Below are 60948 nucleotides of genomic sequence, written 5' to 3'. Positions count from 1 at the left end.
TTGTAATGTTTTGAATTTTATAATTTTTCCCCCAACCTCCCTTCCCTCCCCCACCCCCCCCACCAGAAGGCAGTATGATATTCTTTACATTTTTCCAGGCTATAAAAAGATCAAAATTGAATGTGTTGAGAGAAAAATCATACCCTTGAGGAAGAAATAAATGCTAAATGGGGTTTACAACAGCCAACACAGAATTGAGAACACTCTTACAGTACAGAAAAAAATTTCATGTTTTCAATATGAAAAGATTACAATATTATTCTGTGGCCAGAGTTCTATTTTACTTCTTTCAGTTCCCTCCCCCCACCCCAAGACAAACATACATACACATACACACACACACTCACATACACATATCACACACAATACACACATACCACTCAGAAACACATAGTACACATACATTCACACAAAGAGACACATACCACACAATACACACACTGCATATACTACACATAGACACACCATACATATGCATGCATATAGACACATACATGCATACTGCATATAAACATACCACACATACAAACTGCACACAACACACATTCCCACATCCAACTGTAAATTCTATGCAACTAAGAATATAGGAATAGATCAAATATAAAACCCAAGGACAAGTTGAGGCTTCCACTCCAGAAAAGTAGTGGTGCTTAAGTCATATTGAACCAGGAAAAGGGTTAAAAAGAATTTAAAACCAAACAAGATTTAGAGAGCATTAAGAGATGAATTACTTTTGATTATATTAAATTTAAAAGAGTTTGTACAAATAAAACCAAAGACAAAGAAATCACAAAGAAAGCATAAAACTGGGGGCAATGGGGGGATTATATATATATATATATATATATATATATATATATATATATATATATATGCACATACATATATATATAGAGAGAGAATTGAATTAAATATATAAGAATATAAGTCATTCACCAATTGATAGATGATCAAAGTGTAGTAGAATATTAAGCAGAGGAAAATGTTCTATAATTTACCTTTTTTCTGTGTTATTCTCCCATTTTATTGTTATTCTCATCCCATTGTCCAAGCTATCAAACCACTTAAGACCTACCAAAGCTCATGCTTTCATCTCACTGTTACCTAGAATAATTCCCAAATTATAATAAACAAAAGTTATCTTACTAGAGGGAGAGATTGATGCTCCCATCCAATATATTTTGATATTCAGAAAAAGATACTTGAAGCTGGTGTCCCAAAAGTTATCCCTTTATTGAGATGTGAATCCAATGAGATAATAGGAATTACCTCCACTTCTTCCCCTACCTCCTCCTTTGCCTCTTTCCCAACATGGACATCCCTCAACTGTATATCTTTAATTACTTCATCTCTGCTCTCTGAGCTATGGCCCCCATTGATGTATCCCTAATTGCTTCATCTTTCTGTCCCTTTAAAAGTTAACCCTCTCTTTGGAGGTCAGCTTGCTCTTAGGGAATGTGATTCCCCCCAAATAATCTCATATGTCTTTTGACCTCTGGGCTGTAGATCCTCTAGGATCAGCCCAGGTACAGGTAACTGCCCTTTTCTTTCCTTCTTTATTGCTTCTCAACTGCTGACTGATGATAATTCAGGGGATCCATTGCCTTTATTTTCTCTCTTCCTTAGCTTCTGCTAATCACAGTAATATGTAAGAAACCTTTTCTGTCCCTAAATACTTCTGAGTTGAGTCAGTCTTTCATGAATTCATTCACACATTCTCAAAACTAGACCACATCCCAATATTTTCTCCTTCATCAGAAAGATATCTTGTTTTCAGACAAAGTGGATAAAGCACTAGCCCTGGATCAGGAGGACCTGAGTTCAAAAACGACCTCAGACATTTAATAATTACCTAGCTGTATGACATTGGGGCAATTCACCTAAGCCCATTGCCTTGCAAAAATCAAAAAAGAAAGAAGAAATGAAAGCTATCTATAATCATAAAAATGCTCTAAGTTCCTAATGATTAGAGAAATATAAAGAAAAACAACTCTAATCTGATACTCTTTCACACTATCAGATTGACTAATATGACAGAAAAGGGAGATAATAAATATTGGAGGGGATGTGGGAAAATTGGTACATTAATGCTGTGTTGGTGGAGTTGTGAACTAATCCAACCATTCTGAAAAGCAGTTTGGAACTATGGCCAAAGAGCTATAAAACTGTGCTACCCTCTAATCCAGCAATATCATTATGAGGTCTGTATCCCAAAGAGAAAAAAGAATTGGGGGGAGGTGGAAGGAAGGACCTATTTATACAAAAATATTTATGATAGCTCTTTTTGTAATGGCTAGGAATTGAACATTTAGAGGGTGCCCATCAATTGAGGAATGGCAGAACAAGTTGTGGCTTATATATTAATATAAGAGAATATAAGGGAATGCTATTGTGCTATAAGAAATGATGACCAAAATGCTTTCAGAAAAACCTGGAACTGATGCTAAGTGAAATGAGCAGAACCAGGGGAACATTCTCCTCAGTAAACAGAAATATTTTATGATAAACAATGGTGAATAACTTGGATATTCTCAGCAATACAATTATCCAAGACAGTCTCAAGGGACTCGTGATGAAAAATGCTATCCACCCTCCAGAGAAATAACTGTTATCTGAATACAGACCAAAGCATACTATTTTTGCCTCCCTTCCTTCTTCCCTCCCTTCCTTCTTTCCTTCATTCCTTCCTCCCTTCCTTTTAAATTTTCTTTGACAAAATGATCAATATGGAAATATGTTTAACATGATTGCATATGAACAAACCATATCAGATTGCTTAATATGGGGGGGAGGGGAAGAACAGAGGGATAGAATTTGAACCCAAACTTTACAAAAAATTAATGTTAAAATTTGTTTTTACATGTAATTATTAAATCAAGAAAGGGAAAGAAGGAAACAAAGAAACAAAAAAAAGTTAAGGTTAAATTCTGGCCTCTACCTTACCTGGGAGCATGGTAGTCTCTCAGGGAAGAGGTGCTGGTTTCCACTCTAGCCTAATTTACTGTAGTTGCCTTATCAGCCCCCAAGTCCACATACTGTGTGGTGAATGCTAGTATGAAGCTTTAGGATCTATTCAATTCCCCAGACTAACCCATGAATTAATTATTATAATCGCAGGAATCTCCCCTACCCCTAGGCTTACCCCCCACCCCCCACCCCCGCCATCAAACACTTCAGAGATAAGAGTTTTCTGAGCCACTGTACCCCTCAATGAGATTGAGGAAAGAAAGGTCATGGAGAAGTGATGTGTTTTATTTCAGTCATTTCAGGCATGTCTGGCTCTTTGGGATTCCATTTACAATTTTCTTGGCAAAGACACTGGAGTACTTTGCCATTTCCTTCTCTAGATCATTTTGTAGATGATGAAACTGAGGCAAATAAGATTAAAGGACTTGCACGGAGTCACACAGCCAGTAAGCATCTGAGGCCGAAGTCTAGTCCATCACTCTATCCACTGTGCCTCTTTGTTGCCACATTATGTATGGGTAGATGAGTTGATCCATCAAGAGTGTAAATGAAATAAATAATTTGATTGGTTAACTGGTAATTGCTGGCAAAGAGATGGCACAATTTGGGTAACAGTAATTGAAGACATTTCCCTCTGTTGGGAAATGATTGCCCTTAAGGGTAGAAAATGAATGGTGCCACCTCTACATATATGTCTACATGTTCAGAGCAACTAGTGTATGGAGTTGGAAGTGAACAGAGAAGTGAGGACCACGTTCTTGAAATACAAGTTTATGCAATTGGGATGTGAGATCAGGGATGAATAGTAAATACAATTTGGGGTTCAACTGTGAACATGGGTGTGAGGTACCTAAGCACATCTGTGAGTTGGGACTTAGGAGGAAATGTTGAGGTTCAAGAAATAAAAGGCTTTCATCGATATTAACTCCTTCCTCAAACTCCAACTAAGTCCAGGTAAGGGTAGGGTTTCCTGGTGTTTTCAGTAATGGTGAATGCAAAGATGAGGGGACACATTGTTAGAAATCTCCGGATCTGCAATACTCAAGGACAGCCCCCGATGCCAGGCCAAGAAAAAAGCAACATGCTAACATTGGGACACAAATCAAGCCAAGTTCTTTCCACTCCATTGATTTCATTGTTCCCAGCATCAGCCCAGGAGAGGACAGTGTCAGTTTTCCCCTTAATTAATCATTAAGGATGTAATTGGGGCCACCTCAGATACTTCAGCCTGGACAGCTGGTGTGGCAGCAGGAATGATGAGTTCTGGCTTGGAAGCCAGGATGCCTAGATTCTAATATGCATGAATAATGTAGTACTCCAAGGGTTGAGGATTTTTTTACATGTTTACTTTGGAAAAGTAACAACACTTTTTTTTTTTGTAAGGCAAATGGGGTTAAGCCTTGTGCCCAAGGCCACACAGCTAGGTAATTATTAAGTGTCTGAGGTCAGATCGGAACTCAAGTACTCCTGACTCCAGGGCCAGTGCTCTATCCACTGCGCAACCTAGCCATCAACATCACTTTTTGATAGGACCTACAAATATTATCACTGTTGTGACCATTTTCTAGATGAGGAACTGATGCTCAGAAAGAGTCAATGTTATTGCCCATTACTTGGCTGGAATAGGAAATGGGATTCTGACTCTGATCCCAGCCTCTGCTAACCACAGCCAGTACACATTCCATTATACTACACTAGCTTGTGTCTATCATTCCAAATTAATACACATTAAAGCAAATCACCAGCTCCCTTTGAGCCCACATTCTCTTTTTTTTTTTTAGGTTTTTTTGCGAAGCAAATGGGGTTAAGTGGCTTGCCCAAGGCCACACAGCTAGGTAATTATTAAGTGTCTGTGAGCCCACATTCTCCAAGTGTCATTGGTGGCTATGAGGCACCAATACCTTGTACTATCCCAACTCCCCTTCCCAACACTTTGCCATCCTCCCAGCTTCTCTAATTTCCTTTATGTTGCCAGTTTAGGATGCCTGATCCTCCCACACAGCTCTAGAGTTTCTAGGTCGGGAAGTTCAGGATGGCAATGATCTATGGTTGTAGGGGAGGGGAAGAAATAATCCTGCTGCCTCCACCACTGCCACTGCCACCGCCACCTCCTCCTTCTTCTCCTTCTCCTCCTCCTCCTCCTCCTCTTTTCTTCATGCCTAATGTGTTCCCAGAAGTGAAATAAAACCTAGCCAAGAGCCAGAAGAACTGAATCCTGGTACTTCCCCTGATTCAATATATGACCTTGGGTGAGCCTGTTTGCTATTTGGTTCTGTTTTTTTTCCATCCATAAATCACTGGTGAGAATGGGGAATTAGACTCTGAAATCCCTTCTATCTTTTTTTTCAGTCTATATTGCAAGATAGTGCAGCATAACCAGCAGGACCTGAAGTCTCTGCTAGTTGAAGGTCTGCCCAGTTCTGACATCCTAGGGTCTCTTTCCCAAGGTTGCCCCAAAGTCAGTCCCCTGACTGAGATTTACATTGTCACTCTGACATACATGCCCAATTTTACTGGGAAGGCTGCATGAACACAGGGTGCCCCTATTCCCCCCTCCTATTGAGCAAGAAGAGATAGAGAAGACCCAATGCTTCCATTGTGCCCACTCGCTCATCCCCTCATGAACTACAGATGGTCTGATGGAGGTGATTTATCAGTTCTCACCAATTGCTAAAATTTCAGAGTGTGTACTTAGTTCATTGATAGACAAACTCTACAAATGAGCACTTGATTTATTGTTTTGTTGATTGTCTAGCCTTAGTAATGCTAATAATTCAATTTAAATTTAAAAGGAGTAAAAGGTACAAACTTTTTTTTTTTCCTTTAGAGAGCTGGTTATTAAACATCTATCAGTACCCATTGGAATGAATTTTGCTTCTTAGATTCTGGCCCTATTTCTCTCTAACTGTGTCACCTTTACCAAGATACTGAGCTTTTTGGTTCTCTGTTGATCCATCTTTAACATGGCCAAAGTCTTTGTCAGAAGTTGTTCATACAGCCTGGCCCCGCCAGGCATTCCTGAAGGACTCCAAAATGGGTTGGAGCAGGAGGGGAGAGCACAGCAGAGAGGATCCTGAAAGAGCCCAACTGTCCTTGGTGAAGTCTAAGGTAAGGAAGGGCAACAGGGACAGGGTCAGAGAGGCTGCCAGGTTCTATCAAATGTCTGGACATGCTCCTTGGCCCGAAAACAAAGAGAGACAATGCTGGAGCTTCTAGTGTGGGCATCCCCAGCTTCTACCAAGGGACCAAAGGCCTCTCCAAAAGGTGGGGATCCTGAAGACGTGTGGAGAAAGGCATGAGGTCCATAGGTGGGCTGTAGACCAGGTCTTGGTCCTAGAAAACCTGGGAGGGCATGCATAGCTGGGGGGCCTGAGGTCAGCCAAGGGTCCAGGGGGAGTGAAGCAGTTGGGGGAGGCCGAGCAAAGGCCAGCATGGGGGCCTCTGGAAGCTTGGTAGCTGCAGCTGCTGAGGAGTTGGCCTCTAGTTTCTCCTGACGTCGCCATTTGGCCCGACGATTCTGAAACCAGACCTAGAAGCATGGACAGAACATAGAAATAGAAGTCTTGACCTTGAGATCTTTATGTCTTTGTTCTAGCATCTCAGTGGGACTTTCTATGGTCCTTTCATTCCATCTTGTCTAACCTCAGATCAGAGAACGAAGCTCCTTCTCCCTCAGTTACCTTTTCTAAGGTTCTCCCTATCAGGAAAGTTCTGCTTAATGCCTAACTTAACTCTTGTTTGCTAGAGTCCATAAATTCCCAAAGGGTCCAGGAAAGATTTCATAGTCCATGAACTTGACTGGGAAAAAAATTACCTTCATTTTCACTAATATCTAAATGAAATTTAAGTTTCCTTCAAATATTTAAAAAACATGATTCTGAGAAAGGCATTCATGACATAAACAAGGTTAAGAATTCCTATCTGAGATATAGTTTAAGAATCCTTCTAGTTCTGACATTTGATGTTTTATGTTTTATGATTTCCACTTATGATATGCTATGATTCTCCTTCTACAATGCTCCAACTTCTACTCTCTCCTTTCTACTCTACCATTGTCTAGTACCCATCTGATCTTCCCTCTCTACTAACTTCCTTCTCAATAGCTTGCATTTTCTATTCCTCCTGTCATTCCACGGTCACAGGTAGCCAGTCATCTTCTAAAATTCAACTCTGGTTCCAACCTCCCCAAGATTACTCACCTTTAATTATTCCCATTGTCTAAAAGACCAGTTCCAATGCTGTCCATGCCCTGGCTCCAAACTACAGTCTCCTCCCTCCCTGCTCCACTATGAATCCCACAATATCTTCTACCAAGATGAGTTCCTCATTCTCCTTCCAGGCCCTGTAGGTTCATTTTAGAATCTTCCCACTGCCCCTTCCACCTGCCCGCTTCCTTTTCGGTTTCCTTTTGTATGTCATCTATCATATGCCAGTCACTGTGTTAAGTACCAGAGATACAAAAGGCTGTTTTTGCCTCACAGTTGAATTTGGGGAGCAACATGAAAACAACTATGTGCAGAAAAGATATATGTGTATGTATTTTATAAATTAGAGGGAATCAGCAGTAGGAAGACACTAGCCTTAAGGGAGATCAGAAAAGTGTTCAGTTAGGAGGTGGGATTTGACTGGGACTTGAAAGATGCCAGAGAAGCCAGGAGGCAAAAATGAGGAGGGAGAGCCTTCTAAGCATGGGGACATTGGTGAAAATGCCTAAAGTGGAGTGTCTTCTTTGAGGAACAAAAAGCATGGAAGCTGATATCACTATGTTAAAAGGTGGGGGAGGGAGAATAAAGTGTAAAAAGACTGAAAAAAGTAGATGAGAACCAGGTTGTGAAGGGCTTTTAAAAGATGAGAGAATTTTATCTTTGATCCTATAGGTTAGGGGGGGGGGACCTTTTTTCTGCTAAGTGTCATTTGGATATATTTAATTAATTCACTCTTAAAAAGCTCCTAGATTTATTGAATTTTGAGTCCTGCCTGTGGTTGCCTTGGCAACAACAGGCCACTAGGACTAGAGTTCCCCACCCCAGCTATAGTGATGGGGAATCATTACAGTTCATGGAATAGGAAAATGATCAATGCTTTAGGAAGATTATTTTGACAGTTCAGTAGGAGATGGAAGGGAGTGGGGAAAAATTTGAGACAATAAGATCAAAGAAAAAACTACTGCAACAGTTTAATTGAAAAATAATTAGATTTTTGCCCCAAGGGGGTGGCAGTATCAGAAGACAGAAGGGAGTATATGAAAGCTATCATGAAGGTAAAATCAGCAGGACTTGGCAACAGATTAAATATGGAAGGAGAGAAACAAGAGAAAGCAGGGAGTCCAGAATGAGTTGTCTTCCCCCATTAGATTGAAAGCTTTATTTTTGCTAGTCTTTGTATACCTAGAGCTTGGAACAAAAGGAGCACTTAGTACAAGCTTGTTGCCTTGCCTACCTACCTACCCAGGAACCCTCCCCTGACCTATGCACAATTATCCCAGTCCCAGCAATATTTTTCTTTTCTGAATTTCATGTTCTAGTTTGTCTTTGCTCTTATTCTTTCCTGTCTTGAGCTCTGATTCTTCCACAAGTCCAAGTCTTATCTCTCACCTAGATAGGGAACTCCCTGAAGATAGGGTCCCTTTCTTCTATTTTCCCCTTCCCCACCCTAACCTGAAGTTCAGGGGGAGACAGTTAAGACTTTAGCTACTTGAGTGAATGTGGCAGATAGAAGGGCATTCCCTTCAGTCTCACCTGCACCCGCACTTCAGGAAGGTTGACCTGCGTGGCCAGCTCCTCTCGGCTGTAGACATCAGGATAGTGGGAGCGTTCAAAGGCCCTCTCCAGTTGATGCAACTGGAAGGTTGTAAAGGTTGTGCGGTTCCTCCTGTGTTTCTTCTTGGGAGCCTCTTCTGCTTCCCTGGACCCCGGAGATTTGTTCTCAGCTGGCTCTCCCCCACACTTGCTCAGAAACATTGTCCCACCTGAGGAGAAGAGATGATTTGGTGGGGGAGGGAGAAGAGGCAGATGGGCAGCCTATCCTCCTGCCCTGTATACCCCTGGCCTTTTGGAGAAAACAGATGGAGAATCTCGAAGTAAGCAATGATGAATTCGAAGTCTGTGAGGGTTTCAGATGTTGAAGCAGAGAAATACTACCTAGAGAGAGAGAGCTAGAAGACAGGCCATCTGTCCCCCACATCTAGAATATAGTCCTAACTCATCTCTGAACCATCAAGTGGTTCTACCACCAAATCACTTCCAGTCTCAACAAGGTGCCACCCCCCCCCCCCATGAATACTGGTAGCCTCTCTGTTCTCAAATTAGTTTGTATTTCCTTATGTAAATAGATCTTTCTCCTAGAAGAATGTAAGCAAGTTAGATGGTGCAATAGAGAGGAGGGAGATCAGTGGCAGGAAGACTAATTAGGAACAGGGGCTCCTCCAGTCAGATCTAGTAAATAGGAGGCACTTAATAAGTATGTATTAGATCCTGTCACTTTTGTCAAGTCTCTTGATTCTATGGTCCTCAGTTTGCCTTAAAATTCTAGCAAGTTACTTATTCACAGTGTAACCCTGAATAGATCATGTTTAACCTGAGCCTTTGTTTCCCCATTTGTAAAATAAGAGAGTTGGACAAGATGGTCTCTAAAGGACCTTTTTGGCTCTGGATGTCTAAGGCTCAATGAGATGTTTCTAAGGGGCTAGTCTATCCCCTCCCCCACGTCTTGCTAATCATGGAAGCCCCTTAATAGCCCTTTTCTCTCTGAAGCCAGCTCTGGGCTAAGCTGTTGATCCCACAGACCTGAGATCTTCTAGGGATATTGAGGCTGGATTAGGGGCAAAGGCACCGCCTGGAAACCTTGCTCAGTTGTTTAAATAAAGCACACATGCACACACAGTCTTAGAAAGTCCAGTCAATTGCTGGCCTGATATAAATTGTTTTTCTTTTTTCCCTCTGCAGAAATTTCCCAATAGGCTAGGGTCTGCATTCTGAACCTGAGTCAGTACCTTGGATGACAGAATTAGGATTCAAAATAATATCAATAGACTGGAATGATGAGTAATCTGATAGGATTAAATTTAGAAATAATTATAAAAATATGATACTGAATTCAAAAAAATCAAGGGCTCAATTACAATGTAGAAAAAAGCTCTGGAGCTTACAATGTACTCATGGACACAACATGGCCATGAATCTGTGAATTTGATCCTCAGTTGCATTAGCAGAGGTGCAGTGTTTATAAAGAAAGAGCAAACACTGTCTTCTGTATTACACTGTATTCTACTCTGATCAGACCTCATCTGCATTACTGCTTACTTCTGAGGCCATATAGGAAGGACAATAACAAACCAGAACATTTCCAAAAGAGGGCGGCTAGGAGAGGCAAATGAACCTGAGAATGTTTAGTCTGGAGAAGAGAAGACTCAGGGGACATTTGGTAATTGTTTTCAGTTATCTGAAGGGCTATGTGGAAAAAGAATTAAACACATTTATGGTCACAGAAGGTAGAAATAAGAGCAACAGAAGAAAGTCATTAGATTTGGGTGGAGGAGAAGTAGATGGTCGTTCATTAAAAAATACCTCCTAGAAGTCGGGGCTGTTGAAGAGCAAAATGGGAAGCCCCTATCACCAGGGCTTTTCAATTATAGACTGGATAACAACTTTTTCAAGAATGGAAAGGGGATTAGATGCCTTCTGAAACTCTCTTTGCCCTGGAGATTTTTTGATTTTAAAAGCACATGTCTGCTCCTTTTCCCCCAGAGCTAGAACTCAGGTGTACTGGCTCCTAGTCTTTCTTTGCAACAAACATCTCTATCTCCATTTTGGTTTCCTGATTCTTTTGTTAGTCTGACTCCTTCCGGGTTTCTCTGGAGGAGTATAGGGTAGGGGATCCTGACTCTACTGGGTCCCTTCAAACCATCCCCTGGTACCACTTCCTCAACCAGCCTCATTCTCCCTTCAGCCTCACCCCCTTAGCCATATGGCACTTACCAGGAACAGGGGGCTCCTCTGGTCAAGTCTTCATCCCTGGGACACCCACCTGTCTCTGCAGATCTTTACAGAACCTTGTCATAAGCCCTTACAGACTAGAAAGCAATGGGAGGAGAATTGGAAGAGAGATTAGCGCCAGTGATTAATTGGGAGGCCTTCCCTTTTAAGGATGACAGACAGCTGCTGCCCCTTGCTGTCCCCTGGGTCTAGAAGGTGGTAGAGGGTTGGGGAGTGGCTAACCGAATAGAATGGATAAAGGCAAAGTCCTGGTGGACAGGCAGCTTATAGAGGGATACGGTAGGTGGGAGACAAGAGGAGAGGAGCAGGCTTCTTCTGCTGTGCCTCAGTCCCTCTCAGAAGACTAATGGATGGAGAACCATTAGGAAACATAATAGAATTACAGTATATCAAAGTTGGAAGGGACTTAAGCTAGTCTAACTAGTATGTGACTAGGAATCCATTCTAAAAGAGCAAAGTCAAGAGTTCCTGTACCTCAGTCCTCCAAGGATCTAGAGCAGATGACAGCAGAGAGACAGTCTTGGAGACTTCATCCCCCTGTAGCCTTCATGCTGAGCCAAGACAGTCTGGCATGGTCCATCATTTCCTTTCCTCTTGAAATGACTCGCCAGTTTGTGCTCTGCATATTTAGCCTCAGAGAAGTTAGGGTCACTTCCATGGCCAAAAAGATGAGGCTTTAACCCAAGCGAAGTTAGGGAAGGCAAGGAAGACTTCATTTGAAGCAGTCACATTTTATAGAGTAGGAAACTGAGGTCAGAGCAATTTGCTTAAGGTTACCTGGTGAGTTAGTAGCAAGGCCAAGAGGTAGATTCAGAGACACACTGACTTTCCACACCCCAACCTTCCCTTGAGAATCTAAATTCACATCCTTCCACTGAGACCACTGATAGCTCCAACAGCTTCCCCAAGATTTGAGGAGGGGAAAGGGGGTAAGGGAAATACCATGGAGAGGTCATCTTGGGGGCCTGGGACCCCAAGTTATCCCACTGTAGTGCAAGCCTAGGTAATTGTCTGCTTCCCTCCATTATTTGTCTCCTCCCCAGATACAAGCTTCCAACAACCCCAAAGAGCACCCCAGATGTCTGCAAGTCACTTTTTTTTTTACAAGTTACTTTTATCTTTATTTCTCCACAGCCCAGGACAGTGCCTGGAGCCAACTTAAGCTTGCTAAAACACTTGAAGAATAAAAGTTGTTTAACAAGAGTTGAAATTTGAAAAAAAAAAATTCCCTAACAATCCTGTGGTGCGGACAGTGACAGGAGGTGCTGTTATCCCCATTTGAACTATGAGGAAGCTGACATCCAGAAAGAACCCCAGGTCACCCAGCTAGTAGATCAGCATTCACACCCAGGACTGGCAGCCAGGCCATGTTCCTGAAGGAGGAACCTTGGAGTTGGGTAGCAAGCACTGGACTGTGAGTCGGGAGACCTGAGTGGAGGCTGGTCCTAGTCTTACCACAGAGTCACTACGCAAGCCTGGCAAGTCCCATCTTCCTCCCTTGGTCTCAGCTTACTTATTTAAAAAAGCAGATTTCCAGTATCCCCTTTCTTACTCAGACCTTCTGTATCTACAAAAGCCCTTGTCAATTTGTCCAGGCTGACAGTGGTGATGGTGGTGGTAGTGGTGATTGGAGCAGGCTGGGAGAGGGAGGGGGTGCCCTCTCCATAATTACCTTCCTTGCAAGGCCCTTAATTGTTTCATCACTTTAAAACATTAACAAGCTTCATCTTGACAAGTCTCCCAATTACACTAATTGGCCACAAATTGGTTAAGAGGGCAGGCAGGTAGTATCAGGGAGGGTTAGGGTATTTTGTGGTTTTAGTCTGGGCCTGAGCTGCTTATGCCCTGGAGATTGATGCTCCTAGACATCTGTGTCAGCTTAGAGGCCCTGGGAAGGGGGAGCAGGACAGAGACTAGCCCACAGATTATTGGGCCACTGAAGGACAGGGGACAGGTGAACCTTAGGCTGTGCTTGAGAGATGATGGTGCCATCTAAGCTGGGGTGTAGTGCTGTGGTGGCCCCTCTTTACCTCAGTCCTGACCCCAATCTTCTAGGCTTTCTTCTGAAGGGGCTTCAAGGTTTTCAAAGGGAAAGTAAGGGCATAGTTAATGTCTTTCCAGGTGAAGAGTATAGAGAAGGGGCTTCTTTGAAAGATTTGACAATAATTGGGACTTAAGGAAGACACGAGACCTATTTTTAAGTATTAGAAAGACTATCCTATGTTAGAGGGATCAGGCTTGTTCTGGGGAGGGGGGGAGCAGAGGGGAAGGGGAATATTTTCAGGAGACAGATTGAGACTTTTAAGTAAAGACTTCTTTAGAGTTGCTGCTATTCCCAGAGGAATGGGCAGTCCCCAGAGGAAGTAGGCTTTCCCTTCAGTAGATGCTCCTTGCTCAGATGCAGGGTGGATAAGGAGCCCTCTGAGATCCTTCTCAACTCTGAGATACTGTTTTCCTGGGGCCCAGGGAATTTCTTTCTGCTTCACTTGCATCCAGCTCATCCCAAGGCTTGTTTAGAGCTGGCTTCCAGGAGCTCTAGGGGAAGTCACGGCATTCCCTTCCCTGGGACGAGTTCCAAAAGGAAAGAGGGCCCTCCTTGGTTAGATCACCATAGGCATGGGATCCCAGATAATCAGAGAGTAATGGGATCCCATGAACAGATCCTTCACTAAATTGGGCATGTGATCCCAGATCAGATTACCAGGAGGGGAATGGAACTCCATGATAGGATCCTGGGAGAAGATTTTTCACTAGGAAGATCACCATGGCTGCAGGATCATGGAAGGCTGTGATTCAGGGTGGATTGGAGGAAGGTCTTAGGGAAGGAACGCACCTTCTCGATGCATTACCAAATTTGAAAGCTGGACCCCAGGTCAGGGGAGCCTGCCCCAAGCTGACTGTCATAGCAGTAAGGATAGCTGCTGAGGAAGTTAAGAAAGGCAGGGGACAAAAAGACAGAAGCCCAGTCTCAGAATAATAAAACCTCCAACGTCCTTTATCACCTCCCAGTTTGCCAGGACCCTCCCTTGGGTTTCTTGATGTCAATCGGCCATCTCAGGGCATCCCCTGGCTGTTCCCCAAGTAGGCACCAGCAGAGGAGGGACTGCAGCCCAAGGAACCTTGGGCCAGATTGCCCCAGAAGCTTGATGAGGGGGGAAGGAGTATATGAACTGCAAGGCAGCTCATCACAACCCACCCATCCCAGCCCCACTCTCCCACCCAGTTCCAGTCCCCTTTTGGAGGGCTCTCCCAGTCCAGGAATTATCCAGGGAGGAGAAGAGATCGGAGGAGGTGTTTTGACATTCTCCAATCTCCTTCCTGTCCTCAGTGGGGTTGGACAAGGCCCCTGGGAGCCCTCCACTTTAGTATAGAGTCTGGTTTGCATTGTTGGGAGTACAAGGGCTAGAGGGTCAAGGTTCTTGGAGGCTTTGAGGTCCTGCTGAGCTTCCCTCAGGGACAGGCTCTGTTGCTGTGCTCCTCAGTTCTTTGGCCAGCTTCTCCAAGAGCTTCCTGAAGGCTGGACGGCGAGTAGGCTCTGCCTCCCAGCAGCTGCCCATGAGTGCATAGACCCCAGCAGGACAGCCCTCAGGGGGCTGCATTCGATAACCCTGCTCCACAGCTTCAGACACCTCCTTCAGGGACTACATTGGGGACAACCAGGAGAAGACATCAAAGGCTGCTGGGACTCATTCTCAGCTCTGTGGCTCCTCCCCCCCACCCCCACCCAAGGCCTTCAGACTCTGTCACTGGGACCCTGGAGTGTTTTCTCCCCCTATGCCTCAACTTGCTCTGTCTCTGATTTACACACGCACATACATACACACATACAAACACATTCTCTCTCTACTGGAATTCCAGGGTCCCCCATCTAATCCTATCCTTGCACCTCATTGTGAACTTGAAGCTTTACTCTTCCCCATTATTCTGGCCCAAATGATCTTAAGGCATACTCGACACCATTGCTTACCATCTTGGGATATGGAGCCCGGCCATAGGAGAATACTTCCCATAGGAGGATCCCAAAACTCCAGACATCTGACTTACTGGAGAATTTCTGCAGGTCCAGATTGGAAGTGGAGGTGTAATGAGATGAGGGGAAGACTATGGCATCCCTTGACCCTAAACTATATATATCATCAGGGAAGGTCAGGGCAGAGGAGAAAAGCCTTGGAGTGCAGTGGGTAAAAACAGGAGGAGGGATGTGGAGGGGAAGAAACCTCCCTTGCATGCTACCCTTCCTCACATCACACCTGTCTACTGGAATTCTCCATGAGGTCTCAGTTGCAGTCCCACATCCTCCAGGAAACATTCCCTGATCCGATTCCATCCTAAGGATTTCCCTCTTCTGGTCTTCTGCCACCCTGACCCTACCTCCTATCTGTCCAGAGTTTAAAACACTTGAACCACTGGGTGTTTCTCAATGTCTCATGTCCCTAATGAGATTGCAAGTTTCCCAAGTCAAGAAATTATGGATCTCCTCCATAGCAAAGAACATATTAGGCTGGTACAGAGTACTGCTTAACAAATGTTTAAAATAAACTATAGAACGCAGAATGTCAGAGTTAAGAGATGTCTTAGAATATAGAACACAGGGTGTCAGAGTTGGGAGGGGACTTAGGACATAGAACACAGAATGTCAGAATTGACAGAGGTCTTACAATATAGAACACAGGGTGTCAGAGTTAGAAAGGGTCTTTAGAACATAGAACACAACTCTGGTTGGAAGGGTGTTAGAACATGGAACACAGGGTATCAGAGTTGGGAGGGGTCTTAAAACACAGAATGTTAGGGCTGGAAGGAGCCTTAGAACAATGAACCCAGAATGTCAGAATTGGGAGGGCCCTTAGAACCCAGAATATCAGAGCTAGAAGGCATCTCCAGAACACAGGATATATGAACTAGGAAGGTACTCACTCTGATAAAATTTTCTTTTTAAGAAAATAAGACTCTAAGAGGCTAAGTGACTTGCCCAAGATCACACTACACATCAGAGGACACTGTGTTGGAGCAGTCAAAAAGATTAATGAGATGTTGGATTGCAACAAGGGCCAAGGCTTTCTAAGGGACTGATGGTCCTACTGTCCTCTGCCTCAGACTAAATCTGGATTGCTGTGATCAGTTCTGGGCACCATGGCTTAGGAAGACTACTGATAGGCCAGGAGAGTTCAGAGGAGGACATCCAAGATGGGGAAGGCCCTCATGTCCATGACTGATGTCTAGTGGAGGGAACCAGGAGAAACTTGGAGAAAACTGGGGGTGGCGGGGTGGAGTATCTAAAGGGCTTTTCACAAAAAAAGTGGGATTAATAGGTGTTTTGTATGGTCCCAAAGACTAGAATTAGAAGCAGAGAGAGCAAGGCAATTTAGACGATGTCATGAAAAACAAAAACACCCTTATCAAGAAGCTATCCAAAAGTGGAATGGGTTGCCTCCGAGGTAGAGGACTGGGTAGGAAATGGGGTTGGGGTCTTCCAGCAAGAGCCAGGTTACCAATTATCAGGTATGAGAAGTGAGGGATTCAGGGGTGAACTGGATAGCTGCTGAGGTCCCTTCCAACTCTGAAATTCTAGAATTTTCAGTCTAGGATTCACTTTACAATCATTCCCAAACACACAACCCCCTTGACAGCTGATTGATCACCCCAATCCCCACCTCTTCTCACCCCATGTTTCAAGGCCTCAGGTGCAGTCCACTTGACAGGGAGTCGACTGGTATCCAGGCCCCTTCGTTCAGCCTTGGCCAGACCAAAGTCACTGACCTTGGCCACGTGATCCTCGGAGATAAGGATGTTGCGGGCAGCCAGGTCTCGGTGTACAAGTTTCTTACCCTCCAAGTAGTCCATGCCCTCAGCTACATGCCTGGCCCAGGAAGTGGGAGAAGAGGGGGTTGGGGCATTAAGAACAAGTTTTCTATCAAGGTCTCCTATGCTCTGGCCCCTAACTTCTTGCCCAGCACAAGATACAAACTCACAGAGGCTCAAACCATTGGAATTGGAAGGGCCTGAGATTTCATTTAGTCCAACACCCATCTTTAATAGATAGGTAAACTGAGGCCAGGGAAGGAAAGAGATTTATCTAAGGTGATGAGTAACAGAGCAGCAAGTGGACTAGAACCCAAGCTCTCTGACTTCAGTTTCAGCACTATATACAATACCCCTCTCCTGGGGTCTGGCCTGCCCTGCCCCACAGTTCTCTGCGTCTCTCAGAAGCAATGCCAGTGAGGGTTCAAGTTCCCTTCTCTTCACTTACAAGGAGAATTGCAGCAATTGAGCCTTGTGTACTAGGGCCCGGCCCCGGGTTCGAAGAAAATTCACCAGGTTCCCCTACGGAGGGAAGATTGGGCAGAGGGGTTTCTGTGGGCTCCGGAGCTTCTTTTCTTCCCCATTCCTTTCCACCTCCTTCCCAAACCCCCGAGATTCTCCACTCTCTTTCATCTTCTCTCAGTCCTCCCTCCTCCTCCATTTTCTTCCCTTTCCCCCGAAAGTCCTCTATCTCCTCCTCCCTCAATTCTCACCCTCTTCCACAAGCCCTTTGGACCCTTCTCCCCTCCCTTCATTCTCTTCACCTTCCGTTCCTAACCTCTTCTCCCTTTCCTTAAATTCTTTTCACCTACCCCCCTCCCTCAAGTCCCTCTATCTTTTCTTCTTCCCCCATTCCTGTTTCCTTCTCCAGATCTCTTCAGCTTCCTCCGCCCTCCCCCCAGAGTCCACTACCCCCTTTTAGCCTGGCAATGGGGAAGACTGGGTTTAGAGGGAGCATGGTCAGAGGAGCCCAAGAAGGAAGGGGGAGTCCCCATGGAGAAAGGGTAAATCAGCTGGAAAAAGAACAGACAAAGAGGGAAAGAGTGACGGCCAGAGAAGGAACGGACAGGACCAGGTTCTTGCTGACCTTGCTCATGTATTCCATGACAATGTAGAGCCCTTGGTGAAGGATGACCCCCAGCAGCCGCACCAGGTTCTTATGCTGTATCTTCCTGCGGGGGGGCGGGGGGATTAGGAGAGGAATGGGGGTTGAATGGCTATGGGGGGAGTGCTCAGAACAAACCCATCCTGGTTCCAACCTTCTCATTTTACAAATGGGGAAACTAAGTCAAACTCACTTGCCCAAGGTCACCCCATAATCAGGGCTAGAAGGCCCAGGTCTGGATGTGAACTGGAGCCCAGGACTCCCGCTCTTCCCCATTGGGTCCCTTCCCAAAGGGGTCTGAAGAATCACAACTGGCAATCTCCAGGCCCAGATGATGGCTCCGCTTGTTTGCCCTAAACCTGGGAGCCGAAATCTCCTCCCCCCCAGCCCTGGGGAGTTGTGGGGGGGAGGGGGAGGAAAAGGAAGGGCTTCTTTCCGTGCCTTCCAGTGGGGTCCCGAGACTTACGTCATGACAGCAGTCTCATCTAGGAAGGCCTGGGCTGTGACGTCACATTTGATGTTCTTCACTGCCACCTTCTGGCCCAGGTACTCCCCCTGTAATACGGCTGGGACCAGCCGGCCACCGAAAAGATGTCTGAGCCTTGGCCTCTGACCTCGGGGGGGAGATGAAGCCCAGCCAAGTCCCCCTCCCTCCCAAAAGAATAACCTTTCCCCACCACAGTCTGTGTCTCTTTCAGACTGGGGGCCGAGTTTCTCTCCTGGGTTCGGTCTTTACTGAGTGTCCAGCTTTTGGTCTCTCCTTTCAGGAACACCCCTGGGGGTCAGTATGTGTGAGGGTGGGTGAGGGGCAGGAGTTAATCCCGAGAGTAATCACACATACACACAAACACCTCTCTCTCTCTCTCTCTCTCTCTCTCTCTCTCTCTCATTATTTCCCCTACATTCTTTCATTCTCACTCCTCCACATTATCTTTTATATTCTCTCTCTCTCTCTCTCTCTCATTCTTTCCCCTACATTCTTTCATTCTCACTCCTCCACATTCTGTCTTTTATATTCTCTCTCTCTTTCTCTCCTCTCTCATTCTTTCTCATACATTCTCTCATTCTTGCTCTTTCACATTCTCTTACTCTCTCTGTCTCTCTCTTTTAAAACTTTTATTATTTGCATTTCAATATGATTGTTTCTTTTCCCTACTTACCTCCAAACTCCCCCTCCCCAATCTGGCTGCCGAGGGTCAACTGCTGCAGGTTCAATAACCAACCAGCTGTGGGGAAAGAGGCCAGGTAGGAGTCAGATGGGATCCAGGCCCCTGTAGAGGCCCAGGCCACTCCCCACACCTGATCCATCCAGTAAGGAGGGTCTTTTCTCTCCTCCTGTTTGCACATTTTCAGCCAGGCTGAACAGAGGAGATAGGGATAGGAAAAGGGACTCCTCCTGTGAAGTCACTGTACTTGAACTCCACCAATAGGTGATTCCCTCTAAGAAAGCATATTTGAGGGGCAGCTAGGTGGTGGGGTAAATAGAGCGCCGGCCCTGGAGTCAGGAGGACCTGAGTTCAAATTTGACCTCAGACACTAATTACCTAGCTGTGTGACCTTGGTCAAGTTACTTAACCCCATTGCTTTGCAAAAAACCTAAAAACAAAATTTTTTTGCACTTGCTCTGCAGCTTAGAAATAAAACCAGAGCACTGAGGTTGTGACTTGCCCAAGGTCACATAGTCAGCTTACATCAGAGACAGGACATGAACCCAAGGTTTCCTGGCTTAGAAGGTCAGTCTTCTAGCCAGTTCTGAAAGAACATATGCAAATAGATGTAAAGGAGAGCACTTTGCACTTTTTAAAGAGCTAAAATAAATACAAGCTACAACTGCAACAGGCTGGCCACCCATATGGGCCCATTATTACTACAAAAATAGAGCCTCACAATTACAAAATTACAAAGCCCCTTTATAAACACCATCTTACTTGATTCTCACAACAGCCCATTAAGGTTGGGGTGGTTGCTTCTGTTTTGGATTTGGCTTTTTTTTTTAATCTAGTCTTGGGAATTCATCAGGGTAGGGAACTCTTTGGACAGAAACTCCCTCTTCCAGTTCAGAAAAATTCATCCATTACCACATAGTCTTAAAGAATTACTTGGGAGCATTGAAAGGTTAAGTCATGTGCCCACCTTCATACAGTTATTGTGTTGGAAGGACAACTTGACTTTAGAAGTGATCCTTTCTCTAACCACTGCATTGCCATTTTCCAGATAGGAAACTCCCAGAAAAGGGAAAGGATTTGCCTGGCACTTAATGTTTGTTGATTTGACCTGTCCAAGATCCTACAGTGAGGCAGTGGCAGAGCCAAGACTGAAATCCAGCCTTCTTACAGGTGTACAGAGACTGGAGTCAGGATGACCTGTGTGCAAATCCAATCTCAGATATTTACTAGTAATGTGACCCTGACAAGCCATTTAATTTATGTCTGCCTCAGTTTCTTCAACTGCAAAATGAAGATAATAACAACACCTATTTCCCAGGGTTGTTGTGAGAATCAAATGAGGTGTTTATAAATTGCTCAACATAATTCTTGTTAGCCAGTAGGTACTTAATAAAGGCTTGTTCCACCACCATGCCCTCTTATGATTTCCTGCCCAGTAAGACCTTTTGTTAAGATTTCAACCCTGTAAGGACTGGGAAAAAAGAGACTTCTAGATCCTCCTTTCCCTGGGTTACTCCACAGCCCCCACCTTTGGCCAGTTCCTCCTCAGCTGACTTGGTTCCATGTTTCCTCTTGGGTTTCACTAGTTTTGTACAGATGGCCCCCTTGTCCTTCATGTAATGCTGCAGATGGATGGACAGACAGACACATAGCATGAGGCATGTTCAAGGGGTAGAGGCTACTGATCCTTGTAAGGAAAGGGGATTGGACTCCCTCCTGGGGCTGTGGGGGGGGGTGGCTCTCTGGTTAACTGGGAAGATTCCCAATTCCAGATCCCTCCTTGGTGACCACTGGCCCTCAGGAAGCTGAGAAGAGGCTGGGGGAGCCAGGGGGCCTTGGTTCCCATGGACACTAGTTGCTGTCAGCCGGATTGGTTTCCCTGGTAACCAAAGCTGGGCTGAGATCCCAGTTAGAATCTTGAGAAATGGATAGGAGGGTAGAGAGAAAAAAAAGTGGTCAGGAGGTAGGGAAGTAGGGGATAGGCTGGAGGGAGGGGGGTTGGAGGAGTTCCCTGGAGCATTTTTTCAGGATTGGTACTGGGAGAACTTGAGTTTTCATCTAGGGTTGTTGGAAGCTAGTGGAGATTCCCAGGGAGACTGAGGATTTAGAGGTCTCAAGTCTAGGGTATTAGGAGACCCTCAAAGGATGTTCCTGGGAAAGATCAGTGATTCCTGGAGGCCAGAAGGAGGGATAGAAAGAACCCCTAGAAGTAATAAAGGGGATTGTGGGTAGATAGGGTCACTAGAGGTAATGTCTGAGACTGTCAGACCTCAATCATGTCAATAAGATTGTAGAAGGAGACACTCTCATCAATGGTCAGCCGTCCTCCATGGTGCAGCACTCGGTAGTGGACCACTTCCTGGCCATGGCTGACACACAGGACATAGTCACCTGGGTGCCGCACAGACTCCCGGACCAAGAAGAGCCCGTCCTCTGCTGGCTGGAGCAGAGCTACCGCCTCCTGTCCCGAGATCTTGCCATGGAACCACCTGTGGGTGAATTGGGGTAGGGCCTTGAACTAGAAGAGGAAGTCCCAGGGGAACTGGGGAGTGAATAGAATAAGGGGGAAGGGCAAAAAGGGACCTTGGCAGGGGGTGCCCTAGGCAAAGAATGCCATGGACTTGAGGAGGAAAGGAGGCTTCCCCACATGGTGACAAATTGGCATCAAGGGCAAATGGATAGGGCAACATGGGGGCAGTAGGAGCTATGAGCCCCCCCCCGCCAAAACACTCTACTCACGGCATGAGACTGAGCTTGGGGTCAGCTGGGATGGCCTCACGCTCTCGAACAGCTCCAGCTGCCAACAGCCCTTCCTGACCACTCTCATGGTGCTTAGCCCGATACCAGCTCTTGCTCTGCCGAGGGGATGAGGCCAGAGCTGGCGATGGAGGGAGGGAATAGGAAGCTGTGCCCAGTCTTTTCCCTGAGATCTACATCGGATCCTGGCTCATGGGCCTCAGACCTTCACCTCCCCAAAGTCTGGGATGCTTCCATTTCCCCACCACCACCCCCAGTGGCCTCATCCCCACCTCACAGGCCTCCAGGATGGTGACAACCTCGCCTTTTCTGAAGGCCAGCTCGCCTGGCTTGGGCTTCATGTGTTCACACTTGGTGATACATTGCGTCCCTGGTGTCCAGCGTCTCTATAGCCAGAGAGAGATTCTAGTGGGACTCTGAGACAGAGAGCCACAAGGACAGGAAGGCATTTGGAGAGCAGAAAAGAGAGACAGGGAAAGAGAAGGAGAGGTCCTGGGCATAGGAGTGGGCCAGACAGCCAGCTACTGGCAGATAGCCAATCCCCAGACTACATAGGAGAACCTAATCCCCAGATTCACCATCCTCCCTCTCCCCAACAGCACCAGGGGGAAGTCAAGTTAATCAGTGGAAGTCAATGAGGGAACATGAGTCAGCCTCAACCAAGGGATACCCACAGGAGACCCTGGGTGGCAGCGAGAAGTCCCAAAGTTGGGAAATTCCTGACCACAGGTTAAAGCTGGGCTTACCGTAGGCATCTTGATGGAGATATGGAGGATCCAGGGATCACTGGGGCTTCCCTGGGACAAGAAGAATGTATAAGCAACAGGTAAGCTACCCCAGAGCTGTTCCTCAGGGTATGAGAGAAGAGTCTGCAAAAAGGTCCTTGGAGTCCTGACATCCAGTTCCCTCCATGGTCAGTTACTGGTGAATCATGGATTTTATATGTATATACTTACACATATATGTATATCTCTACATCTATTGCAAGTATGTTCCATTTTACAGAAGAGGAAACTACAGCAGACTGAATACCAACAAGTTGCCCACCTCTGCTACCTAATTTGCTGTGTGACCTTGAGCAACTCACTTTGCTTCTCTGGGCTTCAGTATGTAAGACCAGAAGGTTGGATCCTAAAGACCATCCCGATCTGACATTCTATATTCTAAGAGCTCTTCTCAGCTCTTACAGTCCAGGATTCTATTTTTCCCTCCTCCTGGCCTAGTTTAGCCCCTAGGGCATTCCCCTAGGAAAACGGAACTGGAACCAAGATGAATGGGTGACTCCAGAACCATTTGACCAGGGTACAGGGAGAGGGATGGGGGTCAGAGACTTAGTTTCTGCTCAGTTCTTCCCCTTTCTCTTACAATGTATATGTGGGAGGCCAGAGGAAGGGGGGCAGTGGAAGAAAGGAAGGGATGACTCAAAGTCATTTCTAAGTATTTGAAGCCACATAGGAGATATTGGTCAGCAGTTTAGGGTTCTCCCCTTCATCTCTATGGTTGGAGAGCCTGAGGTTTTAGCCTTAACTCCAATGGTGAACCTGAAGGCCAGCCGCTTCTCTAAGCCTTCCTTCCTCTGTCCATATGCCCTTCTCATTTTATAGAGCTAAGATCTATAACCCTGCTGGCTAGCAGGCCAATTCCCCCTTGAAGGATGCTGGTTTACCTATTGGCGGAAGGTTACAGTCTCAGTTGGGTACACAGGCCCAAAGAATTCTGGCCCTGGAGCGGGAAGGGACCCCAGGAAAGGACACTGGCACAGGATCTGCCATTCTCTGTTCTAAGAGCTCTTCTCAGATTCTATAGTACATTCCAGGAAGGCTGTCATACCAGGAGTAAGCCTCAGAGGGACAGGATTACGTTGGGGCTCTCCACGGATCCCTAATCTTAGCCAGAGGTGCCCAGCCAACCCCATATCCTCCAACCCACTGTTCCCAGTGGGTGCTGAAAGAAGTAGTAGTGGATATAGTATTTTGATAGAGGGAAGCCTCTGCACCCCCAAATTCTAAGGTTTAGAAGGCTGGGGTGGCTTTCCACTTGTCTTTGGGAGAAGACTCCCTCACCTCCCCCCCAGGTATACACAAGCCATAGCCAACAGGGTGATCTCCAAGATCAAGTGCCTTTCTGCCAAACTACTCCCCCAAGGAGACCCACACAGCGCCCCGAGGCCCACACTCCCCGCCATTCGCTGGCAGAAGGCTGGTAAACACCCGACCCGCCTGCGTCCGTTGCCCACCCAGCCGGGATCATCAGGACTAAGGGTAGTTCATGCGGTTCTCGGGCACCCTGCTCACCCCGAGACCCCCCCCAGACCCCAGGACCCCCACACAACCGGAGCTGGAGTCCGCGGGGAGCTCACACGCCTTCTATCATGGAGACACTCACAGCAAATGTCACACTCCGAGCCGGTCTCGCCCGCCAGCTGCCACTCGCACCCCCCGGGCCGTCCCCTAAAAGACTGTCACCCACTTGGCCCCCCACCCAGCTCCTCGCCGTACCCGAACAGCACAGCCTGTGCCGTCTCGCCACCCCCGCTCTCGGGCGCAGGCTCAGCTGCCGCCAGACCCGGAGATGCCTCCCCGAGTTCACCTCCCCCCTTCGTCCAGATAGCGGCCCGCCGGGGATGGGGAGGGGGATGGGAGGAGCGGGAGGAAGCTGGGGAGCAGCCCCCCTCCCCTCCCGGGGGGTGTCAGTCCCCGCACCGCGCGCCCCCTCCCCAGGACAGACGGCGTTGCGCCCGGCTCACCTGCCCCGCCTGGGCCGCCGCGGCTCCGGAGCGCACGGGACAGCCCCGGGCGGGCTGGCAGGGGATGGGGGCGCCGCCGGGGCCCCGCGTCCGGCTCCTGTCCTGCCTCCCCGGGGCTAGCGGGGGGCCCCGGCCGTGGGCACTGCGCTCCGCGGGGGCCGCGGCTGCTCAACTTGTGGCAACTTGCTCCGTTTCCTCATCTTCTCCCCCCGTGCCCCCTCCCGGGGTGGAAAGGGGCGGCGGCGCCGCAGCCCAGGAGTGGTCCTTGCGGGTCCTAGCGCCGGACGCACACACTGCGGTCCCAGTCGCCAGCTCCGTCCGCTCCAGCCTGCTGGGGGTGGGGAAGTGGGAGGAGGAGGAGGAGGAGAGGAGATAAGAAGGGCCGCCTGGGTCCCAACCCCCTTCCTTTGGGGCGTCCAGAGAGACTTTCCTGAGTGGCTCTCTTCCCCGCAGCTGAGAAATGGAGAAATAACCTTTGAATGAGTTTGGCTCTCAAACCATGACCTTCACTCGGTTCTAACCCTCCTCATTTTTACAAACAAGGAAACTGAGACCGGGGGGGGGGGCGGCAAACGAGTTTGTTCTGGTCACGCAGACAAGACTGTCAGCTCTGGATAGCGAAGGTCCCTTCCAGCTCAGGAATTTGGCGTCTAAGCTGAGCTGGCTCAGTTTGGGTAGGTTTACATACCTTTGCCCCTGGCCTTAAAGCTCAGACAGCAAAAAAACATGCATCAGTCTTGACTTTAGACCCAAAGATGTCAGTACCCAGGAATCCCAATATCCTTTGTGAGGCCACAAGGCAGTCAGGCTCCAACTAGTCCTCCAAAACAGCAACTGAACTGTGGAACAGGAACACAGTTGCAACAAATTTTTACAAGAAATTTACAATTGACCTAAAGAGCTTGAGTAAACAACGGGAAAAAATGAAAGGTTTTAGGCAAAACAAGAGTTTCTATGAAAATGAACATTGGAATACAAAATAACAATGAAAGTTACATTAATCATATTTATTAAGCCCTGAGATGGAAGGAAGAAAGGGAGGGAGGGAAGGAAGGAGGGAAGAAACCTGATCTCAAGGAGTTTACATTCATATTTTTAAATAGGTATGTTAACTATGTATAAGGTAGAGCCACAGAGCAGAGGGAAAGTAACCTTAAAAGCAGTAGTAGCTGTGGTCAAAGTGCCAAGAAGCTGTAGATTCTAAGTGGCAGAGGTGAGGAAGAACATTCCACACCTCAGGGCAGAGAGAAGGGAGGTGAAACATCATATGGGTGAAGGTCAATTTGGCTGAATGAGAGAGTTGGAAGGATAGGAAGGAGTCAGGTTGTAAAGATCTCCTATCAAATGAAGGAGTTGATTTTCGATCCTAGAAGGAAGAAGGAGTACAACACAGTAGTTGAATAGTGTTATATGAGCAGACCTGCACTTTGGGAAAATCACTTTGATCACCATATGAAGGATGGGCAGTAGAGGGGAGAGACCTGAGGCAGAAAGACCATTAGGAGGCCTTGGTCCTGACTGCATTTTACTTCATACTCTTCTTCCCTTCTTTAAGCCAGACTGGCAGCCCTTTGATCAGAGCTACTATACCCAGCTAACAAAAGTCCCAAATTATGCCCCCCAAATTAAGATTAGGCTTTTCCTAAATCTGCAGAGAGCTAAATAGATCTGGAATTTAGAGTTAGGCATATAGGTAGGTGGCAAAGTCAATGTTTTTCAAACACCTAACCTCAGTTACCATTTTTTATACTCTACTTCTGTTAGCAGCAAAACCTGATTACTTTGTCCATCAAAAAATATTGTCTCCCCAGACAAATATTCTCCAGTTCCTTTGTACCACCTTGATGGATGAGGCCTCTGTGGTGATGAAATCACTGATTAATAATTTCTTCTGGTAGTTCCTAAGGTCCTCCAATTCAGAGAGAACAAATTTCTGAGCCTATTCTCAGCAGGGTCAAGAAATTCTGAAGTGGATTGTATTTGTCATTCTGTGACCACAACCCACATAGTGTGCACCAATTTTAGAACTGAATTTCTTCCTCAGGAAGGCTTCCCATTCTCGAGGCAGCAGAAAGTTGCCCTCCCAGTGTCTCTCTTCTGGAGTCCATACTTCAGCTAGGGTCACAGAGACACCCCTAAGGGTCCTGGAGACCTTCTTGCATTTGGGCCTCTCCACTCTCTTTCAAACACATTGTAAAGAAGTTATTCATCTGGTTTGTTCTGAGATTCATATCAGGTCTTACCTCTCTCTATCACACAAAAAAACCTGACATAGGTTATCTAATAATAATAAATAATAATAATAACTGCCATAGTAAGGTTTATAAAGTATATTACAAATATTATCTCATTTTATTAGCCTTGCAACAATTCTAAAAGGTAGAAGATATTATTCCCATTTTACAATTGAGACTCCTGAGATTAAGTGACTTACCCAAGATCACACAATGTCTGAGATCAACTTTGAACTCAGGTCTTCCTGACTCCAGGACTAGCATTCCTATCCACTGGACCACTTAGCCACAGTCAGAGAACTGAACATTCCACTGTATTCTGCTTTGATCCGTGGACCCTGTGATCTTATTGTCATTTCTATTTTCCTGATCAACCATAGCCAAAACAGATTATGGTTGGCATGTAGACATTGATAGCTGAATCCATAGCATTTCCTCTGATGACTTGGACCACTCTAGTATGATCCATAGCTCCAGAGACATTGTCCCTTGATGACTAGGCTCTGAACCTACAACTTTAAAAACTCCCTCCTGTTGGGGAATATCTTTCAACAACTTCCTGTAGTTGTCTTATGGATTCTCATTGCCCCCAAACACATGGACTTGCTTCCACAAACCTTCAAGTCTTGTAAAGATAGGCGTTGCATCTCTAGGAGCTTAGAGGAGTAAAGACAACATCCCCTGGGGCTCTCCTATAGTTTTTTCCATTTCTCTGAATTACTTCTCTGTCACTCCTGCATCAGATCTATGGCAAAGCCTAATGGTCATAACTTTCTAAATTGAGCCCCTGGTACTGTTTGTCTCATAGCTGGCATCTTTAGAGTAGCCCTTGTCGTTGTTGGCATGGGATCATTGGTTGCTGTGGAGGGTTGGTTCAATGGCATATGGAGGAGGTTATCCCCTATCTCAGCAGACCTCTTTAACATAACTTGCTCTTATTATTCTGTCTTGCTCTTGCCATGAAGACTTTAAGATTAGTCCCTAAATTTCATCCGTAGTGTGAGACTTACTAATGCATTCTAATTTACTCCTCATTCTCAGCTACATCCCTATGAAAATATCAGTTTTCCTTATTGAGTTCTTTGTCACTTTACTGGTTGATTTGGCAATTTGTTTAATCAACAGTATTGATTGGGCTTATTATCTTATTTCTGTTACTACTTTTGCAATTTACATCTCAGTAGTCACTTCCCTGGCAAGTCCCAAAGGTAGGGAATATCCCTACGAAAAATGTTATAGTTTTCAATTTTGAGTCCTTTGTCACTATACTGGTTGATTCAGTAATTTATTTAACTGACCAGCAGTGGTGGGGCTTATTAACTTATTTCCAAGTATCCTTTTTACTAGCTATCCCTGGCATTCTCAAATTCCCAAGGCAGGCATCTTTAATTTAATGTAAAACTCCATAAATATTATCCAAATGTTTCCCACCATATATGTAACCTGGTTTTTATTCTACTCTGGATTTCCTATAGATTATTTGGTCTAATGTACATTTTTAAAATTAATTTTTAGTTTTCAAATTAACAAGCTTTTTTTTCTGCCCTCCTTTCTTCCCTCTTTGGGGAAAAAAGAAAAAGAAAACCTTTGTAAGAACTATACATAACCAAACAAAACAAATTCCCACATGACTCAATATGTTTTTTTTGGAGGGGGTCTGCAAGGCAAATGGGGTTAAGTGGTTTGCCCAAGGCCACACAGCTAGGTAATTATTAAGTATCTGAGACTGGATTTGAACCCAGGTGCTCCTGACTCCAAGGCTGGTGCTTTATCCACTACGCCACCTAGCCACCCCTCAACATGTTTTGAAAATTAATGTAACAGTTTGCAAAAGTGGTCATCCCAAATCAGTTAGGAATCTCTGTTATAATTTGAACTCTATTCACATGAATTTAGTAGACCATATTGAGATATCCTTTTTGAAAAATTTTACCAGTTTAAAATTAATAAATTAATATTGAAATAAAATCAGCTAAAGGATTGGAACAAATACTACCCATACATTCAAGAGATCTGAGTATTCTTCTCAAGTCAGTAAGACCAGGTGGGCATCCTGGAGATACATGCCTTAGAAAGAGTCATGTTTCAGCTGCAAAAACTTTCTCTTTTTCATTTGGACAGAGTGGGAAAGATTTAGCTAGGTAGCATTTTCCTTCTTATTCTTAAACTGCAGTCATCAGTTTCAGAAAATTTTTTTGTGTCTCTCTGAGTTTCTCTCTGTCTCTGTCTTTATATCTCTGTCTCTCTGTATCTCCATGTGTCGCTGTTTCTCTCAGTCTCTCTCTCTTTCACCAACCCACAGTATATTCTTGAAAGTTGGCAAGTAGGTGGCTGCCCTCATCCTGCTCCAATAATACACAAGGGAAACTGAGATCTACAAAAAGTAAATGTCTTTCTCAAGGTCAGGTGGCTAATAAATAGCAGACAAGATGTAAACCCAAATTCTCTGACTCATACCCTTTCCACTGAACTATGACCCTCTTACAAAAAAACAGATAGAGAAATGAGAACTATGAGTAGTTAATTCCTCACTAAAGTTTTATTTTATTACTTTATTTTATTATCCATTGAACTATGATCCTCTTACAAAGAAAGCAAAATAAGGAAATGAGAGCTATGAATAGTTAATTCCTTTACCAAAGTCTTCCTAGAATGACCCTGTGGAATGTAAGATGACCCTAGGTTCTTGAAGGCAATACACTATGGGATTGTAAAGGTTTGAATACAGAGCCGTAGACTGCCTTGTTTCTTTATTTTAATGGGTAGATAGACATTTCACCCTAAGAATCACTATCAGGAGGATACTTTTTTTTTAATACTTTCATAACCAGTGCTAGTGAAACAGAGAACAGTAACAAAAAAACCTTTCATACTATGATATGCCTTTATGTTTCCCCAGAGATGGTAGTGGAGTGGCTAAAGGGACCTACCTATAAGTCACAATGGTCTAAAACTGTTCATTTTTTTAATATTTTGGTTTCCAATTATATATAATAGTAGTTTCTACCTATCATTTTTTGTAAAGTTTTGAATTTTTACATTTTTCCCCTCACTCTCCCTTCCCTCATTCCACTCCCCTCACAGAAGGCAGTCTGATAATCTTTACATTGTTTTCATGCTTAATTCCATACATTGATCAAAACTGAATATGTTGAGAGAGAAATCATATCCTTGAGAATATAAAATATTCCAGATAGCAAGATTATGTAATACATAAAACATTTTTTTTAAATTAAAGGTAGACTTTGGTCTTTGTAAAACCATTCATTTAAGCAACCAACAAATTGACTTCTGTATAGAGTTACTTCTGAACATGTGGTAATTTCTCAGGGAATAGAAACACCTTGAGGGTGATGTCTGTTTTGTTTGTCTTTGTATAGACAGAGTTAGAACAGTCTTTCACAAGAAGACATTTAAATAAGTGTTTCTTGAAATATTTATTAAACATCTACTGTGTGCCAAGCACTCTACAGAATCTACTTTGTCCTGCCTTCAAAGATTTTTATCATCTAATAAGAGAAAGGACAACAAATAGCAATGTAGAAACAGGTTATATGGATGATAAATTGGGAATAATCTACAAAGGAAAGGCCCTAGCATTAAGAAGGATCTATAAAAGCTTCCTATAGAAGGTGAGGTTTTTAGCCAACACTTGAAGGAATTCAGAGAAACCAGACTTCAAATGAACCAAACCATATCCATATTGACATACTGTCTGTAAGATAATTTATAAGCACAAATAAAAAGACAGCTTCCAAGTTCTTCATAGGGTACAACATAAATGAATTAGCAGAGTTGGTATCATTTTTATGCAACAATGACTATCATAATGAAGGAGAAAGAGAAACCTGAGAAGACTTGCATGAATTGATACAAAGTGACATGAGCAGAACCAGAAGACAAATTTTTACAACTTTGTAAAGACTTAAGCACTCTGATCAATGATGAACCACAATTCCGAGGTCCCATGATGAAACACTCTGCCCATCACCTGACAGATAACAGACTAAAGATTGAGACAGATATTTTGAGGGAATGTAGTTAACATGGGGATTTGTTTTGCTTGACAATGCATAGTTGTTACAGGGACTTTTTCTTTTTTTTTTTTTCAGTGAGGGGGGTAGGAAAAGAAAAAATATTTTTATTCATTAAAAAAAATAAGAATACAATCAATCAATGTAATATCACTTCTCTGTTCAAAATAGAATCTCCCTAGTCTTTTTTTTTTGCTAGGCAATGGGGTTAAGTGGCTTGCCCAAGGCCACACAGCTAGGTAATTATTAAGTGTCTGAGACTGGATTTGAACCCAAGTACTCCTGACTCCAGGGCCAGTGCTTTATCCACTGCACCGCCTAGCCACCCCTTCCCTAGTTTTGAATTGAAGGTTCCCCACATTCTGCCTTCAACCTACCTTTTCAGCTTTATCTCACATTCCTTCTATTTATACACTTAATTTTCTGGCCAACCCAAACTATTAGCTGTTCACCAAATTTCCTCAATCTCACATATCTCTGTGAAAACTAGACCAGCACCACACCAGGAAACTGAATCATTTCCATTTAAATTGTCTTTGGAAGATTCTGAAGATCACCTGGCAGGAGAAGATAGCAGGTACTGAAGTTCTTTCTCAAGCTAAACTGCCAAGCATTCAAACATTCATACAGAGAGAGTGACTACTATGGGCTAGCCATGTTTTAATATTGCCAAAAAGACTATTTTATGGAGAACTTACACAAGGCAAGTGCTCACAAGGTCAAAAAAAAGTGATACAAGGACACTCTGAAGGTTTCTCTTAAGAACTTTGAAATTGATTGTGCAGTATGGGATACACTGGCACAGGGCCATCTAGCATGGTGTGACCTTGCCAGAGAGGGTGCTGCACTCAATGAGCATGACAGAATTGAAGCAGCTCAAAGGAAAGATGAAATTTGTGCCCAACCAGTGGTAGAGCATTCCAAGTTCAGATTAGTCTGATCAGCCCACAGTCAGACACACTTGTTTCTAACACAGTGATGTCATTTTGGTCTTCTTCAATAATGAAGAAGAATAATGAAGGATTATTTATGTGAATCATCAGCCTGAAATGTATACCCTCTTTATTGCCATCCCTTCTGAATACTTATCTTTTTCCAACTTTCATCCAAGGTAGATGACCCCCCTTTCAGGATGTCTTCCCTCATCCCTCCAGTTGTTGGTACTTTCTCCTTCAAATTATCTTCTATCTACTTATCTCTGAATTCACTGTCAGCTCTCTTTAGAATATAGAGACAACTAGGTGGGCCACAGAATAGAGTATGAGATCTGGAGCCAGGAAGACCTGAGTTCAAATATAACTTCAGAGATTTACCAACTTAACCTGTCACTTAGCCTTTGCCCACCTCAATTTCTTCATCCTCAATGAGGATAATAATAGAATAATGCCCCCTATCTCCTAGGCTGTGAGGATAAAATTTGTCAAAATGCTTTATTAGCCTTAAAATATAATATAAATTCTATTATTAAGATGATAATGATGAAAGTTTCTTGAGTCTCTTTTATCCTCATGGTCTTATTTACTGCTTTGTTCAAAATAGGTGCTTAGTTGACTGGGGTCATTTTACTTTATTTTGCTTATGGAAACAGAACATTTTTAAGATTGCTGTAATTTATGTGCTAGGTAAAAAGCCAAATTCACCCAAAAAAGTATGAGTGACTGAAAAACCAATGAAAGTCCCCGAGAACAGATAATGAGACATACTTCCCCCTCTTCATTACAGGGAGGTGGGGGGGTCTACCAGCATAAAATATCGTCTATATTGTTAGATGATGTCACTATAACAGTTTCATTTATTATTTATTTTTCCATCATGAAAGAACTGAAGCTTGTGTCAAAGATCTATAGAAGCAGAGGATGAAGAAAGAGAAATCCTCTGAGAAAGTTGACAAAATCTTCCCAAGTCAATATGTCTCTATACTTAGTGACATCAATGCAAAAGTGAATATAAATTTGGTTTAACTATAATAGCAAATATAGATGAAGTTCAAGAAATAAAAGAACATAAAGGCTTCTAAGGGTATTTAGAAGCCACATGTCCATTAATAAATAATACTTTCCTCAAGAGTGTTAAAAAATACTGGGTGTTGAGAGACCAAATGACTTTTTTCTTAAAATGAAACTGACTATATTTTAATATATATTAAGTCCTTTTTTGTGTTGTTTCCTCCCATTAGAATGTAAGCTCCTTGAGGGTAAAAAAAAACTGTCTTTTTTGCTTGTATTTTTGGTTTAAATTTAAAATTAAATAAGAACTTAACAAATGTCAACTAATTGAGGAAATAAATGATGCTAACTGTAGCAGTCACTTCAGATTCAGTTGTATATGTTCATTCACTTTGTTGACTGGTTAAAACAAAACAAAATAAATATCAAGTAAAAAGAGAGACATTGCATATAATTATAATACCTTCAATTCATCCTTTTTAATCAAACTACAGGTACTAAAAATATATATAACAGATGAAAGTAGATACTGATTTAACTAAAAAAATTTCTTAGAGAAGTTTAGTTGGCACAATGAGAAGTCCAGAAGCTGTCCTAGCTAGCAAAGAAAAAGCAATGAGATTCATTCACTAAACAAGAACAACGCAAGTTTGGATTCCAGTTCATTGGCAAAATGCTTCATTCTTGAAGAAAATCATGAAATCAGGGAGATGATGCCATGACAAACACAGGAATTGGATTTGAGTGAGGAGGATGCTGTGCTAAATCACCAGCCTCACTTTCTTCTCCAGAGTCATCTGGGTCCAATGGCCAGATATGAATCAGGACAACTGGAGGTGGCCCTGGATGTGAGGCAGTTGGTGTTAAGTGACTTGCCCATGGTCACACAGTAAGTGTCAAATGTCTGAGAATGGATTCAAATTCCTGTCCTCCTGACTCCAAGGTCAGTGCTTTATCCACTGCACTACCTAGTGCTTGCCTTGAAGTCAGGAGGACAGGAGTTCAAATCCAGTCTTAGACACCTAACACCAGCTGTGTGATCTTACGCAAGTCACTTAATCTTGATTGCTTCACATCCAGGGTCATCTCCAGTTGCCCTGATTCATAGCTGGTCATTGGACCCAGGTGACTCTGAAGGAGAAAGTGAGACTGAGGACATACCACAGTTCCCCCTTACTCAAATCCAATTCATATACTTGTCATGATATCATCTTCCTGATGCCTAATATAGAGAAAGAAAATGGACCACTATTGTGTGTGCGTGTGTGTGTGTGTGTGTGTGTGTGTTACTTCAGAAAAGAATCAAGATCAACTAAAAGGAACTGAGTTGTAGAAAACCAGAGGTGAAACTCAGGTAAGTCAGTAGATGAAACTGGAATGGGGGGTGGATGGGGAGGTAGGGGTAGCAACAAACATATAAAACATGGAAGTATGAGCAAATAATTTCCATTATGCAACAAATGTATTTGCTTAATGGTTAAGATGAGTAAAGTTTGGTTCATGGAACCATTAAGCAGTTATCTGCTCAAAATTGTGATGGGATAGGAATGCAAAGAAAAGTTAAAAAAAAAAAAGAAAAATAGCCACTTTCCTTTCATCTAAGAATTTAGTGGGGGGAAGAATAGGGCTGTGCTGGAGCCAATTCTTAAGAGTTTGTGAGAGTGGATGGTTAAATTTTCAGTGAGGGCATTTACAACTCCAAAATTGGCAATCTGCAAATCAGGATTTTATTTATTGTTCTTTTGATTGTTTAGATTTAAGATGGTGATGATGCCTATTAAACTTTGAAATATGTGGATACAATTTTTTAGAGAGCCTGATTGTTAAACATTTACCTATAGACCCAGTGACTGGAGTTTGTATGGAATTTAAATGTTTATAAAGCCTATTCTCCATTAACTATTATTTCATTTGAGTTTCACATGACATCTGGAGAGTTTAAAGAGAGATAGAAAGGTATCCCCTTGGGAGGATGGGGGCAAAATCCAGAGTTAAAAGCAGAACCAGATGGGTAATGAAACATGGCCAGTCTAGTCCCCTCTCCCCAAATGGAGACCCCAGAAGAATTTACCAGTGACAGAAGAGAACCACAGAGGTGAAGTGACATTTCAGGGTGTGAAGACCCCAGCTACTAAGGAAAATTCCAGAGTAAACAAGGTAAAGGCAAAAGCTCATCTATCAAAATTCCATGTCAGGGACAGAATATAAGGTTATAGTTAGGAGGGAGAAGTAGGGAGAGAGAAAGAGGATCTCTGTTTTGAACATGTTAAGCTTGAGTTTTTTGTGGGACAAATCATTTGAGATGTCAAATAGGCATTTGAAGATGCAAGACTAGATGTAAGGAGAGAAATTAGAGAGGGACATAGATATATGAATCATCTGCTCAATACTATTTTTCACTTTATTTTTTTCATGATTTTTTTCCCTTGGTTTTTTTCTTCTTTTACAACATGACTAAAATGGAAATATGTTTTACATGATTGCACATATGTAACCTATATAAAATTGCTTACTGTCTTAGAGTAGGGGGAGGAGAGGTAAGGAAGGAGAATATTTGGCAGCTCAAATTTTTTTAAATGAATGTTAAAAATTGACTTCACATGTAATTGAGAAAAATAAAATACTATCAATTCAATAATATATATTTAATAATAAATTCAATAATAAAAAAGAAAGAATCATCCGCTGAGATGATAAGTGAATCCATGGAAACCAATGACATCACAAAGTGAAATAGTATACATTTTATTCTACAGAGAGAAAAGAGAAATCACTCTTAATTGGTTCAATTGGAAGCTTTAAACCAGTCAATTTTGTCTTTCATAATTTCCTCCACTTGTTTTGTTGATAAAAAAAAATGCTTTCTTGCTGTAGTTGAGTCAAATGCATTATGCTTTTTTCTTTTAGTTTAAAAAAATAATTAAAAATATTTAGATCTCTAAGGGGTAGCTAGGTGGTACAGTGGATAGAGCACTGGCCCTGGAGTCAGGAGGACCTGAGTTCAAATCCAGACTCAGACACTTAATAATTGCCTAGCTGTGTGACCTTGGGCAAGTCACTTAACCCCATTTCCTTAAATAAATAAAATTTTTAAAAATTTAGATCTCTGATTCAATTAGAATTTTTTGTGCTATAGTATCATAAGGTATGGTTTCTACCTTAAATTGTCCAATATTTCAATATTTCCTATTTATCCATTGAAAAACAATTCCACTCCCCTTTATTTTTATTTTTTTAGGTTTTTGCAAGGCAAACGGGTTTAAGTGGCTTGCCCAAGGCCACACAACTAGGTAATTATTAAGTGTCTGAGACCGGATTTGAACCCAGGTACTCCTGAGTCCAAGGCCGGTGCTTTATCCACTATGCCACCTAGCCACCCCTCCCCTTTGTTTTTTAAGCTTAGATTTGCCAAACACTAAGTTCTTATGCACTCTGGGCTATATTTCTGGGCTCTCTATTCTGTTCCATTGCTATCTTTCAGGTTTTTTTTGGTTTTTATTGTTGTTCTTTTTAGTACCAGATCAGTTTTATAAATATTAATTACATTTATTAAGTATAATTATTAATTGTATTTTGAAATACAGTAGAGCTATCATCCTTTTCTACTTTTCTTCCCAACTCTTAATATTCTTGATTGTGTACTTTTTAAATATGAATTTCATTATGATAGAAGTTCCAAATGTATATATGACTAGACATAAAAGTCATATCATAAACAAATTGGAGTAACAAAGAAGATTATATCTTTCTGATCCATGCATAGAGGGAAAATACAAGACCAAATAAGGGAAAGAGAGGAACAAAGAAAATAAAATGAACAATTCTGATTACATAAAATTTAGAACTTTTTTGACAAATCTAATTCAGATAATTAGAAGTCAGAAAGAAGGATCTTTAGAGCAACTTTCTTTGATAAAAAGTTCCATTTTCAAGATATACATCTCTCTCTCTATAAATATCTATGAATGTGTGCATGTATATATATATATATACATATATACATATATATATATATATATATATGGAAGTGATTCAAATTTATAAAAATAAGAGACATTGGGATCCAAGATAGCAGATTAGAGGTTATTCATCTGAATTTTCTCAATATTCTCCTCCGAAGTCTCAAATCAAATTTTAGAGCAGCAGAATCAACAAAAGGTCACAGTGAGTCATTTTTCTGACCTAAGAAAATCAAGACATAAGGAGAAATTTGTGATACTGGGGTGGAAGCCAAGCAGAGCCCACATATGCAGGAGCAACAATAGTGGCTAGAGCCACAGCAGCAATTTAGGAGCTATCAGCCCAGAGACAATAAGGAAGTGAGGCAACTAGCCAGAAAGAGATTACAGGAGACCACACTGGGTATAGCTGGCACAGATTGACATCTCTATTACCCATACATAGTTCTATGTCACAGTTTCAAGACAGAGAAGAGCAATGGGTATTGGTCATAAGGGAATAGAGGCCCTGGTCACAATTCCAAGGTATAGAAAGTACTAATGTTTGAAGCTGCAAGGGATCAAAGTCTTTCCTGGGTAAAGACCAGAGTGTGAACCAGAAGAGAAATAACCATACTATCTAGATTACACCATCTTGGGAGCTCCAAAACCTTGCAGACCCCAGAACTAACCATGAAAAGACAATAGAGCTTAGAACAGTGCTTCCAGGTGAGCAAAGCCCAACGTTAAAATAAAGGTAAAAGTCAAGAAATAGATTGTAAAATGAGCAAACAACAATAAAAATAATTTGAGCATAAGACAATAATGTGAAAAGTTTTTCAGAAATTCTCAAAGAAAAATGCTAATTGGTTCCAAGAATTTCTAGAAGAGACTAAGAGAGCCAGAGGAAAAATTGGGACAAGAAATGAGAGTGATACAAGAAAATTTATGAAAAGAGAATTAACAACTTGGTAAAAGAAGTACATAATATCCTGAAAAAATAACACCTTAAAAAATTAAATTGGGAAAATAGAAGTTAATGATTTAATGAGGCATTAAGAAACAATAAAATAAAGTCAAATGAATGAAAAAATAGAAGAAATGTGAACTATCTCATTGGAAAAACAACTAATCTGGAAAATAAATCAAGGAGGGTAATTAGGGATTATTTTTTCTTCCAGTGAGAACTCTGAAGTGTCACAATTCAATATCAAAAGGATAGGTGGCACAGCCCTGGAATCAGGAGTACCCGAGTTCAAATCCAGCCTCAAACACTTAATAATTACTTAACTGTGTGGCCTTGGGCAAGCCACTTAATCCCATTGCCTTAAATAAATAAAATTTTTTAAAAAAGAATGTAAGCTTCTTGTGAGTAGAATTTATATAATCTGTTGCATTTGCATTCCCTTTGCATAGCATGGTGTCATACATATTAAATCCCTTAATATTTAATATATTGATTCGGTTATTCCCCCGATTGCTTATTTCCTTTTCTTTTCTTTATCTGGGACAACATTCTTTCAAAGTTCATCAGTCATAAATGAGAATGGGAGTAGCACCCATCTAAAAAGATAGTTCAGCATTAATAAAAAAGTAGTTCAATACAAGGTAGTTTGAGAGGCACGGCACCTACAATTGGAGGGAATCAGGAAAGATTTCATGTAGAAGGTGGTGATAAAGCCATCATTTAGACAAAAGGATTGTAGGAGGCAGAGGTGAGAAGAGATTTTATTAAATTAAAAGACAGAAGAGAAATAATCAAAAGAAAAAATAAAGTAACTTCAACAACAGTTCTGGGGGGGAAAAGCCTAAATGCATCAAACTGAATTAAAAAGATGTCAAAGGAAATTAAGGAGAATTTACTTTTGATAAAGAAAGAGAAGACATTTGTCCTGTGAGATTCATCATCTATAAAAAAAAGGAAATGCAAGTCAATCATTGAAATTAACAATATGGTGAAAGTAATGGAAACTTTGACTAAAAATTTAGAATCAATGAGAAATAAAACTCTCATGCAACAAATAAATAATCATGAGTACAGAACATGCATCAAGGAAGATTAAAGGACATTTCAACTAGGGAAAGTTTCAAGAATTTTTCTAGTAAAGATGATAGAACTAACAGCTCAAAAAGCTCATTAAGATCATTAGGTTGCCTACATTTTTTAAAAAAGAATCTGACCTCTATTTTTCAGGAAACCACTCAAACAAAATTCTCAGAAGTAACAAGGTCAAGAGACACATATTTTAATAGAATTCTCTATGAAATAGTCATTCAGGTAAGACTTGAAAATTTCTTTGGTTGCTTTTAAAGAGAATTTAAATCATTAATTTTAAAGAGAATTTAAATCATTAAAAACTCTAGAACTTCTATTTCTTCCTAGGAAGGGAAGAACAGAAGCTAATGGGAGATTGAGACTGGAGGCTTGGGGTTTTCTCTGTGAAGTTGGTATTTTAAGGCCCTTTCTAGTGAAGAGGTACATTAAATTAGGAGTACACCTAAAGAGAAAGCAAGAGACATAGTTTTTCCTTGACACATGGAACAACAATTATACCAGGCCTTCCTGTGGCAGTTGATATCTGCTGTTCCCTTCCTCAAACTGGCATCTCCTGGAGAGACCAGGAGACAAAATCTAAACGGTCAATGGAGCAGTGAAACACATTGTGGTTCTGGTCTTCCTTCAGACCTTTCTGGTCTTTTATATCTTACTCAAGTATAACAGTGGTTCTCTGATATCATAAAGGGATTGAGGATGACCTTTTATCTTCAATCAGCTTAAGACCCCACTAGCTATGTTCTCCCTTCTTTTAGTGAACCCAATGACTAGCATTCCAATTCCATTTACTTAATGTCAAAATAGTTTTCAAAAAGAGATATTTATTTAAAAGACATAGCAAAAAGAAGTATACAAGAATTTCCTCCAACACCTTGAGAGCACAATAAATCCTATACTACCTCAGTCTCTGGAGAAAAAAGAAAGGGGATTAAGCTCATAGCTCAATTATTATAAAGTATTAATCCCACTGAGTTTAAATCTGAAGCCAGAAGTGTCAGCTTCTGGAGTCCAAGACACTTGCTTACCAGAGCATTGCTGCAGCATTGGCTTGGACTCTAGGACTCTTGTTGCTCCACAAGGCTGGTAATCCTGGACTCTACTCCCTGAATCTAGACTGGAAAAGAATGATCAAAAAAGTCAAAAATCTAGGTACAATGTTCATGGAAACATGGGACGGGGAGAGCTATATGGTTTGAATGGAGTCTTCTTGATTCTCAGATTTAAATACAGTAAAAGTCCTACAGATACTGAATTAGTCCATTTTAAAGATGATGACTTTTCCAGCTACAAAAATGATAGAAAAACCCGTTGTCAAAAATGTGGTAGGACACTGAAAACTGTTTGTGTTCCAGTACTCTTTCACTTGGAAGTAGTTCCCCCAGAATCTTATACATGGATGATTCTATCATGGTTTAAGAATGTGTAGGATCCTTATTATAAAGATATGAGACTCCCCCCCCCCATTGCTACTCTAATCTAAGAGAATAAGAAAGAAAAATCTCTTCCTTTTAGTCTTTCTAGCTTTCATCTTTCATGATCTCCCTTGAAGGCTTGGTTTGAAGAAGGAAAATACAGATGTCATTGCCTAGTGGCTCAGGTGTCCTTTGGAAGAAAGCCCAGTCCTGTGCATCTTCTTATTTCTGTACTTTTTCCCTTTTCAGACAGCATTAAAATTCCAAAATGCAGAAGGAAAACACCACCCCTTTCATCTCACCCTGATCAAGTTCTAATCTTGTGTGACTGGGGACTCTGGTCTTGGTTTAGGAATGGAGAAGAGAATCCAAGGTTGGCCCCCAGGACAAACCTCATAAAATAGCAGTAAGAGGGACCTGAGATTTGGAGCATCAGTCCCCATTCCTTGGAACTAGAATTTGTTTATACAAATAGCTGCTAAAAACAAAACATGAAAAGGAGTTAGCAAATGAGAGAGAACTCAACCACAAATAGCTACTATGGAAAAAGAAGATCTGGGTTCATATTCAGAGGAAAATAATGTAGCTAAAAATAATATTCCTTTTCAATGAGAAATGTCAAATGGTCCCAAATGCAAAAAAGTTCTAGCAAGAACTTAAATAAGACTTTAAAAATCAAATAAGAGAGATCAAGGAAATCCTAGGAAAAATAGGAACAATCCAAGAAAAATCATAAAAAGAAAGTCAACCAACTTGAAATAGAAAATCAAAAACTTAAGAAAACAATTCCTTGAAAACTAGAATTGGACAGAGTAACTAATGACTTTCTAAGAGATCAAGAAATAATAAAACAAAATTTTAAAAATGAAATCATAAAAGAGAGGTTGAAACATCTGCTCAGAAAAACTGATCTGGAGAACAGATCAAAGAGAAACAATATATAATAGTAAAACTATCTAAAATTGTGTTTAAAAAAGAATCTTGATACAATATTATAAAAAATTATCGAGGAAAATTAGCCTGAAGTTCTAGAACAATACAACAAAACCGACAATATTATAAAAAAAATTATCAAGGAAAATTAGCCTGAAGTTCTAGAACAATACAACAAAACCGACATAGGAAAAAATCCACTAATAACCACCTAAAAGAGATTCCAGGAGGAAAACTTACAGGAGCATCAAAGCCAAGTTTCAAAGTTCCCAGGTTAAAAAGAAAATGTGGCAAGTCATAAGAAAAAAATTTAAATATCATGGAGCTACAATAAGGATTACATAAGATTGAGCAACTAGTATGTGAAGGACTATAGCTCTTGGAATACTGTATTATATAGAGAAAAGAACTAGAGTTATGACCAGAGGTAACTTACCCAGCAAAGTTAAGTGTAATTTTTTTTGCCTCAATTCATACCTAGCCTTTATTAAAATGAGTATTACTTCAAACAAAGTGAGACCTGTGAAAACCCTTAGCTTTTTAAAAAAAAAGACATGGTTTTCCTCTGCATCAGGGCTATTACCAGTCATCTTGCCCCATGTATTTTTTTATTGTTTTTTTTATTAAAGATATTATTTGAGTTTTACAATTTTCCCCCCAATCCTACTTCCCTCCCCCCCCACCCCCAAGGAAAGCAATCTGTCAGTCTTCACTTTGTTTCCATGCTGTACATCAATCCAAATTGAGTGTGATGAGAAAGAAATCAGATCCTCAAGGAAGAGACAAGAAGTCTAAGAGGTAACAAGATCAGACAATAAGATATCTAGTTTTTTTCCTAAATTAAAGGGAATAGTCCTTGCACTTTGTTCAAACTCCACAGCTCCTTATCTGGATACAAATGGCACTCTCCTTTGCAGACAGCCCAAAATTGTTCCCGATTGTTGCACTGATGGAATGACCGAGTCCTTCAAGGTTGAACATCACTCCCATGTTGTTGTTAGGGTGTACAGTGTTTTTCTGGTTCTGCTCATCTCACTCAGCATCAGTTCATGCAAATCCCTCAAGGCTTCCCTGAAATCCCATCCCTCCTGGTTTCTGATAGAACAATAGTGTTCCATGGAATACATATTCCACAGTTTGCTAAGCCATTCCCCAATTGAAGGACAAGTGTAATTCTTGTTTTTGTTTTTGTTTTGTTTTTTTAGATTTTTTGCAAGGCAAATGGGGTTAAGTGGCTTGCCCAAGGCCACATAGCTAGGTAATTATTAAGTGTCTGAGACCGAATTTGAACCCAGGTACTCCTGACTCCAAGGCCGGTGCTTTATCCACTATGCCACCTAGACGCCCCAACAAGTGTAATTCTTAATGAAAAAAAAAATCTGACATTTAATGAACTGAATAATTTTCAGGTATTTGTGATAAAAAGAGCAGTGGAACTTTGACATATAAGATCCAGGAGAAACATAAGGTGAACATTAAAGACCAATTATAAGGGACTCAATAAGGCCAGATTGTTTACTTTTTATATGTGAAAATGTTATCAGTATTCATGACATCATCATTATTTGAGTAGTTTGAAAGAAACATTTAAACTGAGCTGTATATGATGGGGTGATTCTAAAAAATTAAACTACATAGAGGATGTAAAAAGGAGTAATTATCACATAGAAATGAAATACAAAAGGAAAAATTGATACAGAAGAAGCTAATAGGGGAGAGGGTGAGTAGTGCTGAAAGCTTATTCTCATTGCAAATGGGTTAAATAAATAAATATTTAGGTATATGTATACTATATATGTGTATGTATATACATATATATATATATATATGAATATAAACATCTTATTCACAAAGAAATGAGAGAACAAGGGAATGGGTAGGATAAAGGAAGAGATTTTTGGAGGGGTGAGTAGGTTAAGGAATAGGACAGCAAGGTAATCAGTAGATGTAAAGTAGTGGAGTGAAGAGGGATAGGGTAAATGGAATAAGAATTGTGAGAAAAAATAGGAAGGAGGAAAATATACAAGTAATTACAGCTCAGAATGAATTCATAAAATGAAAAGGGATAGCAGATTAAAATTTTGAATTCCACAATGGGTCGCTTTCAGGACACACTATAAAATGAGATATACACCTGAAGATAAAATAAAGGGCAGGAATTGGACTTATTATGTAAAAAAGCCAGGGTAATAATCATATTCTCAAAGTTAAAACTGAAACAAATTTACTCAAAAGAGAAAAATAGGCAGCAATATTATTCAATATTATTTTAGACCATTTAAAATAACTAGATAGTATAAAATACCTGAATATATACCTGCCAAAACAGACACAGGAACTATATGAACATAAACACAAAACACTTTTTAAACAATGTCAGATTTAAATAATTGAAGTAATATTAATAAATGAAGTAATACATGGGTAAAGTCAATATAATTTTTAAAATGACAATTTTGCCTAGCAAATCTATCTACTCAATGACATCCCAATCAAATTATTAAAAAACTATCTTATTTTGAAAAATAATTGCAAAATTCATTTGGAATAACAAAAGGTCAGGAATGTCAAAGAAACCAGGTGAAAAATGTAAAGAAAGCAGATTCAGCAGTTTCAGATTTCAAACTATGTTATAAGGTGAGAGTATTGTTGAAGTGTAAAATGGATAATTTCTATTTTTAAAATAAAATTTTGTGATTTATATAAAACCAAAACATACTAGAATAGAAGAGATGCAGAAAAGGGATGCAGTTTTTGGTGGAAAACTTTCATAGACAGTCAGATAGGATTACATTGGGTTGGAATGTTGCTATGGTATAGGAAATAAAAGGTTGGTTGATTTCAAAATATATAAAGACTTGGACTTATTAAGGGAGATGCTATCCACCTTCAGAGAAAGAGATAACAAGTGGAAATATGCATATTATGATCTTACATAAATGTATGAGTATACATATTTATGTGTTTATGTTTTAACTGTATATATGCACACATATACATGTATACACACATGCACATATATATCCCATTTAATTGTAGCCTTCTTTAGGGTGGGAGGAGAGAGAGAGGAAAAAATAAAGCAAAAAATACAGAGCAGAGAACAAAAGAAAATCCACAAGTAAGCAAAGAAAATCTGGGTGAATTTGAAAACAATGTATAGTATATATACGTTTTCTTAAAATGGAACTTTTTTGTTTTATATTGAATCTTCTCTTATATTCTTCTGTGAATATGGCAATGTGGGGAAGGAGGTTTGAAGGTTTTTTCGGTTTTCCTCATTTTGTATTTAAGCTTAAAATGAATAAAAAAAATTTACCAAAAAAGGAAGTATTTATCTCATACTATATTCTGTAGCCATCATCTTTGTTAGGAAGTGGGTATCACAGTTATTAGATTTCTGGAATCAAATCTGGTCATTTCCATATTTCTCTCCCCATTTTACCTTAATTTTAAAAATAAAAATGTATTATTATTATTGTGGAGGAAAAACAACCTTATTATCAGATTGTAACATTTAACTGGATTACCCCCAATTCTGCTTTGGACTGAATAAACAAAACCTGAATTAACTACCTTCATCCTACTCAATCTGACTACACAAAATTCTGCTATATATAACATTCTTTAGCTACATATAATCCCATGAATGCTATACCCAATATATAATTTAGCAACATTTCAGCCCAGCTCCTTACTAGAGATGGACTGCATCTCTTTGGTCTATTCAAATGTACAAAACACTGCAGATTGGACACTCTAAACAGTACTAAAAAAGCTATGGAAGTCAAATCTATACCCTTGTTAATAGTGAATAAGCTTCCATAGCATACATACATCATGTTTCTTTTTGATGAAAACAAAAAATACTGGGGGGGGGGTCTGGTTTTGGGTTTGAGAATGTGTGAATGAATTTATAAAAAAGTTTTGACTCTGATTGAGAAGTATTTAGAAACCAAAAAAAAAAGGGTTTATTTCATCTTACTGTGGTTAGCAGAAGCTAAGGGAGAGAGAAGATATAACCAGTAAAGCAGGTTGGAAGTGACTGATTCCCCTGAGGGGATTAGCAGCAGCGGTAGCAGCAGCCACCATCATGGGATGAGCAGTACAGAAAGAAAGTAAAGGGCAGTTGCCTGGTTTTTACTAGGCTGCTAACAGCAGTATCCATCCAGGGTAAAGGTAGGGTTAATTTAGGAGAGTAGCCACAATGTGCATGCTGGGAAAGGGGTAAGGAGGAGTTTGGAGAAGGAGTTGGGGAGGTAATCCCTACTATCTCGGTGAGTTCACATCTCTAAGGAATTTAGATATTTACATCTCAGTAATCCCTCTTTACTGGAAGAGTCCTTACGGTGAGTCCACAATGGGATGGAAATGGGATGGAAATCAGATGTCCATGGGATATGCAAGACCAGCACAGAAGAAAATAATATTTGGTATAATAATTTGTCTAATATTTCATCTACTTCATTTCTAATTTAGATATTCACTTTATTTGTTATTGTGAAGATTAAAAGAGAAAATGCTTGTAAAAAGTGCTTAGCAGAGTACTTAGCATAGGGTAGGTGCTATATATTGATATTTATTCCCTTCCCTTCCTTTTATTTGACTTCTATCCTTGCAAAATCACTGGTGTGATTTTCACTTGGCCAAAATTCCCCAAAATCTCTTATTTTAAAATCACTGTAATTTTTCCTTCCCTTTGTTCCCTTCTATAAGAGACGTTATACATGTAAAACAAGAATTTTTTTAAAAGGAAAAACTAAGAAGAAGAAGAAGGGAGAGAAATGAGCAAAATTATTCAATGCATTAAAAAAGGCAATATAGGGCAGCTAGGTGGTGTAGTGGATAAAGCACCGGCCTTGGAGTCAGGAGTACCTGGGTTCAAATCCATTCTCAGACACTTAATAATTACCTAGCTGTGTGGCCTTGGGCAAGCCACTTAACCCCATTTGCCTTGCAAAAACCTAAAACACAAAACAAACAAACAAAAAAGGCAATATACCATACCTGTGGAATTCCTGCTTCTATAACGGAATAGAAGTGAGGAGACCTATCTTCTCATTTCTCTTCCTTAGGATCATACTTGCTGTTTATCATTTTGCAACAATTACTTTCAGGTTTTTTTTTATGATTGTTCTTTCCATTTATATGGTAGTTGAGAAAGTTGAATAAGTTTTTCAGACCTGTATTACTGGTAAAAAGTCTGCTTTCTTACTATTTTAAAGAAATGCAATGTTATCTCTCCACATGTTAATTACAATCTCAGGAAGAAAGATGACTAGAAAGCCATAAAGTAGTCCTTTCTTTGTTACATTTTCAACTAGAAAAGAGATAGCCTTAGACAAGATAGTATTGTATATAAGGATGATATTCTTTGACAAGCAATTGTGCAACCTAATAGCTGGGCTCCAAGAAAATTTAATGATTTCCTTAACCTTGTTTATACATAAAATATCTCTCTTTCCCTTTGTTCGGGGTGATCATTTCCATAGTGGCCTTCTCCTGTAGGAGAATCTTAGAGAATAAATTTCATATCTAACTTATATTTCTGTCATTTTATTTTAACTCTAAATTGTTAAGTTTTACAGTCATTGTGAAGTTTTCATAGTTCTGTTTACTTCATTCTATATTCATTCATACATGTCTTCCAAGTTTCTCTGAAACTATCTTTTCCTTAATTTCTTCCAACATAATAGTATTTTAATATATTCATATATGATCATTTGTTTAGCCATTTCCCAATTGATAAAAATACCATTAATGTCTAGTTCTTTGCCACCTCATAGACAGCATACACACAAAAAGCTGCTATAAATACTTTTTATAACTGTGAGTACTTTTCTTCTTTCTTTAATTTCTTTGGAATATAGACCTTGGTATTGCTTGGTCAGGGATATTCATAGTTAACTTTTCAATGATAGTTCCAAATTGTTTTTCAGAATGACTAGACTTATAACTCCACTAAGAGTTCTTTAGTGTGCCTATTTAAGGGAAGCTTCTCCAACATTTGTCATTTTTCTTTCTTGTAAATTTTGTTACCCAATAGGTATGAGGTGGAAACTCAGAGCAGTGTTAATTAGGTAGACCTCCTTTCAAGGCATCCAAAGAAATTCAGCTTCAAGTCTTTCTACTTACATCTTCAGAGATAAACATCAGATCTGATTCACCCAGACCCATTACTGTCAATCATCAGAATATCATCTATAGAAATTTTACAAGTGTTTAGAAAACAAATACAGCATCATTTTTCAAGGTATACTGATTCAAAAAGCAAAGGATTACCTTCAGATTGGAATCCTTCTATTCCAATTATTTACATCTTGTGTCTCATGATAATCAATGAGAATTTGGTAGTTGTTAATATTTATATCACATTAACAACTAAGGTTGCTGGATACATATTTCCCCCGTATTCCAGAGGAAACATCCCAGAGAATCATTATTTAAAACAAAGAATTTAAAAAAGAAAAAAAGGGAAGAGAAAAAAATTCACCAAAACAAATCAACACTTGGGGCACCTAGGTAGTGCAGTGGATAGAGCACCAGACCTGGAGTCAGCAGGACCTGAATTCAAATCCATTCTAGTTATATACCTTGGGCAAGTCATTAACCCCACTGCCTTGTTTAAAAAAAAAACTAAAAAAGCAAATAAACACTTAAAAAAATCTGATGAAGGGGCAGCTAGGCAGCTCAGTGAATAGAGCACCGGCCCTGGAGTCAGGAGTTCAAATGCAGCCTCAGACACTTAATAATTACCTAGCTGTGTGACCTTGGGCAAGTCATTTAACCCCATTGCCTTGCCCCTTCCCAAAAAATCTGATGATATATAATGTTCCATAACCATGGACCTTGATCCCTATAAAGAAAGTAGGAAGAGCAGAACCAGAAAAATATTGTACACCCTAACAGCTACATGGGGGTGATGATCAATCTTGATGGACTTGCTCGTTCTATCAGTGCAACAATCAGGGACAATTTGGGGCTATCTGTGATGGAGAATACCATCTGTATCCAGAGAAAGAATTGTAGAGTTTGAACAAAGACCAAAGACTATTGCCTTTAATTTAGAAAAACAAGTTATCTTATCTCTTATACTTTATTTTTCTTCCTTAAGGATATGATTTCTCTCTCACCACATTCAATGTATACCATAGAAAGACTAATAGACTGCCTTCTGTAGGGGGTGGGAGGAAGGAAGCAAGATTAGGGGGAAAATTGTAAAACTCAAAATAAATAAAATCTTTCTTTAGAAAAAAGAAAGTAGGAAAATGTCTTCTCAACATTTCTTCATTAGGTCAATTGTTTATAATTTTGCAGTATTCATTTATAATTCTTTTGTGATTCTTCTTTCCATTCACATTGTTTTAGTAACCTGTATATTGTTTTCCTGGCTCTACTTACTTCATTTTTCAGCCAAGTTTATGTTAAATTCTCATTTCAAATCTTTTTTACATTTCTCTGAATTCAACATAATCATCGCTTCTTAAGGGACAATAATATTCTGTTCTGTTCATGCACTATAGTTTCTTTAGCTATTCCATAGCTGATGGGCATTTATTTTGTTTCCAGTTCTTTGCTACCACAAAAAAGTCCAAAGAGCAGTAACTTATAATTATTTTTATATTTTTCTGGGAGAATGATTTAAAACCTCAGAACATAAAACATTTGCAGTGCTTCTGAATGATCAATTTTTGGCTCTTAATGGACCAAACAATTTCCTCCAGGTCCATGTCTTCTGGCAAACTGGGTCAGGGATTAGGCTTGTCTTTCTGCTAGTGAGCATGCTCCATGATATGGAAATTCTTACTGACAGTAAGCTCTGAGAGACCCAGAAGCTTTGACCTTTTGAATTCATGAAACTGCCTCCCAGACTGTAAGTATCTATTTGTGATAACTATTTTGTCACTGAAAGTCAGGGGAAAAATACAAATCTAAAAAGGTGACCAAGAGCTCAAAACCTAGACTTGGCTTTGAGCTTTAGCTGCTCGTATTTGCTTCCAAATGGGTATATAAGGGGAAGGGAAGACCAATTGTCCTCCTCTACTCCCTCACAGGATATTTAACAAGGGAGAACAACTTGTTCCAAAGTACTAAGGAAGAAAGAACAGAAGGAGGTCATTTCCTTTTCAAGGTCAACTGAAAGGGCCATTCCAACTAGCTTGGTGGCCAATCTTATGGGACATCTTTCTGAAACACCTTCTCCCTCTCCCCCCCTTCTAAAGCTATCAAAAGGTGATTAGCCAAAGAATCACCCAGGGTTTGGTCAAAGGTATTTGTCATTATAATGTCTAATCCAAAATGCAAATGAAAGAGGGATTCCTCACAGAAGGTGAAGGTTATGGCTCCAGTTGTTTCTCTTTTCAGATAATATAACAACATTCAAATCACAAAATATACAGAGATCCCCAAATGAGATTCACAACAATTCAAAACACTGAGGAAAATTGTATGGATGAAAAACATGTCCATTGTACAAACTATGATATGCAATTTGATAGATAACCATTGAGTTAATCTCTCAGGATACATCTATCTAGCTATCTACATATAAAGCTATAGATACATATAGATACACATTTATACATATATACACATAGCATTTGGATGGGCAATGGCAGACTCAGAGCTGAATAGGAAAAAGCAGACTAATAATAAGTAGGACATATAGTGTACTATGTGTGTTTATCATGATGCTAAACAAAGAAATATTTCATTTGATTCTCAAGATAACTCTGAGAGGGAGATGCCCTTATTATGCCAAGTTGAGGAAGTTGAGGCAGATAGTGGTCATATGACTTGTCTAGGGTCAAACAATTGCTACATATCTGAGGCCAAATTCAAATTTGGGAATTCTGACTCCAGGATCAACTCTCTATTCTCTAGCTGCCTCAAGAGCAAAGAAATAGTAGAACTGGATTTAAATCCAGGCCCTCTGATTCCCAGGACAGCTAGGTGACATAAGTAAAGAAAACATGAGAGGAGTTGGCAGTCTCTGTATCTCTATTCCCCTAACTCGATGTACTAAAACTTTAGGGATCTTCCCCTTGCAAGAGATCAAGGATTCTCTTGGCTGAGTCAAATTACCTCTCTCCCATTGGGAGAGTGTCTTCATTCTGTATTGTCTAGTGTATATTGTCCTATGTATACTTTGTGATTTCTGTTTTGTTAATTGAATGGGATAAATAGGTTTTTTTTGGCTAATTGCTAAATGTGTGTTCATTGGGGAATTGGTATTTGGTGAGAAAGGGGTTAAGTCTTAGATGTAAAGTTTGGAATCCTTGTGCTTCCCCCAGTAATGAAACAGCCATCAAAAGTTAGCTTGAACCTGACCATATTCCCTATACTAACATAGTCTACCCTAGACTACTACAAAATACCAATATTTTAGAGTTATTATAATTCTAATCTGGTACCTTGTCTCTCTGAAGAGAATAGACCTTTGGACTCACGTTCTTGTTTCTGCTCCTGGCAGAGGATAAAAACTTCTTTGGAGAAAGAGTGGGAGAGAATTTAGAGACTTCCTTCAGGTTATGTGATAACCACTACTACATGTGAAGAACAGCCCTGACTATACCTACACATTGGCCTCACAACATGTGGGCCTCACTACATAAGGAATTCCTCCAGCTTAAGGGGTCTAGTCAATTCAAGTCAGCAGACTAAAGATCCAGTCAAGCTTTTCCTATGAAAGGAAGAGTTCTGGGCATTTTATGGAGAAAATAATCTTTAGGGAGAATAACAATAAATTACCTCACAGATCAATGGAAAGATGAAGCAATAAATAAGACTTTGGGGAGATTACATAGGGAGAAAATTGTTATAGTATCTTTCCATAGTATGAGTAGACTTGCGGATTGGATAGGAGGAATCAGATTTAATTAAATGACCTGCCAAACTATTATTATTCCTTTACTCGATCCACTCTCATTATCATTATTATTATTGAAGAGGTGGTACTAAGACATACTGCTTTCTCCTACTCCATTATTTTGGCTCAGTCTCCCTATAATATTTAAATAAGTTGTTGAAGCTTATTTGCTATTTCAAATTATTACATCAATGTTCATTAAGGGTATTGTTCTACAGCAGAGATTCTTAATACTTTGTGTGTGTGTTACAAACTCCTTTGACATTCTATTAAGTTTATGAGCTGCTTATCAAAATACCAAAATACCAAAATGCCTACATATCAATAATACCTAAAACATTTCTACTTGAAATACTAAGTTTCAGATAAAAATAAAGATATAATTTATTTTCTTGACTATTCATGGATTTCCTAAAAGTTAAGACTAGTATATAATTACTTTCTTTGCTTAGTCTCTTTCTGATGTAAAGTAGATATCAAGGTCATATTTATAGCATAGAGTTTGGAAGCATCTCTTCTTTTCCTATTTGTGCAAAAACATAAGTATTCTTATAATTAATTTTCTTTGATGCTTGATAGAATTTACTTGTAATCCATTAGAATCTAGTTTTTATTCCTTTGGAAGTTCATTTATGGCTCCTTCAATTTGTTTTTCTGATATTGATCATTTAAATAGTCTATCTCTTCTGTTAAACTGGTTTTCATCCATTTCATCTAAGTGATCAGTTTTATCGATAGTTTTCTTTCTTCAATTGTGAATTTTTTTTGCTTTTTTATCTGAAGTTTGATTTGCATCTTATTTTTAAAAATCAGAATAAATTTTTAGTTTGCTAGTTCTAAAAAGTTCTATTTTCTGATTCAATCTTTTGCTTTCAGTTTTATAAATCTATTCATTAATTTTTCAGAATTTCTACTTTGATATTTTATTGAGGAGATTGATATGTCATTTTTGTACTCTTTTATGCCGAATCATTGATTTCTTGTGGATGAAATTATTTAGAGACATACATTTTTCTCCAAGGACTACTTTATCTCCCAGGTTTTGGCATGCTGTCTCATTGTCATTATCTTTAGTGAAATATTGTTTTCTATGATCTGTTCTGACTCAACAATTCTTTAGAACTAGGTTAGTCTTCAATTAATTTTTAATTTTCTTTAATAACACATTATAAATCATAATTTTTTACATCCCAATTAATAAAAATATTTAGTATTTGTTTTTCTGCATCAGGCAGAAGTTATGTCACAATACATGATCAGTTTTGTAAAGATGATGCCACCTAAAAAGTATACAAACTCCTTTTTTGTTACCATTCAGTAATCACTAGAGATTGGTCCTTTTACTTCTTTCTAGTTTATCTTTTTGTTGGTCTGAAAATGGAATTTTGAGGTTACCTCATTCTAATTTCACAGTCTGTTTCTCCCAGTTATTTTGATTAACTTTTCCTTCCCTCTTAAATCCCCTTCCCCCATACTCCCATACTTCTGTTACCATCTATTCCCCTGTTAAGTTCAATTTAAATCTACCCATACTCTTTGTGTGTGTGTGAATATGTCTAACTTTCATTATTTAGATGAAAGTGAAACTCATGGGATATACAATTCTCTCATCCTTTTCTCCAAGTATGAATAACTTTATCTCATGAACCTCTAATATGTGAGATAACACTTTCTCTTTTCTTCCCAGCATAGTTTCTTATCCCTCCCATCTCTATCTTTTCTTAACATCATCAAAACAGAACAAAACCTATGCCCAGGCTCTCTGTCTTATTTATTATTTAATTTTATAAAGAATCAATGAAAACACTGGGGTTCCAGGAAAACACTCATTTCTTCTTTCCCTATTAACTTGTGACTCAAACTTGGGACCACAAAATTCCAACTAATCAAATATATTTGATTATGCATATATATATGCAATATATGCACTTCTCTTGAATATTGTATTTCCAAATAAGTTCTGGTTTTTTAATTAAGAATTGAAAATCTTCTATTTAATTAAATATCCTTTTGTTCCCTTGCAAGATTATGCTCAGTTTTGCTGGTTATTCTTAGTCATTAGAATTAAGCCAAATTACTTAAAAATTTATTCTGGTTTTTAAAAATAAGACGAAAATCAAACTGTTCAGATAAAAAAGCAAAAAAAATTCACAATTGAAGAAAGAAAACTATCGATAAAACTGATCACTTAGATGAAATGGATGAACACCAGTTTAACAGAAGAGGTAGACGATTTAAATGACCAATATCAGAAAAACAAATTTCATTTTGCCCCCTGATTTTAAGAGATGTGATAAGTTTTCATTTGAAATTTCTTTTAGAGAAATCTTTTTTAGTCATAATTTTAAGGTAGTATAATAATTCTTAAACTATCTCTAATTTGAACTGTTAATTTTTGTTCATTTTTTCAATCATCTTATTCTTTTTACTATTTACTGTCTCAACAAGTCATTAGTTTCCATTTGGCCCATTCTGATTTTCAGACCATTAAATTTCCTACTATGTATAGTATTGTCTAAATACCTTGCCATTATTTTTTTCTCTAGACAGACCATTTTGTTACTTTTCATAGTCCTAACTGGTAGAACATTTTTCCCCTCTGTAGTAGGATTTAGTCTCTTCTGGATTATCCTGTGATTATCTCTCAGTCTAAGTCATTTGTACATTGTGTTTGGCATTTTTCTAAGTTTACTTATATTTCTAGTCTTAGTTTATAAATTGGAAGCTTGTGTTTCTGTTAATCTCTGGTGTGAGATAGACTCGGCTTAGTCTTCAGCGAAGGTCCCACTAAGAATAGGTCCCACCTATTTCAAGAATGTTCTGGCTTGTGCTGTGTTTCAATACTACATTACCTGGGCTTGGGTGGAATGTGGGCTTCTCTAGATTTCTCTCCTGTTGCATGCAACCAGGGCTCCTGGGTCTCTCTGACCTTGGTGTTACTCAAAGACACTAACTTGTCTCCAGGGCTGCCTTATGTGTAAAATTGGACTGTTTCACATTGGGCCTCCCACCTATACTGGTTGTCTCCATTCAGGAGAATAGCAGTCTTTTTGTGAAGTGCTGGACTGGATGGAAAAGTTCAGATAATTCTCTTTAGTTTTATCATTGTTCATTCTGGCACTTTTTTAGAGATTTTCCTGGGGTGTTTGCCAGGGTATATGCGATCATCTTTTCATATCATCCCTCTAGAAATGACTGAATGAGAAAATTGAACCAAAGAAAGATTTTATGGAGGAGATAACACTTGAATTGAACATTAAAGATGAAGAGAAAATATATTATAGTCATAGAGGAGAGTCAATGCAAATGCATGGAGGGAGCAGATGGCATTTTTCAAAGTCATACATTAAGTTTTTACTTATATTTTGCTCTTACATCATCACTGTATCACATGAATCATTTCCCTTTCCTCTCTCAGAGAAAGATCTGATATGACAAGTAGTAATTTTTAAAGGGAAAAAAAAATGTCAGCTCAACTGATAGACACACTGAAAAAGTCCAAAACCATGTGCAATGTGTAGCATTTATGAACATTCTATCTTCACAAAGAGGTAAGTTAGGGATGTTCTCTCATTGTTTTAAGTCCCACTTGATTGTTACAATTTTGCTACAGCTGCTTTTGAGTTTTTGATTTCATTCTTTCCATTTACATTGTGTAATATATGTATAAATATAATGTTTTCTTGGTTCTCTTTACTTAATTCTGCATCAGTTCATATAAATTTTGTTCTTGCTTCTATGTATTTATTACACATCATTTTTTATAGCAAATAATTTTTCATTACATTCATGTTATCACAATTTGTTTAGCCATTCCCTAATTGATTGACATGCTTCCATTCCATCTAATTGATGGATATGTTGTTTCCGATTCTTAACCATACCAAAAATATTGCTATAAATATGAGGGAATACGTGGGGACTTTTTTCTTATCAATGACTTCCTTTGGCTAAATTTAGTCATGGAGTCTCTGATTCAAAGGGTATGGATATTTTAGTAACTTTATTTGTCTAATTCCAAATTTCCAAAATGATTATACCACTTGACATTTCCACCAACAGTATGTTATCATACCTAGTTTTCCACAACTCCTCCATTATTGACTGTTGTCATTTTTGCCCATTTTCAGAGTATACTGTGAAACCTCAAGGTTGTTTTTATTTGTATGTCCCCAGTTACTAGTGATATGTACTATTTTTCTCCAGGTGGTTATAAATACTTTACAATTCTTTTGAAAAGTCATATCTTTTACCATATATGTATATATGGGAATGGCTATTTGTTGTTCTTCAGTCATTTCCAGGCATGTCCAGTTCTTCATGATCCTATTTGGGTTTCCTTTGCAAAGTTACTTAGAATGATTTGTCATTTCCTTCTCCATCTCATTTTATAGATAAGGAACCTAAGGGCAAATAGGGTTAAGTGACTAGCTATGTCATTAGGTATCTGAGGCAAGACCTGAATTCAGTAAGATGAATCTTTCAGACTCCAGATCTGGCATTCTATCTACTGTACCTGCAATGATCCTAGTTGCCCAAAATGGCTGAGTTTTTATATATACATATATTATTAATTATTTATATATCTTGGTTATCAAACTCTTTTATAAATTCTTAAATATTCTTATTTAAGGTCTTGAGTTTCAAATTCAATCATTGTTTCCCTTCCTCTCCCACCTCCCTGAAATCGTAAGCAATCAGATATAGAGTAAATAGTGCAATTATGCAATATATTTCCATATTAGTCATTTTGTACAAGAAGAATCAAGTAAAAGAAACAATGAAAGAAAGAAAATGAAAAACAACAAGCTTCAGTCTATATTCAAATAATATCAGTTCTTTCTCTGGAGGGAGATAGTATGCTTCATCATCAGATCCTTTTTGGATCATTATATTGCTGAAAATAAATCATTCACAGTTCTCTGTCAAGTAATATTGCTGTTACAATGGACAGTATTCTCCTGGTTCTGTTTACTTCACTATACTTCAGTTCATGCAATTCATACCAGTTTTTTCTGAAACCATCCTTCTTTTCATTTCTTATAACACAATGATACTTCATTATAACCATACACCACATCTTGTTTAGCCATTCCCCAACTGATGAAATCCCTTTGATCTCCAACTCTTAGCCATCACAAAATGAGCAGCTGTGAAAATTTATGTACAATAAGTTATTTTTCTCCTTCCTTTTCTTTTGGATGTCTTTGAGATAATGACCTAATAGTGACACCAAACTCTCTCTCTCTCTCTCTTTTTTTTTTTTTTGCGAGGCAAATGGGGTTAAGTGGCTTGCCCAAGGCCATGAAGCTAGGTAATTATTAAGTGTCTGAGGTCGGATTTGAACTCAGGTACTCCTGACTCCAGGACCGATGCTCTATCCACTGTGCCACCTAGCCACCCTGATACCAAACTCTTAACAGTGAAATTTGATACAAAGATTTTTTTCCCCAATTCAACGGCTTTCTTTCTTATCTGGATGCATTCATGTTGTCTACGCAGAAGCTTTTCAGTTTCAAGAAATCAAAATTATCTAGTTTATCTTTTGTAATTGTCTCTATCTCATGTTTGATTTAAAACATATCTTATAACTGTGGGAGGTATGTGATTTATTTCTCTTCTAATTTTTAAAAAGTAATATGATGTTTAATTTTTGGATAGAGCACTGGCTCTAAAATCAGGAGTACTTAAATTTAAATTTAGCCTTTCAGACATTTACTAATGTATGACACTAGGCAAGTTTGCCTCAGTTCCTCTTCCGAAGAGGAAATGGCAAACCACACCAGTAGCTTTACCTAGAAAACCCCAAATGGACATCATGGAGAAGCAGTCACAACAGAAGCAACTCAACAACAGCAATCCATTTATAATACATTGTGGAATGCCTAATTTCTACCAAATTGCTTTTTCAGTTTTCACAGCAGTTTTTTTTTTTTTATCAAATTGGGAGTTTTCCTCTAGGTAACTTAAGTTTTTCACTTTATCAAACACTGGATTATTTGAGTTTTATTGTTCCTGACTCTTCCTTGTCTTGTTCAATCAATCTCTCTATTCTTTAACCAATATTAAATGATTTGACTTGTTACTTTATAGATTTAGAAATGTTATTTTTTTAATCCTTTTCATTCTCTTATTTTCTAGATCTTTTATTTTTCTAAATGTTTTGTTTTTATTAAACATCTCCTTAGTAATGATTAACATTAATATGTAAATATGTAAAATATTTTGGTAGAACTATCCTTTTTATTATAATGTCATAACTTAGCCATGTGTACTGGATATTCCCTGAGCTATTTGGGTTATTTATTTCTTTAAGAAACTTTATAATTGAATCTTTACAAATTTTTTGTGTGCTTCAGGAGCCTTTGCTGGCAGCTAGGTGGCACAGTGAATAAAGTCCTGAACCTGAATCAGGGACATCTGAATTTAAAACCAGCCTCAGATATTTATTAGTTTGCCACTGTGCAAGTCACTCAACCTTTGCTTCAGTTTTATCTGTAAGATGGGGATAATATCATTTACTTCCCAGGGTTGTTGTAGGGATTAAATGAGATAAAACATTTAACACAGTGCTATAGAAATATATTATTTTGTAGTTATTTGGAATGGGATATCTTTTTATATTATTGTTTCTTGTGTTATTTTTATACTGATTATTTTTTTGTTTTTGTTTTTTGCAAGGCAAATGGGATTAAGTGACTTGTCCAAGGTCATTTGTCTGAGGTCAAATTTGAACTCAGGTCTTCCTGAATCCAGGGCCAGTGCTCTATCCACTGTGCCACCTAGCTGCCCCCATATGCTGATTATTTTATTTTTAGGGTTTTGCAAGGCAAATGGGGTTAAGTGGCTTGCCCAAGGCCACGCAGCTAGGTGATTATCAAGTGTCTGAGACCAGATTTGAACCCAGGTACTCCTGACTCCAGGGCCAGTGCTTTATCCACTGTGCCACCTAGCCACCCCATGCTGATTATTTTTTAAGGATTTATATTGTAGCTTGCAACTTTGCTGAACTGGTTGTCTTAATTAGTATCTTTATTAATTCCCTACATTATTCAAAGCAAACCATCATACTATGAGCAGACAGGGGTAATTTTATTGCCTCCTTATCTATCTTTAATGTATGCTTTTTGTTTTGTTTTAATGCTATTGTTAATATTTTCAGATCTATGTCAAATTATAATGGATATCCTTGCTTGACTCCCATATTTATTGGAAAAGGTTCTAGTGTATTTCTATCATATTTGAGGTTTGTTTTTTGTTTTAGATAGTTATTTTTAAAAAGACCATCTATGTCAATACTTTGTAGGGTTTTAGCATAAAAAAAGTACTTAGAGATCTTTTTTTCTTCATCTACTGAGATGGATTCATATAGTTTTGAATATTTCAGTTTTTAATATGATTAATTATATTGTTTTTCTAATGCTGAATTATCCTTGCACCCACCTGATCACAATAAATGACTTTTTTTCTATTTAGGTCTTTGCAAGGCAATGGTGTTAAGTGGCTTGCCCAAGGTCACACAGCTAGGTAATTATTAAGTGTCTGAGGCCGGATTTGAACTCAGGTACTCCTGACTCCAGGGAAGGTGCTCTATCCACTGTGCCACCTAGCTGCCCAATAAATGACTTCTTGGATAAATTATTGTCTGATAGAATTTTGTTTAAAATTTTGAGTCAGTGTTCATTAATGGTATTGGTCTATAGTTTTCTTTTTGTAATTTATCATTTCATATATTTCTTTCATAAAAGGATTCTGGTAGGGTAATTTCTTGATTTTTGAGAATAATTTGGTGAAATATGGGTACTATTCTTCAAAAGTTTGGTAAAATTCTGTGAATCCATCAGTTCCAAGAGTTTTTCTTCAGGAATTCCTTTACAGTTACATCTATTTCCTCCTGAGACTGGATTATTTGAGATCTCTATCTCATCTTCTGATGATTTGGGTATTTCAATATTTTTGAAAATATTTGTGTTTTCAGTTTTGTTAGCATATAATTGTGCACAATATGTTCTGATTATTTGTTGTGATTTCACCTTTTGACTTGCTATTTTACAATTTGATTTTGTTTTTTTAATCAGATTAAGCGTTTATCAGTATTATGCCTTTTTAAAGAACCTGCTTATATTATATTTCTATTTTTGTTTCCAATTTATCTATTTCCACAAAATTTTATTATCTTCTCTTTTGTGCTTATTGTTTTTAAATTTTTTAAAAATTTAATATTCAATTAATTGATTTTCTCTATTTTGTTAATGTGTGATTGTAATGACACAATTTCTTCTCTAAGGACTGCTTTAGTTGCATCCTAGAAAATTTGGCATCATTTTCTTTTACAATTATTGTTTCTATGATTTATTCTTTGACCTACTCATTTAAAATTTCATTGTTAAGTCTCTATTTATATTAGTTTATGGTACCTGAACCAATTTCTATATTTACTGCATTAAAAGAATCATTAACTATTTCATCCTTTTTTGCATTTATTTGCAATAATCTCTGCCCTATTATATGGTTGATATTTTTGTAAAAGTCCTTTTTGGTGCTGAAAAATACATGCATACACACACACATATATGTTTTGAATATTAAATATTTAAATATGTTGTTTTTTGTTTTTGCATGGCAAAACTTGATTTGCCCAAGGTCACATAGCTAGGTCTGACACTAGATTTGAACTCAAATTCTCATGACTCTAGGGCTGGAGCTCTATCTACTGTACCACCTAGCTGCCCCTACATATTCTTTTGCAATATCAATTTAAAAGAAGTCATAAATATTTTGACTCTAATTTTTTCAGTTCATCATTCTCTCTTTAATCTTTGTTATAGTTTAAAAAACTGAAAGAGGGATATTGAAGTCTCTTGTCATTGTATGTCTTAAAGTTCAGATAATGTTTCTTTTATTAATTTAGATATTAAGGCATTTGGACTGTATAAATTTATTACTGATAGTTGTTTGTAGTCTTTTCCTTTCAACATAATGTCGTTTTTCTTGCTTATACCTTTTTAAAAAATGTTTAGTTTTTTTATTTGATAGCTTGATGGTAATTCCTGCTTTTTTGGGGGGGGCAATGAGGTTAAGTGACTAGTCCAAAGTCACACAGCTAGTAAGTATAAAGTGTCTGAGGTCACATTTGAACTCAGGTCCTCTTTGAACTCATTTGATGTAAATTTTTTCATTCTCCTTAGTTATATTTTGTATATTTGTTTTTAAAATCTGTTTTTTTTGTTTATGCAAGGCAATGGGGTTAAGTGACTTGCCCAAGGCCACACAACTAGGTAATTATTAAAGTGTCTGCGGTTGGATTTGAACTCAAGTCCTCCTGACTTTAAGGCCAGTGCTCTATCCACTGTGCCACCTGGTTGCCTCATTAAAATGTGTTTCTTGCAAGCAAACAGATTTGGAGGGTTTTGTTTTCTTGTCCAAACTGTCACTTTGTCTTATTAGATTGTTTTTCTTTTTTTCTTTTTTTGTAAGGCAATGGGGTTAAGTGGCTTGCCCAAGGCCACACAGCTAGGTAATTATTAAGTGTCTGAGGCCAGATTTGAACTCAGGTACTCCTGACTCCATGGCCGGTGTTCTATCCACCGTGCCACCTAGCCTCCCCTATTAGATTGTTTTAAGTTATAAGAATTAGGTTTATATTTTTCTCCACTTGGTTTCCTCCCTCTTCTATTGTAAATACAGTATTATGTTACTTGAATTAATCTTTTCTTTAAAAAGTGACACTAGGGCGGCTAGGTGGCACAAGGGCAGCTAGGTGGCGCAGTGGATAAAGCACCGGCCTTGGAGTCAGGAGTACCTGGGTTCAAATTCGGTCTGAGACACTTAATAATTACCTTAGCTGTGTGGCCTTGGGCAAGCCACTTAACCCCATTTGCCTTGCAAAAAAAAAAAACAAAACCTAAAAAAAAAGTGATACTTTGCCAACTGAGTCTCTTCTCCTCACCTCTAATCTCGTCTTATTTTAGTCCTTCTCTCTTGTTTTAATATAGT

General features: G+C 39.6%; 2 protein-coding genes across 3 annotated transcripts; both read right to left on the bottom strand.

Annotated features, from left to right (window-relative positions):
* Positions 1-5699: 5699 nt before the first annotated feature.
* On the bottom strand, positions 5700-9914 carry RAX2 (retina and anterior neural fold homeobox 2). Its single transcript, XM_074204054.1, has 2 exons — positions 8706-9914; positions 5700-6496 (listed from the first exon to the last, which is right to left on the bottom strand). The coding sequence occupies exons 1-2, from the start codon at positions 8925-8927 to the stop codon at positions 6101-6103; spliced, it is 618 nt and encodes a 205-aa protein (XP_074060155.1). The 5' UTR covers positions 8928-9914; the 3' UTR covers positions 5700-6100.
* A 1033-nt stretch (positions 9915-10947) lies between these two features.
* MATK (megakaryocyte-associated tyrosine kinase) lies at positions 10948-24821 on the bottom strand. Of its 2 annotated transcripts, XR_012471992.1 has the most exons (14): positions 24535-24821; positions 22535-22585; positions 22061-22174; positions 21771-21886; positions 21301-21520; positions 20560-20653; positions 19026-19091; positions 18332-18431; positions 17848-17932; positions 17209-17282; positions 16623-16818; positions 14929-15015; positions 11436-14602; positions 10948-11038 (listed from the first exon to the last, which is right to left on the bottom strand). XR_012471992.1 is itself a non-coding variant. In XM_074204053.1 (13 exons), the coding sequence occupies exons 2-13, from the start codon at positions 22541-22543 to the stop codon at positions 14372-14374; spliced, it is 1392 nt and encodes a 463-aa protein (XP_074060154.1). In that variant the 5' UTR covers positions 22544-22585; positions 24535-24821; the 3' UTR covers positions 10948-14371. The 2 variants fall into 2 exon arrangements, 1 of the variants encoding a protein (XP_074060154.1); XM_074204053.1 differs by having other exon boundaries at positions 10948-14602.
* Between the last annotated feature and the right edge of the window lie 36127 nt (positions 24822-60948).

The sequence above is a fragment of the Macrotis lagotis genome, chromosome X (genome assembly GCF_037893015.1).
Source record: "Macrotis lagotis isolate mMagLag1 chromosome X, bilby.v1.9.chrom.fasta, whole genome shotgun sequence".
In the NCBI taxonomy this organism is placed as follows: domain Eukaryota; kingdom Metazoa; phylum Chordata; class Mammalia; order Peramelemorphia; family Peramelidae; genus Macrotis; species Macrotis lagotis.
This window is presented reverse-complemented; position numbering and strand designations above follow the sequence as displayed.

Excerpts from the sequence above, each read along its gene's own strand:
- MATK (XM_074204053.1), bottom strand. Across the intron at positions 15,016-16,622 it reads CTGAGGCCTTGAAACATGGG|AAATTCTCCAGTAAGTCAGA; the intron begins GTGAGAAGAGGT and ends CTGGACCTGCAG. Across the intron at positions 14,603-14,928 it reads GGGCTCCATATCCCAAGATG|TCCCTGAAGGAGGTGTCTGA; the intron begins GTAAGCAATGGT and ends TCCCCAATGTAG.
- RAX2 (XM_074204054.1), bottom strand. The coding sequence starts at position 8,927 with ATGTTTCTGAGCAAGTGTGGGGGAGAGCCAGCTGAGAACAAATCTCCG. Across the intron at positions 6,497-8,705 it reads TTCCTGAAGTGCGGGTGCAG|GTCTGGTTTCAGAATCGTCG; the intron begins GTGAGACTGAAG and ends CCATGCTTCTAG.